Below are 60146 nucleotides of genomic sequence, written 5' to 3'. Positions count from 1 at the left end.
GGTTTTCTGGTGACTGTCAGAACCCTTTTTAAGGTGAGGTTGAACTACAGAGCTTTTCTGTTGACCTATCTGTAAAGAGATGAGGCCGCATGTGCTCACCCGTAGAGCTTTTGGCAGCTTGAGCGAGGAGCCCTGGGTTGTAGCCTCTATCACTGCCTTCTTGGGGAATGTGAGTCTTGGATTTGTCTAGAATAAATCAAGGTAGTTACCTGCTTCCTGCACCTGCTGTGTGGACTGAGCATTTCCTGCTTCTTCCTATGTCCCTATGAGCTGGCAACAATTATTACGTCACATCCATGGCTATGTGACTTCATTTAAGCACAGACTCATCTGCTCTCTTGAAATCTTCAATTTAAAACATGAAAAGTGGCTAGAGATTTCAAAAGTTGGAGCTAAAGAAATGTTTGAATATTGAACTAATCCGCAACAGGAATTCTCAGTGGGTCAAGATGATCCACAAAGCAAGTGACACTTGCTCCTAGAATCTCCATTTTAGGCCATTTCTTTGGTTTGTAAGGTGAGGTGACAAGAAACGTTCTGCCTCCAATTATGCCCAGACCAAACTTAAACTGTCCTTGTTCTAAGTGCTAAAGGAATGATATATTAATATTTTCTGAGGTCAAACTCAAGTGTGTACAACCAAAAAACTTGAGCTAGGGAAATGCAAAGTCAATCAACTCTATGCTTCTGTTATTCACCTGACTTTGATGCTTAAGATATTATGAAAATGAAAACACGGTGATTAGAGCAACAAATTGATTCAGTGAAAGGACATAAGCACATTTAGTTAGTAACAGATTTTAATCCTCATGACACCACTGCTAGACGGGCATTATTTTCCTCCTTTTATCCATGAGGAAGCGGAGTCTTGGAGATATAAAGTTGTCTATGTCCCTGTGTAGTTATGGGATGCCACTCTTCGTTTACAAAACCTGTGCTTCCTGAGAGGGTAATCGACATTCACTGATTCAACTTCTGATCTTCCTGTGCCCTCCTCAAACTTGCAATCTGCCTTCCACTTGAAGCACTCCACCAAAAACCCTTCACTAAGCTCATACAAGATCTTAAATAGTAACCCAAAGAGCACTGTCTTTAATCTTACCCGAAATTTCTCATCTTTGGCCATGTCTATTTCCTTTTGAAATTCTCTTCCCTTGGTTTCTCTAAGTTACACTCTCTCTAATTTCCTCCTTGCTCTTAGCATCCTCACCCTTTCCTGGAGCTTCCTCCTCATTTCAGAGTACTTCTCTGTACACCATCCATGGGATTCCTTATAAAAACAATTAACAATTATATATCATGGCTCCCAAACCTGTGTTCTCAACTGTTATCACTGTTTCCAGACCTGTATCCTGTAGTCTATCGACCCTGCTTGTCTAGAGGTCCCCAGGCACCTCAAACCCAACAGTCCCAAAAAAACCTCTTCGACTTCTCTCTCCAAACCTGTATTTCCTGTTCAGGGCACAATCATTCAACCCGTCATCTTAGAGTACTCCCCTGCCGCACTTATTCTCTACCCTCCCTATCATGTATCCACATCTCCAACTTCTGTTGGTTCTGCTTTGTTAAATCTCTCTTAAATCTGTCATCATCCCTGCATTCTGGTCCCCACATTTCTCATTTGGATTACTCTATCAGTCATAAAACAACTGGCATCTACCTCAGTCTGGTCCCCTTCTATCATTTCTCTACATCATTGTAAAACAATATTTATTTAAAAATATCAGTTTATTGAATTATAAAATACATGCTTCTTGCAGAAAATCTGGAATAACAATTGAAAAAATAAAGAAAACTTAAAATGACTTGCAATCCAAGAGACAGCCACAGCCCAAATCTTCACCCAAATCTCTTTAGAATATTATGTATGCATGCATATAACTACAGGGGGAAACGTTTATGCGAATGTTCTTATGCAAATGTTTCTATAGTTATAGCTATATAATAAACAAGTTTAAACAAATGTATTTAAACAAATATAGTTATATAAACAAGACCACATTGTATATAGTTCTGTATCTTCTTTTACTTAATATACTGTGACTGACTTTCCAAATCAATTAAATATTTTTCAAGCAGCTGTGAATAGTTGCAATATATTATGAAACACTGCTCCCAATTTTTCTCTCTCTGATTTTTCTTCTTCAAAACAAAAAAACTACCCTGAGCATTTATAATGTATGAATCACAAGGACTCAAATTTAGGTGGGAAAGAGGAACGGAGAAAAGCAGAGAACACTTATTTTAAAAGTTCATTTATGTTTATCAGATATTTTTAAACAACTATATATTCTATACTAACCTTGTTGTCGTGCCTTCAAGCAATTATCCAACCTGTTAAGTCTTTATAACAGATTTAAGTTAAAGGTTACATTTTAGGTGACTAAAGGCAAGCTCAGTAGAAAAAACAATTTGATAAAATACTCTTTCTTCTTTACATGGACTAACAAGAAACAAAAGAAAATCTTTGCGACCTTTGTCTTAGCTTGACTAGCCAGATAAAGAGTTTTTCTTTGGAGGACTAGCAACTGAATAAACAAAAATATTTCAGAGTCTAGAAAATTGCTTCCTTTCTGTGCAAGATGCATTGTACATGCTCTTTTACTTCTGGTAAACTCCTTCCCCAGTCCATTATTCTTATTTCTCATACTTCAGGGTTTCCCAAAAGCCTCATTATTTCATGTTAATTCATGTCTTGGTACTTCTGAATCTCCTTTTCTCTGCCCAGAAACAGCCAATTCCCCTTCCCCTATTTTCACCAGGCCAGTCCTCTTTCTTTCAGCATTCAGTACAGGTCATCTTCAGCCTGTTCAATTCCCCTCCTGGCTAAGACAGTTTGCCTTTCACTTCTTCTCCCATAGCATCCTCTGCTTACTTCTCTCAAAACACTATACTGAACTATAATTGTTGATTCTTGCCATCTCCTTAAAAGCAAGATAGACATTTGTATATCTAGTACTTAGTTAACTGTCATATGGGATTCAGGACATTGTTGAGCCAAGGATTTACATTCCCCATGTCCTCCCTTTCAGTGTTCACATCACAACATAATCCCTTCCTCCCTGCTCTTCACACACACATCCGGGGAAGGCTTACTACTAATCACTGGAGAGGGACAGGGGTGCAGTTAGAGGCAAGGCTGGTAAAGCAAATAATAAAACACAACACGGGGAACTTACGAAAATTTAATACATCTTTAAAGTAGTTAGTTATTCCCTTTTTTGTGATGTAAATGGAATAAACACTGTGTTTCTGAAAGCCTGAAGTTCAGAGTGTCTTTCTTAGACAGTTTAGAAGTCTCTCCTGGATTCTGTTTATTCTTTTGTTTGTTTAGTGTGGCCTTCAAGGTAGAGCAACTTGTGTAAAAAAGCCATTTAAAAAGCCACTTTAATAGTGCTCCCAGATATCTGTAGAAAATGTACATCCCAGGCGAGTCTATATATCTGTTTTTATCTCATTTCCCATACACGCTGGGGTAAAGGCTTCGGTGGTATTAGTCAAAGAAAGCAAACCTTCCAACATCCCCACCCCCTACCCAAGTCATATAAGTTAGTTCTTGATAGAAAAAGTCCCATTTGCCCTGGTCGAGCGGCCTTTCTGAGGAAGCAATGAACTGTTTCCTCTCAATCTACAGGCCACACTATACGTCAGATCACTGTTGCACTTTGACCTCATCCTTGGTGCTGTATGGTCTGACTAAAGTACGTTCTCTAAAAAGTTCAAGATGGTTCTCCATTCAGGTTAAGCAACTTCTATGTTTATTGTTCTAATTTGGCATTAAAGTCTTTTCTGAAAATACACTGTGATTTTGAAAGATATATTTCTCTTCCCTGATCTTTCTGATGGCCAGAAGTAGGTGGGTTTCCCTTGACTCTTCAAAAACACATGGTCTGGAGATGGAACACATAAATACCTGAGCGCGTTATTCAAGTATCCATCCCTATTGTATCTGCACTAGCAGGAAGCAGCACATCAGAGAGCACAGCTGCACATTTGTTGAAATCTAGCTAATTGAAAATGACTTACCAAGGTGAAATGGTTCATGAATGGCAACCTTTCAAGGAGTGAAAGACACTGAGGACTACGGAACTATTTTTGTGTAAGAAAAATATAATAAAACCCTTTAAAACTATTCAGAACAAGAATTACAAAATGTAAGTATAGTACCTATAATGTATACATCAATTAATCCTAGTAGTAGTAATTAAATAATGGAAGCCTCAAAGTACCATAAAATTTAATAGAAACAACAGGCAACTTTATTTTAAGTTAAAATAAATCTTAAATCTGCCCATTATCAGAGTAGATAAACATGTAACAATTATTTTATTAATGAAATCAGATTTTTACATACAAAAATCAGCTATATAATTTTATTTACAAAAATAATAAAAACTGTTCTTATTTACTGTGGAAAAATAAGAACTATTTTGATAAATGAAAAAAATTTAATGCAAACAAAATAAAACAGAATGGTTTTCTTTTTATTTGCTTCATCATCTCCTCTGTTTTTATCTTCACAAATTAAAAAAGTCAGAATGATTTTATTTGCTTCATTCTATAATCTAGTTTGACACAAACGTGGATTACTTTGGTATCTGCTGAATCATAAATAATATGGTTTCAAAACAAAGATTGAATAAAAAAATTAGGCTGGGTATTCAATATTTTGAAGCTGAATAAACAAACATAACTAATTGGAGTGTGGGGTCACACAGGATTTGTCATTTTAATTTCTTTGCCTATATGAAAATACGTTAATAGAAAATTACCAATGGGAAAACATTTTTAGATTTATGTTACGTTCCTACCAACTTTAATAATGCTTAGTCAGCAATTATATTAATTTCTTTCAGTATTAATATTTTGTCCAGAAATATAGTAGAGGTAGACTGATCTTTGTTAGGCAAACATTTTGAAACAGAGTTTTAAATGCCATAAAAGGAATTACATAAAATAGTATTTTTTTAATATTTGAGATTTAATTTACTATTATATTTAAAATCACTAAATTCCTTTTTTGATATATAAAATTGTTGCTTAAAACATCTGTTTGAAATGATTACTCCAAGGAACTATTTTAGTTACTTTTAACTACTAATAATCTTTAGAAAACAAGAATACTTTTTTATACAAGTTTCCATTCTTGGGAAAATAAAAAAAAGGTTCCAATGATTTAAATGCATTTATAGACAGATGCCCCTACAAGAAAGTATTGGTGCCAGAGTGACTCCTGGTATAAAAAATGAAATTAAGAACTGCAAACTGGGTTAAAGAAAAACATAAGTATTAAATTTTTAGTTATTCCAATGTTCAAATGTGACTTACAACTATTAGCAGCAAATTTCACTTTTTCTCTCACTCCTGTTAGCATCCTGTTTTAGAAGAGAGCACAGCAATGCATGAGCCCCTCTCACGTTCTTCTGCACCTGTTAAGGCATCTCTGAAGCGCCTAACCACATAAAAATTCACTTCTGTGGGGGAGATGGGAGACCCTCTATCTGCCAGAAATAAGAGCAAAAGCTTAGTAATAAAGAAAATATTGTGAAAATTTCTGTATCTCAGGTTTCAAGCATTTTCTATTAATTTTAAAATAAAATATATAATTTTCATTTTTGACACCAAGGGTTTTTCTTTTTTTAAAAACATGACCACATTTTAAGACTCTGCCTAATGTGTATAAATATAATAATGTCACTGGAAATCTAATAACAATGAATGAGTCCTTTCCTAGAGATGAAAGATATCAGAAAATTTATTCTTCATTTAGCATTTGCAGAAAATAAACTGAAATGCATAATTTTTGGAATTATAATGTGAAAAAAAAATCTTCCACAGAGAACCCAATTTAGAAAAATTCACAAGTTTATGAGATTTACATTGAATACAACACAACTGTTTTAACTGAATTGTGTGGGTGGGAGGGGCTGTTAATAGGGATTGAGGATTGTGAAGTGAATATTTTTTTGTAACAATTCACCTTTAACTTTGGGGGAAAAAGTTTACCATATGACATAAGTAAATTAAGATCATTACTCTTCTGTCACAGATGATTTTCTGGACTTGAGAACAAGGTCTTTAATGGATGAAGAAAGTTCTTGAAGCTCTTTACGGGTGGTATTGGTGACATCTTCTTGTTCTTTGTCTAATTCATCACTCAAGGGATCATCTCCCTGCCCAGTCTTCTTATTTTGGCTTACTAACTGCTTTACAACCAAACCTTGATACTTTACCAAAAGAGTATGCTGATCCTGTGAAAACAGAAAGGAGAAGAAAAGTTAACATTTAATTTTCTGTGGAATAGACAAAGTAGGATTTGTTCGACCAATACACACTGAAGGTCTTCATCTTTACAAATCACTGGCTGTATAAGTAGAAAGCTGAATCTAGCAAGGTCCTTGCTCTCAAGGAGTTTACAGTTTAGGGGAGATAAAAAATGAAGACAGATCATTTTAATCTAAGTTGACTTAGCTAGGTTCTAAGCTAGGTTGACTTAGCTAGGTTCAAAGAGACAGTCAAAGTGATATGTAAGTTGAAAGAAGCCAAATTACTTTTAGCTGAGGAGTTTCTCAGAAGAATTTGTGCAGGATAAGACTTTCTGAGCTGGTCCTTGAAAGACAGGCTAAACCTGCATAAGCTGAAATGAAAGACTGAACATTAGTCTATCTTTTCCAAAAGGCTAATTTCCAAATTCAGAATATTCTTACCATGGATCTTGAAGGATCCTGAAAGCTTCTTAAGCTATGCTGAGTTTTTATTTTTTATTTTTATTTATTTATTTATTTTTTGAGGAAGATTAGACCCGAGCTGACTACTGCCAATCCTCCTCTTTTTGCTAAGGAAGACTGGCCCTGAGCGAACATCTATGCCCATCTTCCTCTAGTTTACACGTGGGACGCCTACCACAGCATGGCTTTTGCCAAGCAGTGCCATGTCTGCACCCGGGATCCGAACCAGCCAACCCTGGGCCGCCGAGAAGCAGAACGTGCGAACTTAAGTGCTGTGCCACCGGGCTGGCCCCCTATGCTGAGTTTTTAAAATCAGTCTCCTAATTCATTGTTCACATTCTTGGAAGGAGAAAGATGCTGTAAATACGTTTTGTGTCTTAGTGTTCTCAAGGATTCATATCTATCCATTCAAAATATTCAGAATCTAAAAGCTTTAAAAGTTTCAAGTGCACTGAAAATGTAATACCTCTGGAATTTTCCCACTAAGAAAAGCAATGATCTGTGGGACACATCTTCCAGGTGCATGGAGCATGCTGTGGGTTGAGAACTGAAACAACAGGACTGATGTGAGGTGCAGAATGAGAGCAGGGTCTTCTGTGACTTTTAGCTGTTCAGCCAGTGCTTGCCGATGCTGGAACAGTATCTGCCTAAACAAAAATAAAATCACACAAATACATGATCATATTTTAACAAGTTCTCACCAATTTCAGTTTTTCCCTTCCGCATTCATTTTTAGCTTCTCTAGTTTAATTATCTAGTTCCATAAACATTTTAAGGGACCTTTTAAATACGGAATACAGACACACATAACCCTAAATGGTATGGATAAACTAACATGCTAGAAAATGACAGAAAAAGCCATATAGCAGAGATACTCACAGTAGGCTTTTTATTTTGAGTTGTTGGGGATCAAACAGAAGTGCATCAATTTAAACAAGATTTCCTGTAAAGAAGGTCTCAAAGCTAATAAGTTCCCAGGCTTGATCAGCTGTGAGATTAAAGAACTCTGCTGCCTTATCAGGATGGGCCAGGAAGGGACACCTAAGTATATGAAGACTGAACATACTTGAAGGTCTGAAGCCACTTAGATATACCAGTTCTCTATGTGAGATTCAGTCAAATACCAACTTCAGATATGAACTACCACATATCTAAGAATTTATTAATAATACAGATTAATTCAATGTTACCTTTCCCTTTTTTTGTCTCCCTTTTTCACCATAATATCACAAGCTTCTGCTGCAGAATCCAGACAAGAAAGAAAGTCTTCTATGCTCTGAAAAAGTATTTAATACCATGATTTACTTTTATAAACAGGCTGCCTAGAGAAATACAGCCATGTAATACTGTTTTACCATTTTACACCCTAAATAGAATTTTCAAAAAGCTCATTTTGTCGTTAAATTTGAAATGGTGACCTAGGACTAAAGAGTTCAGGTGAAATGCCCCAGCCTGGTCTCCCCTTCAGCTCCTGAGGATGAATCTGACTGCAGAATACTAGTTTTATATTTAGTTTACAATTATTCTGATAAAAATCTACTCAAAGATCACAAATTCTAGCCTCAATATCTAAACGAAATTGAATTAAACCTTCCTTACCTTCTCATTCAGAGCGCTGTGGAGCTTAGAGAGAGCTACTTTATTTTCTTCTGGTAATTTAGTTAATATTTTTTTTCTTACCTGTAGGAGGAAAAACATTCTTTTGGGATTGTGTCTTTGACAAGTGGTCTATATAAGATCAAACAAAACAAAAAAGTTTATTTATTACTATAATAGAATGCTGAATAGAATTTATCTTTGTTCTTGAATTTTAGGTCTCAAACTAGGGATAAAAATATGCTAAAAACATTCTCAAATTAGAGAGCTAGCCAACAGCCAGTCAGCCAGAGGCTAGATGCAGCCTTACTCCTCATCTGCTCCAGCAGGATAAGAGGAAGATGACAGAGGGAGAGACACAGACAGCATGCGTGCACAAGAAAGCAAGTGACTGCACCATTCATCTTATGGGAAAAAGAGAATTTGGGATAAGAGGCTACTCCTTCTCTTTTCTGTTGGGGTGGGAAGAGTGTTTTTTCCCTCTCTAATGCCAGGTGACAGGTGGCTCCACTCATAAAGATCAAGGATGCCTATAAGCTAGTGTTCTTGTTCCATGGATGCATGCTTGTGATAATGTATTGTGTGTGGAACCTTTTCAGCACACCCCTCTCCACATGATGTATCTTGTGATACTTGGTGGCATTCCTGACCAGAGTCTGATGGCTCCTTCTAGTGCAAAATTTCTGGAGGAGGCCTACTGGAATGGCTTGGCTGGTAGCCCCTGAAGGCTACAGTGTGTCTTGGGAGACTGGGGCAACCTAATGACTCTCTGCCCTATGCCATCCAATCTTGCTGCAGCCCTTGAAGGGCATGGGCCAGGACTGATGTATTTCCTCCAGCAGAGGCCGGCACAGGGGCAGGATACATGAGACTGTGCAGGCCGTTGGGGACTCACTGCTCAAGCTGAACGAGGGACGGAGGACAGTCCCTTGCCGGGGTAGGAGGGAGAAATAAACCTACTTCTGTTTGGAGGTTTAGGGGGAGGTCCTTGCTATGAGAGGGATCACAGAATGCTGAAAAACATCCCCCCAAAGCAACCTATGCCACCTATGTGGCAACAGCCAAATCGCAAGAGGCCAGAAGCATGCGACTGATTTGGTCTGACCTAGGTTAAAGCCAGTGATATGCAGTCAGTCACAGGCAGGTGCTTTTGCTTCCTTCCTTTTTCCTAAATCTCCAACTTTAAGCGGATCTAGAAGGATGAGGAAGAAGAGGAGGAGGAGTTGTCTTAGGGACAGACCACACCCTTCTTCTTCCTCTAGGCTGCTGGGAGCCACAACTCCACATTGCCAGAAGGCAAGAGATGTGCCTTGAATTTGGTTTGAGAGTAGAATTTTAAAAACTAACCTGGAATTAGTCTAAATATTGAAATGAAATGGTATCATTAAATGAAAATGACTGCAAAGTTATGGAATCTGGCCAGAATGCTAAGGGACTTGCAACTCAGCAGGAAAAAGGGATGTGACATAATAATAACTAGGAAAAAATAAAACCGTTGATTCCAAAGTAATTAAGCATTACTACTTTTAATAGACTGGTTATATTACCAATCCTGCTAGCAACCATATATACTTGTACTAAAGTTGAACTAAAAATCTGATAGATTTTTTTTCTAAACCTCTTTCTTGTATTTTATTTTCCTTTTAGACTATTTCAGATGTAAGAAAATAAAACATGCTCAGATTTCAAAACCAAACACATTAAGAGTGGCAAGAAAATCACTAACATACTTCACTTGTAATGGTTGCAGGATCGTCTACTGCCATCATTAAATCCGAAGCTAAGAAGTTGAAAATGAGGTTGGTGATATCAGTACACACTGTCTTCAGTAAGTGCTTGGTGAGAGCAGCCTGCGTATCATCTGGAAAATAAAGGTGGTTTATTAAAATGAATGCCCAAAAACAATTATGAGAATCTATGAAAAAACAGGATTAAGTATACCTGTAAAGAACTTCATCCCTTTTTCAAACAATCGAATATTATTGTAAAGGTTTGAAACCTCTTCTTGCAAGTCCTTGATTGTGCGCTTTCTTCCAGTTCCAGAGGCAGAAGTTGAAGACATGAATACTGAACGTACCACCTCGAGATAAGTTTTATTAAGAGGTCTGTGGCAAGACACATATATTTAGTTTATTAAAACATACTGGATTTACATAGATAAGAAATTTTGCTTCTACAGAAATAAGGTTTAAGAAAACATCTCTGTTTTTTTAAACAAATAAGATTAATTTGGAGAATAGTTCATAAGAATTTGTCTTTCAATCCCAAGAATTATAATTTAAATGGATTAGTTTTTTCAATTTTGTAGTCAAAGTTACTGCACTAAAGACAACAAGATCAACAATAACAAAAACTTCAAGTCAAATTTAATTCAAAGCAGCTTTTATTTTGGAGAGTAGAAGACTATACATCTGTTCTCCATCATAAGGAATAACTTAAATTCTCAATTTCTAAAGTACTATAACAGATAATATATTTTAAAAAACCCTTTTATGCTCAACAACTCAGATTATTTTAAAAAGTAACAGCAAATGCTTAGCAGTAACTACTTCATCTTCTTAGATTTGAAAAACATGATTATGCAATGTATTCATGCACAAAAAATATCCACATAAGTTAAAAAAAAAAAAATCTCACTACAAAAGCTGTATTTCTGAATTCAAAAAGTTAGATGCACTAGGCCCCCAGATTGCATTTATGGAAGCTTACACATTAGGACTAACTTGAGGGAAGACCACGTTACTTAGTAATGGTCAACTTATACACAATTTCTTTTATTTCTGTATAAAAATAAATTTAGCCTGGCTCATTTACAAGGTAGTGCTGTCTAAATTTATTCTCTTTGAAGGCAGTTTGTTACTTTATCTTCTCCCTAAAAGTGCACTGTTTACTCTGTCAAATCCAGACAGAAAAGGATCTTTCCTTCCTTCTAGACACCACTTTTCATGCTATGGGAGAGACCAGCCAGTGATTAGTGCTGCTGTTTTTCTCCCACCTAGGACTGTGAGAGCAGTGAACGAGGATGCCTCCATGCTGTCACCTTTTACTTCCCATACTGCCTTGCCCCATGCACTTAAAGGTTTGTTGAGTTGAACTGCTTCTGTAGGCAAACAAAATCTGGCATTTGGTGGCTAGATTAAATTCTAAGCTTTGAAAAGAAAACACCTATAATGTATGTTTTCTATGATCTTGCTTAAAATTTTATTTAATAACTCGCTGAATTTCTACCATAAATAGAAAAAACATGTTTTTATACTTGCCTTACTAAGTACTCGGCAAGTTCAGAAATAAATTCCTCAGGGGCATCTTGTGTGTGTTTTCTTAAAAAGTCTTCAATTTCATCTTGGAACATAAAAGTGATCTCTGGCTTCTTCTTTACTATAATAGAAATGAGCAATGGGAAAAACAACAACCAAAACAAATAAGCAACCTAAAAGCAAATAAGGTTCATTAACATATTTAATAAATGGTAATTCATTCACTGTCTACCATAAAGACTCTTGTATTTTTATGTCATCAAAATTGCCAATGTCAAATAACAATAACTAATGAAAACAATTTTAAAAGTAGGATATATATAGTAACACTTCTTTTCAGTAATAATTTTCTAACTTCATTTAAAAATGACTATTTTCCACAAGTCAATCAGAAAATAATAAAGACGATTTTCCCCTGATCTAACTTGGATTGATGCAAATAGTTGAAATCAAAACAATCAAGTAGATGCAAAAAAAATCTTTTAGGAAAGAATAATTTCTCTTTGTTGAACAATGGATACCGAGCAAAATTTCCTTCTTTATAAAAATGAATATTTACTAAAAATTAAATCATCCTTATAGTTTACGTAAGATCTTCAAGAAAAGTCCTTATAATCATGTGAACCATAACTCCAGTAGAATTAATCTAAAAATTGTCTTTTTGGAAAGCATAGATGAAAAAACCCTCAATTTTATACCTATAATTTATTTTTGCCCTCACAATAATTCCACACCAAGGAAAATTTGTATGCAGCTACTATAATGAAAATAATTGTTAATTCTAGAAATGTCATGTCTAGTCACTTACTTGGAAAAGTACAGGTTGCAGACAAAGAAAGCTAACAAAATTTCCATTATTAATTGTAAAAGTATAAAAGTGATTATTTCCAGCTAAATTATATTGACTCCAAAAGTCAAACCTTAGAAATAAATATAAACTAGCTCAAAAATCAATTTTCACTATGCAGGAAGATCTAAGTAGTTGAGATCACAGCTTCAGAATAGACAAGTAGTACCCTTTCTTTTTGAGATCTGCTATCCATCCCTGATCTTTTACACCAAATAGTTTCTGATTTGTCTGCTGCCTACATGCATTTCATAAGTTATTAAATTGTATTTCCTTCTAGTAATCTTTCACACTAAGTTGATCCTACATTTTAGCTGAAAACCTAATTACATCCCCCATTTCAGAGATTACAACTCAACCCTTTCTCAAAAGCACTGAAATTACCTTTTCTTAGGTAGAATGGTTTTACTACTTTTATAGTCCCTCTCCATAATCTATGCACAAAAAGAGTATCACATGCCTCATTTAACAATTACTTAAGGCTGCAGATATTAGAGAACTATTTTCTTAAATGCCCCTTCACTCCCACCCCTAGTACATCTGGGGAATAGAGAAATCCATTAATCAATGAAAAATTAAAACTCACATAGGATAGTCTTAATACTGTTTAAAGTAAGGGTAGAGCTATTTCTATGAAGACACTTTCCCTGTAATTATACTCTTTTAGGCACGTCAAGAACAGTAACTATTTTTGCCTATCTTAGAATACTTTAAAGATGGATCTTAAGCAACTGTGCTATTACAAGTAGTAGCACATTATGTCTATATGTGGTATGTCTACTACACATACAACTAGTAGACAGTAGTAGTAGCAGACAGTTTGTAGCAGTAGTAGCACAAGACAGCACTTCAGCTGTCAAGTGACAGCTGAAGCCATGTCACTTGATATCCACATCTCCCAGCTCTAGTCCATACATAATGAAATCTGTGGAAGAGGTAAAATAAAAACCTCAAATTCTCATCATTTCAAGTTCTTTTTTTCTTTTTGCTGGGGAAAAGAAGGAAGGAGGTATTATAGTTTTAAGTTGATTTTTCTTTTTGAGGAAGATTAGCCCTGAGCTAACATCTGCTGCCAATCCTCCTCTTTTTGCTGAGGAAGACTGGCCCTGAGCTAACATCCGTGCCCATCTTCCTCTACTTTATGTGTGGGAGGCCTACCACAGCATGGCTTGCCAAGCAGTGCCATGTCCACACCCGGGATCTGAACTGGTGAACCCCGGGCTGCCGAAGCGGAACGTGCAAAGTAAACTGCTGAGCCACCGGGCCAGCCTCTAAGTTAATTTTTTTTAAACAGAAACATAAAAAGTCAATTTCATTTAGAAAAACAAAGTAAGATGCCTCTTGCTAGCTTAATCATAACAAACACTAACAAGCTTAGGAAAAGAAAGATGCATATACCAAATTCTCCCCCTTAGAAAGAGGGAACCAACCAATTAGGTGTTACCATAAAAATTAAACATGTATACAATTAACATTTCCTACTTAAATTTGCAGAAATCCACTTTTCATAAAATATTGTAATTTGTTTTGCACAGCAGTGGGAGACCATAAAAATAATCATGCAAGCTGAAACTGTGCAAAGTGTTCTTAAAAATAATGGGAAAACTTACGATTCTTCTGTGACCTTTAAAAAATGTTTGTGAAAACATTAAAAGCTCTTACGCTGGTTATAAATGTATAGAGAAATGAAAAATAAAACAAATTTACAATTTAGTACACGATAATTTAGCTCATCAGAAACACTGAGAGTGAAAGTGTTTTATTTCTTTGTAAAAAACAAAGAATAGTTTGAACAGTGTTTCACATCTCATCCTGTAACTTACAATACAAAGCAAGCATCTTTTCTATGCCTTGGCAAGCTGTAATACTCTTTTTTTAACTCTGGATCAGCTTCCAACATTTTGTCCTTTGCCCTTTCAAAGTCGTGAAACATCTGAGAATTCCTTTAATGTGAAGTTTTTTGCCAACTTCACATCCTCTAAGACATTTTCATCCTTTCTGTTACAATCACTTTCCTCATTTATGTCAGTAAGTGTGCCTTTACCAAGTTCCTCTGGCTGCGGAGCCAGCCAGAGTCTCTTGAACAGCGCTAACGTTAACATTCCCACGGTCAGCTATTTCTTCTATAACTCCATTTCTTCTTGATTCACATTTTATTGCCAGTGTTATAGCTTTCATTTCTTCACTGCATTTTCATCTTTGTTGGCCAATTCCCTCTTTTGGTTATCCATGTTTGTAAAATGTCACGTGGATTTATCACTGTGAGAAAGGAGGCAACACAACTACATGCTTTGTTGTCTGTTCATGAAACGAATACGAGACGCATAGTGATCAATCACTGACAAACTTTGAAAGAAGCGATGTGATTCTCACAGATCATGATGCACATCTGTTGTTTATGTGCTGAGTTGTGGACTGAGGAGCTAGTATCGAAGTTTCTACTTCATGCAATTATTCACAGTGAATGTATTTTGGTATCTGAAATTTGAACCATCTTGTTGGGGCACTGATATTTAACCAAACTGTGGTAAGTGAAATTTGTGCCCACTGAAACCATGCAAAGCAAGGATTTCCCATATAAGCACACACACTTAATTATATGTATCTTAAGAACAGATGTTAAAAAACTCATGCACATACAAAGGAAGAGTAAAATAAAGCTACACACCAGTATGAGATGATTCGTCATCACTTTCATCATCTTTTCTTCCTTTCTTCTTGGTTTTTTTAATTTTGTACTCTCTGGCATTGCCACCGCCACCTCCTCTCACACTTCCACTGCCCTCTGGTGGAAAATGACATTAGTTAGTATTGCCTAACTAAATCACCATTTTTAGAAAATGATGACACCAAATTGTCATATTTAACTTTTCAGCATAAAAAAGCCAAATAATTAAAAAAACTGTTAGCTGCTTTTAAACTTGGAGTTTATTAAAATAAAAGCTTAGTAAATTCAATCAATAAGTAATAAAATATGAAATCTCTTGAATTTGAGCAACTGCCTTAGATAGCCTGTCTGCTCTAAATGTAGTCTCTTCCTGCTTCTCTAATGTCACCTCTTTTCTGTAGTTTTGTCTGACTTTTTCTTGGCCATACCCATTCCTTTAACCTCCTCTTCTACCTTCCCCAAAAGAAATGTGTCCTCATTTGCTCATCTCTGTTACCGCCTCATTAATAATCCTAATTACAATACTTCACAAATTTAATTATACTTGGTTTTGTCTTCTCAGTTGATAGATTATTACCCACGTTTACAGGAGATATCCTGCAGGGAGCACATTTCAGTAAAGTTTGTATCCTTGGGGTTAAAGCAATAACAGGTGCTCAAGAAATGTGGATCATGAATATTAAATTGGTTAAGTAGAAAAATATTATTCTCAATCACCTACTGGCTAAATGAAAACTAAAAAATACACAAATCACAAAACAAACTCAAACACTGTAAATAACAGTAAAAGAGTTACTGAAGTATTTCTCTGCTATTGGATATTTACAATTAAAATATCTATACAAGGAAACAATACTAAAACTTAACAAGATTTAAATACTGAAAAATACTGAAACTATATTTCTTCACAGAAGACTTTTTTTAGTGAAATAAGATTTGTGTAAAGATCTTTTTCTAAATTCTAAGTAGAATTCCCTTAGATATCATATCATAATTAAAAGTTCTATAAATTTATTTTCCCTTGCTTTTATGATAGAAAAATACAATTTTCAAAAGCACAAGTCTACAGCACATAGGCTTTTTACACTTGGTAATAAGTTTCTTATGGAGAAACTTTCCTGTTTGACATTATTCCATGTTCTCTAATTAAACTATTAACAGCACTATCACTGAGAACAAAACACCAGACGTCCCTGAAGTTTTAGAAAGAAATAAAACAGACTAGTTATACTGACATAAGTGCAACCAATTGCTTAATGTGAATGTATAATTATATCTCCAAATAATATGATAAAATATGCATGGCTGTGAATACTAGTATGATTTATTGGAGTAGTTTGTGGTAATCTTCTCAGAAGAATAGAAAGAAATTTTAAAGTATTATTGAAAGATTTCGTAGAAAAAAGTTTTTGAAGAGGAATGAAATGATCTCAAAGAGACAGGAGTGAATTCCACAGCAAATATAAATTTTTATAACATATGTTCAACATAGTTGTATTTAATAATGAAATATATTGAGTATCTAATTTCTTTAACTGTCATATTGCACTAACAATATTGTTCCTACCATAAAAAGTATGGAAAATACATGTTACTTTCCAAATGCAAGTTACTAGCATACCAGTGCTACCTAAGATAATTTCCAGTGATTCCAAAATAAAAGAAATTACAAAAAGTAGTATCTCCTTGGGAAATTTATTCGTTCAGTAAATATTTATCAAGCACCTAAAATACACCAAGGAGTGCTCTAAGTACTAGGGAAACAACAATAAATGAGATGTATAACATTTTCAAACAAATGCATCACAGTGATAAAAGCTATACAAAAGAACTGGGAAGATAACATGATGGAGAGTAACTATGTCCACTATTCTGGGTGGTTAGGGAGGCCGCTCTAAGGAACTGACATTTAAAGATGAGCTCTGAATAACAAGAAGAAATGAGTTACTTGAAGTTCGAGAGAGAATATTCCAGGTAGAGGGAACAGCTAGTGCAAAGGCCTTGAGGTGAATGTGAATTTGCCAAGTTTGAGAATCAAAAAATGGCTACTGGTCTGGACAATGGAGGGAGGGGGAAGGGCAACAGGAGATGGGCCAGATCATGAAATGAATTTAGTTCTCACAAAATAAAACAAAGAGTAAGTAATCACCAATATTTCCATTTTTGTAATCAAAATTTAATTCATTAGCAAAAAATTTGGTACTATTAGCAGTTAAAGGTTAATCAAGAAAACAAAAGGCCTTTCAAAGAGTCTAATAAATGCAAAGTTTACTGCAACAAACAAAAAACTCATCTTTGAATCTTCTTCAATAATAATTTATTACCTGTTGCTTTCCTCCTTCGTTCATCTTTTTTATCCTTTTTACTTGTATTAATGCTTTCTAGAATGGAAACTTCTTTCAGATCTTCTTCAGTGATTACATGCACAGGATTATTTTTCATTTCCTGAAATAAAACATGCTTTTTTTGGTAGGAAAAATATATATTTCAAAAAGCATAAAAGAAAAGTTGTTTATATACTCCCTTACATCCTAATTCTTCTTGTTTGGTTTGATTGCTAAGAACTATAGAGCTTTGTCTCACAGTTGCCACTCTGAGACTGCTTCTCCTCGCCAAAAATCAGTCTCTTCCCTTGCTGTTCTCAGCTTTTTGTATCTATTGCCAGCTAATAAGAAACCCTAGCTGTCCCTGAACACGTGATCACACAGCATCAGATGCAATCCTCTTCAGCTGTTACCAGCTGGGTTTTCTACTGCTTAACAGGTGACTCTTGCTCCCTTTCTTTATGAGACTCCCAAGTCCAGTGCCACGTGGATACCTGAGATAACTGGAAAGATAAGAAAATCTCCAACCGCCATCCCACCAAAATGACCATATATGAGGTCCACACTTGGTCATATAAACTTTGTTTTTCCTCTGGACTCATTTTTGATATCTGTGTTTTAAAAATTTATGTTAGGAACGATGAACTATTGCCAAGTTCAGAAACTGTCCTTCATCAGGGGAAAGCTTTCTAAAACTGTAGTGACAATGAGTATATTAAAATGATATTTCCATTTCGGTTTTCCAAAGCAAAATGTTTAGAATGTTGACAGATCAAACAATAGAATCACTTTTTTTATGAATTTATTTTTGTAGTTGGAGGGAGGAGCACAAGGAAAGAAAAAATTGATGACCATTTTAAGTTTGTACTTCAGGAAAAGTTGCAAACAAAAATAATGTAGCCATTTAGTAACTGGTAGCTAACATGTACCAGATATTTTATATACATCCCTCCTTTATTCACATTTATCCTTTTAAGAGTAGGCACAATGATCCTTTGTTTGAAGATGAGGAAACTGGAGGTCTGTTTGTTCAAAGTGAAACAAAGTAAACAAATTGAGAGGTTTACTGCTAGCAATCCTGTGTACCTTCTACTCCTCTCTGCTGCTTAGCAGGCCCAATGGAGAAAATTACTTCATTTTTTAGACTATTAAAGAGCTTAAAAGGAATACAGATAAATACAAATTATTTACATATTTAATAAGCCCTCATGAATTTATTTATAGTCTAAGATAGATAGGCTTGTTCTACCTATTTGTGAGCAGGCTTTATAAGTAGATGGTGCTAAATAGAAGCATGAACTGTACAGCCATTAAAGCAGACTTGGCATGACCTCTACTTCTAAACACTTTGACAGCACTTGCTCTGAGGAACTAATCAATTTTGATAGTAACAAATAATTTCTTTCCTCAGTTAAGTTATCCTATTTGTGCAGCCCAAATAGGTTAAATTAATGAGGTTCTGCTAGACTTAGTAAACAGACTGTGTACTCAGTGATAAATACACTGTATTTATACAAATAATCCACACAGACCGTTTTTGTAGATTTTAATGTTGGACAATATCCTCAGATGACTTAATTGTTAAGTGTATAATTTCATTTACATGATTTTATTTTATAAAATCAGCTCTCTAAGTTCTAATTTATATGTCCTGATGGGAATGAAGAAGGAGAAAAACAAATCCAGGAGAAGAAACAAAAAAAGGAATGACGTGTTAAAGGAAAATGATGTATGAAAACCAGTGTTCATTTTGGGCAAACTGCTTTCTTCATTTTTCAAAACACATTAGATGACTCTAATGTGAAACTACTGTTAAGATGAGTAGGTGAAGGAAATCTGGCATACCTTTTCAGCTTTTTGGTGCATCAGTTCACTGAAGAGATCTGAACAGTCATTTATAAATTTTTCACTGACTACAACGGTGTCGCTAAAGACTACAGCTGAAGCCTGTTTGCTGAATGCTCTCATCACCTGTTGAAGCAACATTGCAGCATCTTCAACTGAGAAAGAACTGGGTAGCAGAGGCTAGAATTACAAACAAAAGGAAAACAAAGTATAAATGCGATATAATACAGATAAACCATTTGTTATATATATGCCCTCCCTAGGTAATCTCATTAAGTCTAATGGCTTTTGGAACTATCTATATGCTGATAACCTTCCAAATTATGCTTGTGCTTTCATCATCGCCCTGACACTGGAATCACACATCCTACTGCCTCCTTAACCTTTTCACTCATATGCCTAATAGGCATCTCAAATTTAACAAGCCCCAAACAACACTGATTTGCAGCCACCTGCCCCCAGACTCCCCGCTCCCATCTACTCTTTCCCATCATTTCCCCATCTCAGTTAACGGTACCACTTTCCACTCAGTCGATCACGCCCAACCTACAAGTCACACTCAGTTTTTCTCATAAACCCACAAACAATCCACCATGAAGTCCTGATAACTTTACCACAAAAATATATTTCTCTTCTTAGCTCTTTTCTACTATCTGAAATTATCATTTTCATCAACTATCTCCCCCACAATGAAACTACACCTCCTGAGAGCAGGAAACCTGTCTGGACACCACATTCCCAGCAAGTAAAATGGTGTTTGGTACACAGAAGGTACTTAATAAAATTTGTTGAATGAATAAACAAACACTTATATCTGGAATCTCTGGGAACTCATATATACAAAACAAGGAATTTTCTGCTTTTTAAAAAGAGAGTCTGGGCCCTGACAAATAAATAATGGATTGGCCTCTTGTTTCTGTCTCTTCACCTACACTAATCTTTTTGGCATAATAAAGGCAGGTCAATACTGAACACTGAAGTGGAACACTATCAGTGCTAAAGCAGCTTGTGTTAACACATTAGCAGAGATTAAGGGATAAGGGATAAACAAATGCTACGTAATGCCTGATGCCAGTAAAGTTGTAAATGCTTGGATAAGACTGTGAGAAGTCTCATGAATTTCTGTATGGCAAGATTAATATGAGTGCTATATTGTTTGCTCGTCTGTTTCGAGATTTACAAAATTCTGGATGTTGACTATCCATATATAAAAGGTCACTACTTCAAAGCTAAAAAGTCTTTAAGCACAAAATAAGATTATTTTTGTTATAACAATGGTGCTAGAATTTGGCTACAAAGCCAAGACTATTCTTTATGTATCATAATTCTTAAAATGGCCATATACTAGTGATATATCAGTTGTCATTGGTTTAAGAAAAAATTATGAAGAAAAAGATAAAACATACCGCAATATCAACCCATGTTCCAGAGCTGATGGCTTCCTCTACCGACGCTTCCACCTGATCCACAAGTCCTTGACCAACACACGCTGCCTTCAAAAACAAGAGTTGTGTAGTCTTATATCTTTTCTTGATGTAGCTCACAGCATCTGGGATTCCAAGTCTGGATAAAGCATCAAATTCTAGAAATACACCATAAAGTTGGAATAGAATTGTCATTCATACTTTTTAGAAATCTTAGAAAAAGTTCTACTAAAATCTGTTCTTTGTGAATACACTGTATTCTACTATTTTTTAAAGAATAAAGCAGAGAAATGTGCCACAGCCTATTGCTTATGTCACCTTCCTAAAGTTTTATTATGAAACATATTTGTAGAAAAATTGGTTCAAGTACGTCCTCAATCCCAGCTGTGTCACCTCCTCTCCAATTGCGGGGTCAAGGGAAACATGAGAACTATGGAGCAATAAAAGCAGAAATGGGGGAAAAGGAGAATGTAATGATTTAAGCAAAGAAACAATAACTGGAACTTATTTTGCTAATTATGGTTAACTAAAGGAATGGAACTTATTTTTCAAATGTTTCATCAGACAACTTAGGAAAAAGTAGTTCTCCAGTCTAATTTACACTCTCAAAAGATTTAGCATACAAAACAAAAGTAAAAAACTGAGACAAACTTAAAGCCATTAAAGTTACTGGAGATATCTACCATCCTCTCTGTATCCCCAAATAAACATAATTTAAGAAAATTTATTAGAAGAAAATTCTAATCCCAGTCCACGGTTGAAGAAACTGAAAAGTACACTACAGAAAGTCAAGAAAACATAAGCCAAGCCCCGTATTCTAGCGTACATTTAAACTCTTTGAACACTAGACTTACAGTTTTATTACTGAGAAAGAAACTGATCTCTTACAGGGCTTAACTTAGTTTGTGAAATTGATCAAATTAAGTCAGCTACATATTTATACATATTTGCTAATTGTTTTAATGACTAAATTCAATCAATCTACTTTATCCAAATGACAGAACCTCAGAAACAGAATATAGAATAACTTCAATGTTTCTGAAGTATTGAATAACTAATAAAAGTGAACATTGTAAAACTGAGAGCCAACAAAATACTTCTAAGATTATGTAACTGAAAAACTGGGCAACTTCATAAAATGTAAGACATAAAAAATATAATTACTTTTTATGAATTAAAAAATACTTGAAGTTGTAATAGTATCGTTATCACTGGAAGGTTGGTAACAATCAATCCCAGCTTTTGCTTTTTATACATTACAATTGTTCAATAACTATTAAACTCAGTTCCAAGACCCACGAAAACCTGTGGCGTGACTACTTTTACATTCAAAGAGGATCATTATAGTCTGCTGGCCAACGCTAAAGTATGTGTGTACTCCTGAAGCTAATACAATACTTTCCAAAAATGTGTTTAGTGTCAGGAAGAAGCTTCAGCTTCGAAGAAAAAAAATAGTTACCTAGATAGCCATTCTGCCTGAAAAAGGAATCCACCCAAGCACTCTGTGTTCTGGAGTAAATGTCAGGAACAAAAACCGCCTTATCTTGTCTCCCACCAACCACAGTGCCTCGTAATCGTCCACTATTAACAAGTTCCTCAAGCACAGCTTAAAACAAAAGCAAACAAATAGAAACAAATCAGACCAGGTATAAATCTCAGAAAGTTAATATACTTTACTATGTCATAATTTAGTTATACTTATCCTTTACAAAAACAAGTTAAAGTTTAAATTGCATAAATAAAGACATCATACTTTAGAAAAAACTTTCCTGACATTTAGAATACTCAGGTCATAAATTCAGGAAATTCTGGTAACTAGCTAAAGGTGCTCAAATTAGTTAATATTAACATTGAATTTTTCAGTTTGAGTAATTCTGGAAAAGAAACAACATGCCATTATCTATCCCATGATTTGTTTAAAATTGGATGACTAAACACTTTGAGAATAGATAATGCACAACCACTAGTGTTACCAATTTCAATTTTCTCATATTTAGAAAAATCAAGACACCTGGACCATATCAGAATCAACAGCGTGAAATAAGCCATGGAAATTTTTATGTTATTGCATTTCCACTGTTTAAATTGAAGCAATACATTTTAACACTACCTGTAAGAGAAACATAATGCCATGGTTAAGAGGACGGATCTGGATGCAGACAGCCTAAGTCCAAAACGCAACTCTACCAACTATTGGCTGACAATTGGTTCTTAAGCCTCAATTTTCTCATCCATGAAATGTGATAATAATAGCTATCTCATAAGATTGCTGTATTCATAAAAAGTGCTTGGAACAGTAGCTGGCCTATAATAAGCACTGGATAAACATCAACTAAACATCACCACCATCAAAAGATTGATGTCAGTCTGAGAACTGGATAGTGCTGCCATTAACACCAGATTTATGCTTTTCATTTAAACCATTAACATCTAACTAAACATTTTGTTGTTTTAAATATCAAAATCCCCTAAAAAAAGATAAAGTAGATAGGAAGGAGTTATTTCTAAGTGAATCAGCAAGTACACTCAAAAGATTCCTGGCACACGAGGCTGGCCTCGTGGCCAGCAGTTAAGCTTGCGTGCTCTGCTTTGGAGGCCCAGGGTTTGCCAGTTCTGATCCTGGGCGCCGACCTACCCACTGCTTATCAAAACCACACTGTGGCAGGCATGCCACATATAAAGTAGAGGAAGATGGACACAGATGTTAGCTCAGGGCCAGTCTTCCTCAGCAAAAAGAAGAGGATTGGTGGCAGATGTTAGCTCAGGGATAACCTTCCTCAAAAAAAAAAGATTCCTGGCACAAAGAAAGGTTTATGAAAATTAGCTTTTAACAGAAATAAAAATTAGTTTACATAAGAATTTCAATGCTGAGTAAATTAGAATACATCAGAAAAGTCTAGATTTCTCAATAGACTGCAACACATAATTTTAAACTTTGTGTGACTGTCCAACACAAATCCATGCTAAATTCAGACCAAAGTTATCAAATTATCAATTAGTACTTGAAGAACTTTACATTATAATGAAATCCCACCAAGCCCAATTATGTAGATTCCAAAATAGTCATATTTTAAATTTGTCTTAAACAAAAAATTTAAATTTAATTCTATATTCTGAAAAGCATAGCGAATGAAAATTAATTTTTGAGTCTGTGCTTGAATTTCTATTCCATTCTTCATTTTAATTCTTATATTTGCACAGATATCTGAGTTGAAAGATTAAGACATTACATTTTTTTGAGGAAGATTAGCCCTGAGCTAACTACTGCCAATCCTCCTCTTTTTGCTGAGAAAGACCGGCCCTGAGCTAACATCCGTGCCCATCCTCCTCCACTTTATATGGGGGACGCCTGCCACAGCATGGCTTTCCAAGCAGTCCACGTCTGCACCCAGGATCCATGTCCGCACCCGGGATCCGAACCGATGAACCCCAGGCCACCGAGAAGCGGAACATGTGAACTTAACTGCTGTGACACTGGGCTGGCCCAGGCCATTGCTTTCAAAAATTATTCCATCCGAGTTTATAAAAACCCCTCAAAACCTCATTAAGAGCTTCACAAATCACACTCAAAATAGGCAATGAACCAAGACTATTTTGGAGGTATTACTATGCTGTTTCAATGCTAAGAAAATATTTTTATTGCTATAAACTCTGAAAATTTTCTAGACAAACAGTATTTACTTTCACGTTAGAAAACATAGTAAAAATCTGTTAGAAACAAAGGGAAAGTTATTCTTAATCCCACAATTTCAAATCTCTCTATGTCTATGTATAACAGTATTTTATATATACCCATACATAATTTTTTTTTTTCATTTCACTCCTCTTGGGGTAGTCATCACTAAACATTTGGTGCGTATAACAGATGAATACATGAAAATTGATAGAAACTTTTCAACCAAAAATATTTTAGTCACATAAGTTTTAAGATTAAAAGAGGTAAAAAAAAGAGTAACTTTTACATTAATAGTCTATTCAGAAGCTAAATAAGTGACATATAATTTAAACCAAACTCACAGTAAAGAAGTTGCTCCTGAAATCCGTATTTTGAAATCAAAGAATTCACTGCTGTAGGCCTTTATGGAAAGGGAAAAAAAAAAAAACACAACAAAACCTTCTTACTTGTTATAGAGTTACACATATTCATGAATTAAAAAAATAACTAGGATAATTAGTTTATGAAAAATACCAACTAATTTAAAAGAAAAAAATGAAGGCAAAAATTGCATCAAATTTTACTCCCTTAATCAGAATTATGTTACTGAAATACCAAGGGAATTGATCTGTCTTCTCAACCCAGGATCAATTTACTTTCCCCCCAAATTTTCATCTCAGATTTAGTGATACTTGACTATGCGCCTTGCCCTTTATTGTGTTTTTCTTCATTCTATTCTTTCTGTCTGGGAGGCTCTTTCTCCATCTGGGAATAGTCAAGTGAATGTTATATGACTATTTTTGAAGAAAAATGAAGTCATACATGTCCTGAAAGGAATCTAGAATGATATACTCCCCGAGTGGGTGGATGACAGGGAGGGATCTATCTATAAGGCTCTTTTTTTGCTTATTAGTATTTTCTGTAATGACGATGATTTCTTTTCTTTTTTAAAACAGCTTTAATGAGCTATAATTTACATATCATAAATCCAACCAATTGTAAGTATACAATTGAGCAACCATCTCTACAAATCCAGTTTTATAACATTTCTATTATCCAGAAAGTTCCTTCATAGATGTTTGCAGTTAATTCTTGCCACCACTCCTAGACCTAGAGAACCACTGATCTGCTTTCTGCCTCTATGTAAGTTTGCCTTTCTAGAGATTTCATATAAATGGAGTCACTATTTGGTATCTTGTGTCTAGCTTCTTTCACTTAGCATGTTTTTGAGGTTCATACATGATAAGGCATGAATCAATATTCATTCCTTTCTATTGCTGAATAGCCTTCCATTGTACGGATATACGATGCTTTGCTTATCCATTCATCAGTTGATGGACATTTGGATTATTTCCAGTTTGGGAATATTATGAATAACACTGCTATGAACATTTTCATCTATGTCTTTGTCTATACATATGTTTTCATTAGTTCTGGGCAGAGGCCTGTGAGTGCCTTTCGTTTAAAATAATTTAAAGAACAATTTTTAAGAAAACTATAAAGAAAAGGATCTAGATTTTTTTTTTTGACAATTTTTCCCCGTATTCATTTTAAGCCAATTATGCCTATTCTCTGGTTTAGGTCTAGTCTGTGTTTTTTTTTTTATTTTTATGCATATCATCAAGAGACTTTTAAGTTATTCCAACTACTTGATCCCCTATTGTTGATTATTTAAGAAGTCATAAATTTTCTCCATGACAAACTTGGGAGACCAGAAACAGTTGTCTAAATATGAACTGATATTTAAAAGTCCTTGTATTTGGGGATTTTTGACTAAATTATTATTTTTACCAAATTCTTGTAGGGATCAATTTGGTTTTTATTAAATTGTTTTACCCACATTTTTCAGCTAAATTATCTAAGAGCCCCCAAACCAATGAGGTCCAGTTAGGTGCTCTGTGAAGTTTGTTCTCTTTTGTTTATCTTATAACTCCCACAATCTTCTCATGTTTTGTTTTTTTTTTTGTGTTTTCTTTTCCCTTTTACCTGAACACATCCCTACAAAAATGTACAGGGCTTCCTGAAGGACTTTATCTTAAAATTTCTGGGTGCACAACTTATTGTGGGTGTTCAATAAATGTTTAATTAAATTGCACAAAAGTTCTAGCTTTTTTTTGTACAATAAAACTTAGGTGCTGAGTTTTTATTTCAATTTGGAATATAATTTAGTTTAGTATACCTACATATGTCTTTTCACTAATTACTTCTTGCTCTTCTTTTTCGCTACCTATAATAACAATAAATATAAATCATTTTTTAATCAGAGATACAGGTGTTCTCTCTGAAGTCAGACCAGAAAAGTAGGATGGTTCCTTATATTTAAGAGGCAAATATGAAGATATGGTGCATTACATGGAACTAACTAGAAACCACACAGCCTAGCAACAACTTTTGAGGCTCAGAATTTGTTTTGCCCTCATGGTTTGATAATACCTCCATAGAGAGAAACTACTCAGGGCTATCTATTATGACTCAGAAAAATACTATTTGCTGAACCTGTTGATAACTACACTCACCACAATAATTAGTCAAAGAAAAGAGATGAATATCTGTCAATAGGAAAAATATATTTTCAGTTTTTATTTTGTGACTAAGAAATGCACAGGGTACAAAAAAGTTACAAAACTGACTCCTCCCCATTCCTATCACTCAGCTACCCAGTTCCTCTTCCACAAACAACCGCCATTATCAGTTTCTTGTGTTAGAGAAGTGATCTGGTGCAAGGTGACAGAGCCTATGGGGAGTAAGGAGGGAAGAGAGCTGTAGCAGCAATGGGAGATCAGTTACATAAAGGAAAATCAATCAAATGAGTAAATATATTAAGGATAATGGGAGCTAGGTTTCTCACAGAGAGGGAAGTTACAAATATAGAAAAGGAGAAACTTAAAGTGTGAGAAGGGAATTGGAGGTTATCAGTGTGAACTCATGGATTTTCATAGACATGGATAAAGATACAGAAATACCGATATGTAGAGGGGTATACACATGTGTGTGTATGTGTATCCTTTAGCTTGTCTGCTGAGAGGGCTTGGGAGCAGTGACAACCAAATAGCAAGAGGTCATCTAGTGTCCAGATGTTGGTTTCTAAATACTATACTCTACTAAAAGGAACCAGGGCTCCTTGGGGAAATGGCTGATTCCATGGTTAGGACAGGCAAAGTATGAGTTGAGCCTGGAACTTCTTGTCATGCCATAAGGAAAAGAAGTGCTTCAAGAATGATGGGGACATGTCAAAAGAACACAGAAGTCAACCAGAGGGGACTGCCACTAGCTAAATCAGAGCCAACTGAAAACCTAAATAATAATAGTAACAGATTATAATCCAATGAATAAAACAGGGAACCATGAGTTCATACTGATTTAAATAATTGAATAAACTGAAAGTCTGGTGAAAAACAGAATAACTTACATGATCTCAGATGGCCCTCTCCACAAATACTTAATTATAAAGGAAACTTAAGTAGTTTTCTGAGATATCAGCAGATATCTCATTATTAAGAAGTTATAATACACATCATCAGTAAGTGGAAAAATCTATACTGTACGCCACCTGGTAGGATTCAATGACAAGAACACAGAATCACTTCTGTGATATTCCTGCCAAAGATGCATAACCTAAATAACAGCATGAAAAAAAGAGCAGACAAGCAAAACTGAACAAAGTAATTGGCCTGTGATCTGTGAAAGCATCAAGGGCATAAAAGTCAAGGAAAGATCAAGTAAGTGTTCCAGACCGAAGGTGACTAAGGAGACATGACAATTAAAGGCAATATGTGATTCTGAACTGGATCTTTTTCTATAAATGACATATTGGAACAATTGGTAAAACATGAATGGGATCCAAGGCATGGATGGCAGTAATATGTCAATGTCAGTTTCCTGATTTTCATGTTTCTATTATAATTATATAGGACAATGCCTTACTTGCAGGACATCAGACTAAAGTATTTACGGTGACAGAACATCACGTCAGCAACTTCCTCTCAAATGGGACAGAAACAAAAGGTTCTCTTGCAATTTTTCTCCAAGTGTGAGATTATTTAAAAAATAAAAAAAAGGGGCCGGCCCGGTGGCTGAGTGGTTAAGTTCCCGTGCTCTGCTTCGGCGACCCAGGGTCTCACCGGTTCGGATCTTGGGCACAGACATGGCACCACTCATCAGGCCATGCTGAGGCGGCATCCCACACGCCACAACTAGAGGGACCCACAACTAAAAATATACAACTATGTACCAGGGGCTTTGGGGAGAAAAAGGAAAAACAAAAAAACAAACAAAAAAATAAATAAATAAAAGAAAGAAAAAATAAAGTTGTTACATTAGGTTGCAAGCTCTCCCTTCTAACCTTCTAGTCTTTTGGGCCCTACATATATTAGGTGCTCAATAAAAGTTTTTGCCTTGTTGAATGACAAAAAGAAACCACTGTGGCTGTCATGTAAAAAATGTTCTGGAAGGGGCCAGCCCTGTGGCATAGTGGTTAAGTTTGGTGTGCTCTGTGCCAGCGGTGTGGACCTATACCACTCATCAGCCATCCTGTGGCTGCATCCCACAGACAAAACAGAGGAAGACTGGCAGAGATGTCAGCTCAGGGCTAATATTCCTCAAGCAAAAAAAAGAGGAAGATTGGCAGATTGGTGGCAGATGTTAGGTCAAGGTGAATCTTCCTTACCGAAAAAAAAAAGGCCTGGAAGGTAGTAAGAGCAGAAGGAGGAAGACTGGTTAGGAAGCTCCTAAAACAGTCCAGTTAAAAAATGGACTGAAGTGGTGGGAATGGCAATGTGAGAGAAGTAAAGATTACATAAATATTTAGAACATAGAATTCAAAAGAATTCGTGTTTAGGAAAGAGGAGTGAGAGAGGATGGTATAAAGAAATGACTCCCAGGTTTCTGGCAAAACCAACAGAATGATAATATTTACTGGTAATGGAAACCCAAGTGGAAGGATAAACTCAGGTGGAGGGGGGTCAGGATAGCTTAGGGGTAATGAGTTATTTTAAATATGTTGAATTTGAGGCACTTGTAAAACATTTCAACAGAGATGCTGTGTAGGTAGTATGAATCTGAAATTTGAAAGGTAAAGTCACCTAGGAAGGCAGTGCAGGACTGAGAAGAAAAGATGGCCTGACACTTTAAAGGCTAGGGAAAGGAGAAAGAGCCAGAAAAGGCAACTTATAAGGTACACCCGAAAGAGATACAAAAAAACCAGTAAATATTGGTGTTAAAAAAAAAAAAAAGGAATGAGAACATTTCAAGAAGGAAGACGTACTTAGAGTTAAATGCCGCTGCAAAGTCAAGTAATAAGGACAGACAGCATCCATTAGATTTAATGATATTGACATCATTACTATGTAAGTAGTAGAAGCCAGATGGGTGAGCTGAGAAGTGACAGAAGGTAAGCAAACTGATATAGTAAATGTAGACATCAACTCTTGAGGTTCATTTTAAGGAAAGGAACAAACAAGATGGTAGCTGGAGTGGAATATTGGGTTGAGAGAGGTTTGATAGTTTTAAAATGGGAGAAATCTGGACATATCTAAATGTTGGTGGGACCCAAAAACTACTGAGATAAAGTTAATGACACAGGAGAGAAGAGATAATTGAGAATGTAGGCTTTCTTAATTCCACACTGGAGTTTGTCACACAGGCTCCAAACATTTCAGAAGTTCTTATTTTAGAAAAGTTAACGTGATTTTGAAAGTAATATTGTTATTCATTAGAATTATAGAATTTATTTAGTTAAAAGGGTTCTAAAATCATCTCGTCTCATCTGAGACCCAAAGAAGTTAGGTGACTGACTCATCTGCTCAAGGTCACATGGTTACTATGTGATGGAGCTATGACCCAAGGACTTATGATTTTAAACGGCATGCTCTTCCATGAGCCTAGGGTCACCTTATATACTTATTCGGGTGTTCTGAAGAAGTACATCTGGGGTCATGAGGGTGGTGAAGGTAGAGCAGGGAAGGAGATTCTGGTTGGAGAGAGTTTCGGTACATTGTAGGGCTCGGGCGTCCCTATTCCTATCTCACAGAAGCTTCTCTTCTATCTGTTTAATGAACTAGGATCCTGATTGAGATTTTGCTAAAAAGAAAAAAGCTGCTAGAAAAAAAAATGCAAATCATGATCAAAGAAATGTGAAAATATACATACTTTAAAACATGCTTACCGGGTAATAGCACTGAACAGTCCGCGGATGCGTGCTTTATGTCGAGCTACAAAAGCTTCAGTAAATATTACTCCTCTGTTATCAAGATCAATGTGTCCATTAATTATTCTACCTAGTCGCTGAGTTAGCGCCTGGGGGTAAAGATGCAAATTTTTATTATTTTGAAAGAACAAAATTACACATATACATCTGTATAGTCTTACTAAAGTAACGCTGCATGCTGATGTTACATTAATCACATGATTGACAAATTTCAACAAACATAAACTCACAAGATTTATAAGCTAAAATGAAGATTCAGGATCTCAGAAACTTCATAATCTCATGGCAGAGCCAAGAAGTGAATGAGTCAAATAGCTGATATGGGCAAATGCTAAAAAGGGCTATTTTTAATATACAATAAAAATGATTGATTAACCAATGTTCTAGATATAGGCAGCTTGAAATATAGACAGTTAAGACATATATATGGGTCTTGGAGAAGATCCTATCTGGAGCTTCTAACACTAACAGAGACAAATAAATGTTATTCCAAGATTCTGCAACCTACGGAAACACAAGACCTGAAAAGTTATCTTCTCTGATGCAAACATTAACAAGTTATCTGTGCCCAGAGGTCTACGCTGGCAGACAACCTGATTTCTTGGTAATCTCAGCAAAGTACTTCTCCACAGCTACACAATGACTGGGGTCAGGTATGTGTCTGGACACATTTCATATCCCAAGATAAGTTAAACCTACTCAAGTCAGCCTGGCTGGTACTTGAATGGTACAGAAAAATGCCATTCAAACAACTTCTTAATAAGCTTTTAGAATATTGCCTGTGATATTAAAAAAAAATCAGAATTGGAAAGTATTAAGAAGCCATATATATTTCCAAAATGTATCAGTAGCACAGTTTTATAAGAAATCATGTGGATTTGTTCTGACATTTTTTAGAAGTGTTTTAAAAATGCATTTTTTGACCTTCGGTGATTAACATATATTTGCTCACTTAAAACAGAACTTAGGCTCCTGAAATGCTATGTAAAACAGATCTCTACTCTAAACGTTATTTTAGATGCAATCAGAGGAAATCACTCTCTTAAAATGGGTGAGTAAATCTGTTTGTATTATAAATTAATCTCATGCAATAACGACTTGGTAAATTCTTGTAAACTGGATTTTCTTAAAGTGATATATACCTAAAAAGAGATTTGGCTTTTCCCTTATTTGTTCCAGTAACTACAAAACAAAACTGTCATCTATGGAGTGCCTCCATTGTGCCAGACATTTCGCTAGACATACCATGTATATAACCTCACTGAACTCTATGGAAAAGACAATTACTCTCAAGATGTGTAACTTGAAGCACAACAGACATGAAATAATTTTCCTCATGCTGAGTAACAAAGCAGTGGCACAGACAAAATTCCAATCCAGGTGTGTTTAACTCCAAAGCTCATACACTTTTCACTATATTGAATGAACTTCTCTAACTCTAAAATGTCAACCAAGTTTAAGAAAAAACAAACAAGGAAATGGCCTCTATTTTCAGGTAGCACTGTTATTACATTATAAATCAAGACATTTGAGTATTGACATAGGTACCTAAAATTAAGAGAATATGAGAGAGTCCTTGGTTCTTCTTCCTATCACACTGACAGTTTAGAGAAGAAAAAAGGTCACATCAAAGGACGTTGGTATTATTGACATTTTGGACAAGAAAATTCTTTGTTGGGGAGGATGTCCTATGTATTGTAGGCTGTTTAGCAGCATCCCTGACATTTACCCCATAAGATGCCCGCAGCACCCACTCTAAATTGTAATCTTCATCAGTTATTTCTTAAAATATAGCTGCGCAATCAGAACTGTAGATATCAGGGTTAAAGTTTCTGTATAGCTGCTATCAAAAGCACTGAATAAACCTATGCACTTATGTTATACTTGCTAATATATCAAAGCAGGTCTAGAACTTAGTCTATTAATTGTTTTTACGGTTTCTCTGGGTTCAGGAAGATAATAATAATTTCTGAATGGTCTCCTCAGAACCAGCAATGTATAAGAAGTATTCCCAAAATATATTGCTATGACATCAAGAGCAAATGGTTGCAAAAGATCAATGGTAAGAAAGTCCAGTTTTTTTCTTCCATCAAAATTCTTTATTTATCTGAAAAGACACATTATACTATTAAGAAAAAATACCTGTGTCAGAAAGTTTCCAGGAAGATCATAGGTTTTACACAGTTCTGATATGGTTACCTGACCACTTTCTTGCAATTTATCATTTACCTCTTCTGCTAATCGATCCAAATAGTTCCTAATATTTGAAAAAAAAAAAAAAGGAAAAGCAATTAGGATAATGATTTTCCTCTATCTTTTATATTTAATTTCTGTCGCAATAAGGTATGTCCCAAAAGTAACACAAAGGGTATTTTTAGGTAAACATCATTCATTACTCATATTCTGAGAACTTTATTTTTCCTATCAGTGTAACTAAATGTAAGGTTAATCAACTGATAAATGCTGGAATTTTTTTTTAATAATGAAAATTATGCTGTCATTTTTCATTAATATTTGTGGCAAATTTGCTTTCATAGCTAAGATCATATATGAAAGACTGTAAAAATTATGTTCTGTGTTGCTTTAAGATAACAAAAAAAATCAAAGTTTATATTATTTCCAAGTACTCCACATAATTAAGCACTTACTTTTTAAGTACAGTGATCCCTATAATGAAAATCAGCACTATAGGAGTTCTAAACAAAAATGTTGAACTGGCCACAGCTGCTATAACTTTAAAAATAAACACTATTAAAAAAAAGGGAACTCAACAAAGTGCTCTTAAATATTGTACTTACTCATCTATCAGTTGTCCCAACACTAGCTGAACATGCTTTTCTGATTTAACAATGTCACCAATTCTATTTTCAATATGAGTCAGATCCACATTAATCACCTGGAAAATAAATACAAATTCTATTAGTGGTAAGTTCATACTGTTTCTTAAGTTCAAAATTTTATATTTAGAACTATCCTTTCAAAAACTTACTCTTAGATGAATTTCAAATTGCTTTAAAATATTTTAAAAAGGCTTGGTCAAATAAATTAGAGGCTATTTGCTTATTTGTTCTCATTTCTGAACAATTATACTTTCACTTGCTAGGGAAGTTTATATTAAGAAGTTACATTTTCATATAACAGGCACCATTTCACAATCAATACAAGATTCACCAGCTTCTTGTATTTAGTGTACCTTGCTGATGAAATGTGCATTTATATTTTCTAAAAATATCTTCTACTTTTTTTATATTACTCTATTACCTCCATATACTAAAAGCAAGTAAAGATGAAACTAGTGATTTTTCTCTCCCAAATTACATAAATCCTGTAATTACTTAAAATGACAACCATGAGTTTATTTGGTAACGAAAAAAGAATAATCAAGTCAGCTGAGAAAGAAGAACTTATTAAGTCAATTCAATATATCAGAATTTCCTAAATTGATTCAATGTGTCAGTGAGGGTTATATCACTATTTCTTCACAAACATTACACAAAATATGATACCAGTATTTGTGCATACCTAAGGCACTGAAAAAATTTGTAGTATCAAAAACTCAGAAATCAAAGGAAAAAAATTTATAAATTTAAAATTTACCTGTTGCAGATCAACAATGTTTACTCGACCTTTAAAGAAAAGATATTCATTTAGTTTAAATTACGTGTGAGTACACATCAGCCAAAAACTGTAAATTCCAACAGATTTGTTTTGGACAAAGGCCTCCTTCTACAAAGGACATAGAGCCACAATAATTAATGTCTTCCAACACAAACCATTAGCTGTATAAGTCTTCATGACTGAAGACATGGGCAATAATTTATTTTCAAAGTTCCATTTCTCACATCAGGCCAAATACCAGCATCAACTGATACATAAGTTGGCCAGACCTGTGGAGGGCATTTATCTCCCTTCACAGTTTATCTACTGTGACCAAAGAGATAACAACAACTCAATTCAGATGAACTTTTTTCAATTATTTGAAATTGGTAGATTTCCACCTACTAGCAAAAGAAAATCTGTTAACTATTTCAAATTATAGCTACTATTTTATCAGCATAATGCAGGAAGATAAAAAAAAAAAACACACACCAAGGGTATATCTGATAACATCTAATGAAGAACTGTTTTAATAGTTGCTTCTATTTTAATCAAATTATGTTCAAATTTGCTCAATAGTTGTTCAAATTTTAAAAAGACAAAGGAAAACAAAAACTTTTTGGTGTGCTTGCAACAGCATTTCCTACAATATAGGTTTAGCATCCATACTGAATTGTTTCCTAATTTGCAAATACCTACAGGTAAGTTTAAAAACAAAAAAACAGGCAGAGTAGTATAGCCTTGATTTTCAAAAATCACTAATTCTTTAAAATCTCTGTTCCCTCTTCATAATAACAGGCAGCTCCCCTGAGTCATGAGATAAATTAACAAACTGTGACAAGAAACAGTGTATTAATTCACACATAGAACACATAACTCAAAATAATAAAAAGTGCTATTTTGTATAGTGACAATATTTGACTTCATTTAAGTTATATGATCATGTTTACCCAAAACTATTAAAAATATTAAGGCTGATTATCACATTAACAATTGAGATGGGTGTCCTATAACCTCCAAATAATTTATTAATTATGGTTTTAAGGGCTTTTTTTTTTTTCCCTATCAAAGAACCAGAAGAAAAAAACTGAGGAGTTACTTACCACCTCTGACATGTAGCTCATCTCTCATTTCTTTACTAATTTGGGCTGGAGTAATATATTCCTTCCCATCAAGCGTGTGAACTACTTCCAGCTGTTTCTGAGCAATCAATTTATTCACAATCTCAATGCAGTTCCGCTCTGACAATCTGAGGGAAACAAGGAAAGTTCAATTTTAAAAATGCACTTGATACATTTGGCGCTCAATAAAATCAACACAATGCATGAAAACGGGCTTTTTTAAAAAGTTAGGCTAAAGAGTGAGTAGGTTCTATACCACTAAATCTGTATCTTTTATTAGTAAAAAATACTGAATCAACAAGTTAAAAAAAAAAACTCTTGGCAGTAAGCAGGTTTACACGCACTTAAACGATGTACTTAATTGGTACAAATCATTCTATTACGATTTCAAGTTTGCTCTCTCATCTAGGCCTGCTTCTAATCTTCAAATCTGAGTAGATAAGTGAAGGCATATAATTTAGGGAGGAAAAAAACCTGCCCTATTTTTACTTCAATTTCCAGTTTAACTTTAGTAAGAAAACCCCAGAATTTTCTTTTAAATTAAGTGTATAACTGCCTTACTCATACAATTGGTCTGTAAACAGAAAATCTGGCCTAGGTAAACCTGCAACTGTTAGTTAACTTAAGCACTTCAGTATGTGCCCTAGTTTGCTCTCAAAACTACATAATACAGGCACCAGAAGAAACAAAAACATCGTGAGCAAGAAATAGTCAACGGATAAAAAAAAGAATTCTATTAGCAGTACATGTGTTCTGTAATATTAAAAAAGCAGACTTATGGTGCTCCAGACACATCACCCAAAGGTTAGTGTGTTTGTGGGAAATATCAGTGTCCGTGAGTCCCTAAAAATGACAGATGGGACCACGAGTCTGGCCTAGTACATCTGTTCTGGCGGACAAAAAGGCAAAATATTTTAAGAGACAACATAGTGTCTGCAAAGTACTTATTTTGGGGTAAGCCTATCGTTTCAAGCTCATTCTAGGTCAGGAAGTGTAGAAGAGCTAATGATGCCACAGTGATGTGATGACGTTTAAGTACGGACAGGAGGGACACCCTTCGCTCGAAGTCACCTGCCTCCGCCAGCGTGGGGGCGGGGCGCGCCAGCACCTAGCTGGGGCGAGGATGGGGGATTCCGGGGTTTAGCATCTTTCAGGCTTCCCCTCCGAGAACTATACTCGGAACCGCAATCCAGGCTCCAGGAGGGGGCAGGAGGCGGCAACGGTGCCAGGGGCTGGGAAGGTCCGGGGCCAGGGATCTGCGGCCTCAGATCTCGGCATGGCCGCCTAGGGTCTATTCTGGACTCCACAACGGAGAGGGAGGGTCGGGCACCTCTGTGTGGCCTCGGCGAACTGCGCCCGCTGGAAGTCAGCCGCCAACCGCCTAATCTCTTCCCAGGCGTCCGCCATCACGGCCCTAGTCGCTGAGCCGCCGAGGAAATGCAGACACGTCAACCCAAAGGCAGCGCGAGCCGGGACGGAACGGGCCGCGCGGAGGGACAAGAGACTCCTCCCTCACGCAGATTCTCCAAACGCGCCCACCCCGCGCCGGAGGGGGCGGGCCGGAAGAGTCGCAGCCCCGCCCACCCCGGGCGAGAGGCGTGTCCTCCGCGGTGCGAGCCCGGCTGGAAGAGTTCCTTGCGCGGCCGCGAGGTCTCTGCAAGGCTGCGGCTGGGATGCAGGCGGGACCAAGTTAACAAAGTGTTAGTTTAGGTCTTTGTGTGCCTTATCCCTCATATTTCGGCGGCGTAGTGATAATCAAATTAACCACTTTCCTTTTTTTTCTGTCCTCCGTTTGGTTTTTGCGAGAGGGGGTGGGCAGGAGATGTGCCTATGCCTGCAATTAGCATGCCCTGTAAACAAGGAGCAGTCCCTTTTGTACCGGAAGTCATGTTAGTTTTTACATGGGCTCGGAGAGATGTACCTTTTGGGAGACAAGTGGGCTACGCTATAGAGTTAATTACTTTGTATTTTGTTTGCATAAACATGAATAATTCGGATACCCTAGAGGCTGGGAATTGCTTTCATGTGGTCTAGAGCCTTTCCTATTTCTCTTACGTGGAAGGTTAGCTCCATCAAATGATGAAGAAAGATGAACATAAGGTAATAAGAGTATATGGCTACAGATGAAATGGAGGAAGCAAGGGGCACGTTTATTTTGCTTTTTCTTACGTTTAAATCAGTAAAAAGTAGATATTTACTTTGGAGTACCTTTCTCATTCCCTTTTACTTTTATACCTCAACTCTTCGCTTAAAAAAGAATTCTTTTTCCTTTTAACTGTAGGCCCTGTAGAGTTGATATAGGGGAGTATTTCAGTTCCTTTCCCATCTCAATATCTTATTCTAGTGACACAAATCCAATGCCACAAATGTACTTGTCTAGTAAAGATCCTGGCTTTATTTAAATTGCAGGAAACATTCATAAAACCTGTCACTAAGTACTGCTACCAAACAGCTACACTGTTTGGCAGTGTGATTGCCAACCAAGAAGTGGAAGACCGGAAGTCAGAGGAAACGTGGAAGAGGGTGTGTGGTATGATTCCGAAGGGCATCAAGCTTCAGAACAAGCAGAAACATTCATTCATATAACAATTACTTTCTGATCCTCTATCAGATACCATGGAGTACAGTGGTGGATAAGGCAGACGTGATCTTGCCATAAACAACTTATAAATTAAATAAAGCAAATTTTTTAAAAAAGTACTTACTATAAAGTATAAAAATTATAACAATAGGAAAAGCATAATGTACTATGTGACCACTTGGCATCCAAACTTCTTACTTACCATCTAAAACTCTCATGATCAGTCTGGAATCTGCTTTCCAGCAGCATCCTCTGCTGCTGCGCACAACATGTGGAGAAGCTTGCTGAATCCTAGATGCACCCTTTCCAGACTCCATCTTTTCTGGAATGGCTGTCCTCTTCCTCACTGCACCCTACCCCCATTTATTTTGTAATTTTTTTCTTCCATGATGACCCAGCTTAAATGAAACTCTTCATTGAAACCTTTTTTAATTGCTGCAGTTATCCTGTATGCTGTGTCTCTACAATTCTTTAGTCAAATGTCTCTAATAGCAAACAAAATTATATTGTAAATTTTACTTACTGCATCGCTCAGTAGTATGAGCTCCTAAATGCTCATTAGCATTTAGTATGACAACTAGTACATAGTGCCTGGTATGTTCCAGAATGTTAAATGAGTAAGTCAGTGTAAATGTTTTGGTGCAGCATTACACTTTGGTACAATAATAACTTTTACATTTGTGCCTGAAAAGGGAATAATTCATAAAAAAGGAATAATTCATGATTATGTTTTCTAGAAGTTAGACTTGTGCTGTCTAAAATGATAGCCACTAGACAGATGATGCCATTTAAATTTAAATTAATTAAAGTTAGGTAAAATTACACCAGTAATGAAGAAGTGGAATTTGAAATTGAAAATATAATACCGTTTACACTAGAGCCCCCAAAATGAAACACTTAGGTATAAATCTAACAGAATATGTACAAGATCTATACAAGGAAAAGTATAAACTCTGATAAATGAAATCAAAGAAGAACTAAATAAATGAAGAGATATTCCATATTCATGGTGAGGAAGACTGAATATCATCAAGATGTCAGTTCTTTCCAACTTGATCTAAAGAGTCAATGCAATCCCAATCAAAATCCCAGCAAGTTCTTTTGTGGATATCAACCAATTGATTCTAAAGTTTATATAGTGAGGCAAAAGGCCCAGAATAGCCAATGAATTATTGAAGGAGAACAGTGTTGGATGATTGACACTACCTGACTTTAAGACTTACTATAAAGCTACAGTAATCAAGACAGTCTGGTATTGGTGAAAGAATAGACATAGATGAATAAAATGGAATAGAGAGCCCAGAAATAGACCCATATAAATATAGTCACCTAATCTTTGATAAAGGAACATAGGCAATACAATAGAGCAAAGATAGTCTTCAACAAATGATGTTGGAACAACTGGGCAGTCACATGCAAAGAAATGATTCTAGACACAGGCCTTACACCCTTCATAAAAATTAACTGAAAATGGATCAGACCTAAATGTAAAATGCAACTATAAAACTCCTAGAAGATAACAGGAGACAGTTTAGATGACTTTAGGTATGTCAATGATTTTTTAGAAACAACACCAAAGGCACAATGCTTTAAAGAAATAATTGACAAGCTAGACTTAATTAAAATTAAAAACTGCTCTGCAAAAGTCAATGTCAAGAGGACAGAACAGAAGCCACAGACTAGGAGAAAATATTTGCAAAAGACACATTTGGTAAAGGGCTGTTACCCAAAATATACAAAGAAGTCTTAAAACTCAACAATAAGAAAACAATCTGGTTAAAAAATGGGCCAAAGACTTTCACAGACACTTCACCAAAAAAGGTATACAGATGGCAAATAAGCATATGAAAAAATACTCCACGTTATATGTCATCAAAGAAATGCAAATTGAAATGAGACACTACTACATACCTATTGGAATGGCCAAAATTTAGAACACTGACAACTCAAAATGCTGACGATAATGTGGAGCAAAAGGAACTCTCATTCATTGCTGGTGGGAGTGCAAAATGGTACAGCTACTTTGGAAGACAGTTTGGCACTTTCTTATGAAATGAAACATACTCTTAACCATACAATCCAGCAATCACACTCCTTGGTATTTACCCAAAGGAGTTGAAAACTGATGTCCTCACAAAAACCTGCACATGAATGTTTATAGCATCTTTATTGATAATTGCCAGAACTTGGAAGCAACTCAGATTGCCTTCAGTAGGTGAATGGATAAATGAATGGTGATATATCGAGGCGATGGGATATTATTCAGCACTAAAATGAAATGAACTATTAAACCATGAGAAAACATGGAGGGACCTTAGATGCATACTACTAAGTGAAAGAAGGCAATCTGAAAGGCTACATACTGTCTGATTCCAATTAAATGACATTATGGAAAAGGCAAAACTACTTAGACAGTAAAAAGATCAGTTGTTGCTAGGGGTTGGGGAGGGACGAGGGAGAAATAGCTGTAACATAGAGGCTTTCTACGGCACTAAAAATGCTCTGTATGATACTATAATGATGGACACATGTCATTATACATTTGGCCACACCAATACAAAGTATGACGCTAAGAGTGAGCCCTAATGTAAACTATGGGCTTTGGGTGATTATGATGAGTCAATGTAGGTTCATCAGTTGTGACAAATGTACCACTCTGGTGGGGGATGTTAATAATGGAGAGGCTATACTTGTAAGTAATATAATGTATGAATAGGATAATGGTAAACAGCACAAATGGCTATAGAATAAGAGACGAGAGATTCCTTTTAAGAGCAAGCTTTGTGTAGACTTGGAAAATAGAGCTTCAATTGTCTAGAAAATTTTATAACAGCTTGTGTCTACAAATTTAAGTCAAATTTTGACATGGACGCTTTGTGGCAAGGACTCACGGCCTTTCAGCTACGCTAGGTATGTGACTGTGACACGATCCTCAGATTCATTTTAAATTCAAAGGCTAATCAAATATTCTGACATTTGTAATGTGGGTTGATGCTTTCTCTGATATGATGTAAGATGTGATCCTGTAAGTTTCCTCCAAGATAAACTTTTCTTTTAATAAAATTTGAAGCATTTTCCCTTGTTTACCAGGAAAACAAAACAATAAAATTTGGAGTACTTTCTCCAACTCAACTAGGAAAATAAAACCAAACAACTGCAAAATGGGTATTGTTAAACAAGTCAGTATTTACTAATTGCCATTGTAGAGAAATCATAAAGACATGAACAGTGTTAATTACATTGCTGACATTATCTTACTGTAATTAGAGATTTAACAATTACCTTGATCCCACCATCAAAAATGGCAGTAAAATCCTATACATGAAAACATCAAGGCCTTAGGAAACCACTATGATTCATGTGTGGAAAAAGAAAAAAAGGTCATTGAAAAAGAGGATGAAATTTAAGAAACAGAAATAAGGGAAGCAAGAGGTGTAGGAGATAGAATAGTTAACAATACCTCTAGAGAGTCAGAGAATGAAAATAAATGCAAGCCCATTGGCTATTAGAGCAAAGAGATTGTGACTTTTAAGAGGGGATTTTTTTTTTTCCTGCTATGGTTGCATCGGAAGTCAGCTTGTAGGACTACCTCATGAGCAAATGAGAATAATGAGAGAAAGAACAAAGAGAGACCTGATCAGGTATTAAATGAAAAGAAAGTCAGTCAACGAAAAGAGAGACTATGATGATGTTGAAGAGGTAGGCAGCAAAACACTCAGGGGTCTTAGAATCACAGAATATCAGGGCAGGAAAGGCTCTTCAGATCAGCCATGCTAATATCCAAGTACAGTAATAATTTCTCTGCAATGCCTTGGCAGATTATCTACTTTTTGCTTAAACACTTAAAATTATGAAGTGTTCTCTTCTTTGCAAGGTATATCAATCCGTTTTTGGACAGATCTAACTGTTAGAAATTCCTTCCTTGTACTAAAGCAAGATCTGTAGCTTTCATATTCTTTCCTTGGGTAATCCACAGAATGACTCTAATATATCTTTCCCATGACAACTCTCTAAATAGTCAAAGCATGTCCCTCCTATTTTCTTTTTCCAAGTTAAACATCTCAGATCCTTCAATTATATCTCCTGACAAGACCTATAAATATCTTGGCTACCCTCTTTTGTTGAACTCTAGTTTGCCAATATCAGCTTTAGTAAGTGATGACCAGAAGAAATTTAGTATTTTACACATAGTCTGACTAGAGCAGATGACAGTGAGATTAATTTCCCTAGATATTGTACTTCTGTTAACTGAACTCTTGGCTTAAATTGAGCTGGTAATGAACTGTATCTGACTGGTATTTATCTAAATTGCTATCAAACTAGGTTTAGTCTATTCTGTACCTGAACAAATTAATTTTATTTGATGAATTTCACCTTGTTAGTTTTGACCCATTCGTTCATTTATTCTTTCAACAAATAGTGTTTGAGGTCTCCTATATGCCACACTTAGTGGGATGCCCTGGGAATACCAAGAAGAACAAACTGTTCTGACTGGTTGAGATTATTTCAAAAATTAAATGTGTGCATTCAACATTGTTATTCTGACATCATGTCATCTATAAATTTAATAAATATGATTGAGTCTTTATTCAAGTCAGTAAAATTTATTAAGAATGAATCAAGGACATATCTGTGATAAGCTGGGGACACTGATACATTAGGATCCAAGATTTTAAAAATTTTAGAGCTAGAGGGAACACTAGAGATAATTGAACAGTCTGATTCATTTATTTTATAAAAGAAGGTTAACATGTACCTTTGAGTATGATTGTCTTAAATGCCGTATTTCTCTTTTTGTTTATGGAAGAGATCATGGAATGCCACTTTGTTTATTCCAGGATTCTAATTTATCAATCTTAGAAGGAGTAAATCTTTCAAGATTTGCTCTTAAGGAACTCATACTGTTTCCTAATAATCACCATTTTCTTTATTCAAGTCCTACAAAGATATCTATTTAATAATTTATTTTAGGATATTTCCTGCTTTCCTGTATTTTTCTTTTTCTTATTCCAAAATGAGGTTTAAAATACCTTTTGGATATTTGTAGGTTTTGTTAGGGAGTGAGGGAGCCGGTTTCTGCTCTTTGTGACTTTTCACCTTCATCAGCGAAGCAATAACTGGCATCACTTCTGGTTCACATCACTTTCGGATTGGTACATAATTTTAGTAGTCTGACCTATGGAGTTAAATGCATGTACATACTTTGTAAACTATAAAGTTCTCTATATATTTAAGCCCCTCATTTATTCCTCACTAGTGTCACTTGTGATTATATTGTCAGAATTTTATTTTAGAGCCAGATTTTTGTGAAAACAAAATATATATATAAATAAATATATATATTTATTCCAAAAGCAGTAAGTATTCTTTTGTTTCCAAGGGAACAAATTCTATCCTAGTCTTTTCTGGTTTTGCTTTTTTATCCCCAATTCCTTCACAATGCTGTATTTAGAGCCAGATTTCTTAGCTCCGGGCATCACTTGCTTTCCTGTGTACACTTCTCCACTGTGTAACTCCCAGACAAAATAGGAAAAAAGCAAATTTGCAACGGAACAAGTTAGTGTTCTTGTCAGTGCTTGGGCCTCATTCCCAAGGGAGCTGAAAATTCTTCTATTTCCTCAACAAAGGTGATTTAAAGAAATTTGTTGTCAGCTTGTATCACTGCTAAGGCAGTGGTGTGTAGAGTAATAGTCACAGGAATGCGTTCTAAAGAAATATTTAGTATCTGTGCTTCCTGGCAAGCAAAGAAAAAGTCGAGATTGGCTCAAATCTCCAGGAAGAACTTGTGTCTTCTTTCTTTTTCTCTTTCTCCTTCTCCTTTCTCCATTTCCTCTTCCTCTCCTCTTCCTTTTCCTCCTCTTGTTTCTCTATGTATTAGTTATTAATTACACCAACAAGATTATACATCATAAAGAAATTGAGGACTTGTAGAAGATGCCACGCCATAGCAGCAGCAGTGACAACATCTGGAAGTTGTCAAGAGCCACAGCTGACATCTCTAAAATTCACCTTCCTAAATTCCATTCTGAGGAGGTTGTTTCTGAAAGTAAGTTCTGGCCAAGCTCCTAAAAGTGCCCAAATCAAGAGTAGTTGACATCTATCCTAGTTTATGCGAAAGGTGAAAATGTCTTCAGATGTAGTTACACAGGCTATATCATTACAAACTTTTAAGGCTATTCTTGTGTTCTTTTAAATTAATTTGTTTCTTCGAATCTTAAAACCTATGCTTATATTTTAAGCAGATGGAGTTTGTTTATGAGGGAGATGTTATTGCCAATACTTTACTATGATGTTATTTATTCATCGTAGTTACTATATTTCTGTGTAATTTTTACATGGACTAAACATTTATTATCTTGCTCTACATCTCTTTGACCATAGCAATTCCAAATGATTTCACAGGGTCAGCAAATACACAGCACATAAGCTAACATTCTTCCTTCCAGCATCTACAGTAGACCACTAATCAATTATGGCAATTGTCTTGCTAAGTCTGGAAATGCCTCAGAATCCTTCTCAAACAATGTTCTAGCCAGCCACTGACAATATATCAGAGTTGGCACTTGCTATGAAATATATTTGCCATTCCAGAGCAAGGCCATACCTCTAAGAAATAGCCTCATGCAAAAAGACCTCTGGGCGATGGCATCAGATATATAAGAGTCACCAGTGGAGTAGGTCAGAAATCTCTCTAAATGGGGGATTATGTCAGGAGAATCAGACAGAGATCCTAATTTCTCAGGAGCCAGGAATTGAAAGAAGAGAATTCTGGTTTGGACTTGGGATAGGTGTAGGATATAAGTGAAAAAAGAAAACATACATTGGGGCTATATCTATAGTATAGATCCACAGATTGTCTCTCTGAGTAGCCATCACTCAGATTCCTCTCATTCTATTGAGCAGTTTTTTGTGTTCCAAGATGGTGCCTAATTGTGACATCATGGGTGTTCCCTGGGACTAGTGGTCCCAAATGGTCCAAAGGGGAAACATTTGCTTTTTAAGTATTATTTATACTTATATTTCTTTATTTATTATTTTATTGAGGCCGCATTGGTTTATAACATTGTGTAAGTTTCAGGTGCACATTATTATTTTTGGGCACCTGTATAGACTGCGTTGTGTTCATCACCAAAAGTCTAGTTTCCATCCATTACCTTACATATGTGCCCCTTTACCCCTTTCACCCTCCTCCTACCTACTTCTCTTCTGGTAACCACCAATCTGTTTTGCTTATCTATGTGTTTGTTAGTTTGTTTATCTTCTACATATGAGTAAAATCATACGGTATTTGTCTTTTTCTGTCCAACTTACTTTGCTTAACATAATGTCCTCAGGGTTCATCCATTTTGTCATAAATGGCACAATTCTGTCTTTTTGATGGTTGAGTAGTATTCCTTTATTTATATATACCACACCTTTATCCATTCATCCATTGATGGGCACTTAGGTTGCTTCCAAGTCTTGGTTATAGTGAATAATGCTGTAATGAACGCAGAGGTGCATATATCTTTTAGAATTAGTGTTTTCATGTTCTTTGGATTTGTTTTGGTTTTGTTTTCCTACAACATAGAGGAAGGAGCTCTTTCTTTCAACTTAGTGGTTCTCACGTTTTGGTGTCAGGAAACTTTTGTGATCTTAAACATTTTGAAGACCTCCCAAAGTACTTTTGTTATATGGCTTATATCTATCAACATTTACCATGTTCAAAATTAAAATAGTTATTGGAAATGACTATAGTAAATGCCCGTTAACATAAATACTATATTTTTTGTAAAATTATCTCATCTTCTAGAACAAAAAATTTAGTGAGATGAGTGGCATCATTTTATGTTTTTGCAAATCTTTTTAATGTTTGGCTTGTCAAAAGAAAATTCAGAGAGCCTTGCTTGATATGAATATTTTATTGAGCTGTAAACAAACTGTTTGTGAACAGGGAGACTTCAAAACTAAAGCAGTAGAAGCTTGGCTTTAAGCAGTGACAGCTCATTTTAGAAAGTATGAACGAGGAAGTACATTATTTTCTATTGTGATTGGTTACTAGAAACTTACATTCCTTTTAGAGTGGCAACACTGTATAGGCTAACTCGTTTGTATATATGCTTGTTTGATTGGCTAGGAAGCTATAAGGTTATGCTGCTATGAAGAAAGCTTAAGTTTTGTTTATGGTCAGAGTCAGCATGTCAGGGAAACCAGGACAGTCTTAAGTTTTGGTTCTGTGACTGTAAGTGATTGGTCTAGGGGTGTGTTCAAACTGTGCCCTCCATTTTGATTTCTCTTTAACATGCTTCCTCATTCAATTTGTCATGATATCACACATGGTGTAGTCTCTGGAAGACTTCACTATACACTTAGGATAAAATTAGTGCGAAAGACACAAATAATATCTTAGTACTATTTTAAAAATTGTCTCGACATCACCAACCCCCTGGAAGATTTGCGGGATGCCAGACGTTCCTGACTGACACTTTCAGAACTGCTACCTTAACCCATTCTGTGATGACTACTGAATTGGTATAAAATGAATGCAAAAGATCTCTTGCTAGGGTTGTCCCTTCTTCACCATTCAAAAAGTATCATCCTTATGGAAAAAAAAATATAAATTGAGATAAATCTTTCAATTAAATGTTTATTAAAGATATTTTCATAACTTTTACAATGCATATGTTCATAATTTGGAGAAAATATACCCCAAAATTATTAATACAAAAATAATTATTCCATCAAGGAGAAATAGAAAATAGTCAGGTGTAGAGAAATACTACAAGTAAAAATAGAAAATCAAGATCTGGGGAAAAAAATAACAATGCAGCTATCCAGGCCATATAGTGCTATAAACTTGGCTCATTCATTTATTTAATAAATGTTTGTTGAGCACCTGTACTAGGCAGAGAGGATGCATGAAAGACTAAGACAGCCCTCGTTGTTACCTTCATTGAGCTTACATTCTAATTGTATAACTTGCATTCCAAATATGACTTTAAGTAAAACAAAAACAAAAGCAAAACAAACCAACCAAAATCAAACCAAACAAATACGTCAATTACAAGATTATCATTGACAAAAGGTGAAAAGGGACCCTCAGGGGAAGCAAAGATTTTTGGAGATGCACTAAATAGTTTTCCTGCAGTAAATGTCATAATGGACTTCATAAAGCTATTTCTTTCAGCCTCCAATGATGAAAGCTGAGGGCATGAGAACAAAATGCAACTGAGGATATCACAGACACTGCTTTTTGTGAAATGAACATTATAATCTATTTGTTGCCAGTCTTATGAGACTGGGACTCTAGAATGAAATTACTTTTCTTTTCTATATACACATTTTCATAGCACAAGCCCCTACTGGTCCATTAGAAATGCGTATTGCCTACCAAAAATTAGTCCCAAGGCTCCACCTTCTAGCAAGAGGGCCAGGAAATGTTGAGGAGCACAAGGTATCTGATGGGAAGTAAACGTCTGATACAGTTGGTACTTTGAGGGAGTAGTTCTTAAGATGGAAGGCTTTTTTCCCCCCAGAATGGAAAAGAATGGTCTGTGTTATGGGCTGAACGTATTCCCCTCAAATTTATATGTTGAAGTCCTAACCCCCAGAACCTCAGAATGTGACTGTATTTGGAGATAGGGTCTTTAAAGAGGTTATTACATTATAATGAGGTCATTAGGGTGGGCTTTAATCCACAATGACAAGTATCCTTATAAGAAGAGGAAAGTAGGACAGAGAAATGTACAGAGTGAAGACCATGTGAGGACAGAGAGAAGATGGCCATCTATAAGCCAAGGAGAGGCCTCAAAAGAAACCATGCCTACCAACAGATTTCAGACTTCTAGCCTCCAGAATTGTGAGAAAATAAATTTCTATTGTTTAAGCCACTCCATCTGTGGTACTTTGGTTAGGCAGCTCTAGCAAACTCATATAGTATGATTATATGATGAGAAGAAGGGACTTTTTTTTTTTTTTCATGAGGAAGTGGCCCTGAGCTAATACCTGTGCCAATCTTCCTCTACTTTTTTTTTGTATGTAGGATGCCACCACAGCACAGCTTGACAAGTGGTGTGTAGGTCTGTGCCTGGGATCCGAACCTGTGAGCTCTGGGCCACCAAAGTGGAGTGCACAAACTTAACCACTACAGCATGGAGCTGGCCCCTTTCTATTTTTATGTGAGGAAGATTATCCCCGAGTTAACGTCTGTGCCAATCTTCCTCTATTTTATGTGGGATACCACCACAGCATGGCTTGACAAGCAGTGCTAGGTCCCTGCCTGGGATCTCAACCTGTGAACTCTGGGCCACTGAAGCAGTGCATGAACCGAGGGAGAAAAGCTCAGCAGTGGCAGAAAAGCATGGGATAAAATCGGAGAGAGATGGTGTAGTATGTTGAAAAAGGTATCCATGTCAATTCCCTGGAATCTGTGAATATTACTTTATATGACAAAAGATGAGGTAAAGGTAAGGCTCTTGAGAGGGAAAGTTTATCTTGGATTATCTGAGTGAATCCTAAACAAAATCATATGTATCCTCATATTAAAGAGAGAATTTTGAGCCAGACACACAGAAGAACATAGGTAACGTGATGCATGCAGCCTCAAGCCAAAGAATGACTGGAGCCATCAGAAATTGGAAGAAAGAAAGAGAATAAATTTCTGATATTTTAAGCCACCGAGTTGGTGGTAATTTCTTACAGCAGCCACAGAAAACTAATAAAGATAGACTAAGCTTGGACATCAGAGGGGAAATTTCTTTCTTTCAGACATGAGGTTCCAAAGTAAGATGTTGATACACTGATTCTCTTGGAGGTGGTGGTGATGAGGTAGTTGAAGTAATTAGAGACTATGCATTTTGTAAATACTGATACCTCAAGAAATTTTCTGATTTTTTTATTTGGTAGAGAACTCAGAATTTAGACTGAACCCCAAATATAATAGAAAGCATTGAGGTTTTTAAAAAAATCGTTAACATTTTACACCAGCAAACAGTAAAGCTTCTTCTTTTGCTTCTTTGAGTATTTAGTCATAAATTAAAAGTCTGACAGTAAACAAAGCGTTATTAATGAAATACTCAACTCCTCAAGGTATGCATAATGTATAAGTTGTTAGAAATTTCCAATTGCTTTTTCTGAGGTTGAAACAACTTTCACAAAGAGACAGTTTCTTTGAAATAGGGTAACAGTACTATGTTCTAGATTGTGATATACTGCAATATATTAAAGTCTAATGAATTTTCCTTGTAAAAATCTATAATATTGCTATGATTGAACACTGCCTCAGAAATTGGTAAATGCATTGTTTTTCTAAAATCCTGTATTTGTTATCATACTTATACTGGCAGGTGGGAGGACATTTGGTTGAATGTTTGTTGTTAACAGAAGGATGAATTAGTTCTGCAGCGTGAGTTGGCATTCTGTAAAATCCATTCACAAAATAATTGCTTACTGGAGTTTTTCCTCATTATAGCTGAGAAACAGAGGCACATCTGTGCTCCTTGCAATATGAGACATTCATCTTTCAAGTAAGTGATACACACTAGAATAGATTGGCATATGGAAGAAAAAAAGATTCAGTAGTTCTCCTTGAGATGGTGATTCCAACGCTAGAGGCAGAATTGAGATTCAGCTCGATAGCTAGTCCCTGACAAAACAAAATAACCATATGGAGGCTTCATACACTTTACTTCTTTCTATGATAGCTTTCTTTTGGATAATTTGGTAGAGGAAAACAACATGAAATGTAAACATGTTTAGAAGTCCTTAAAGTATTGCTAATTATTTATGGGCTTGGTTTCAGACAGGTGATATGTTGCCATGTTAAACAAATAAGAAATGCTCTAACCTAAACATACAGCATGAAATCATGTTCTAAACCCAAAAGGGTTTTTTTATTCCTGATGGCGTTTGTTCAACAACACGCAAGCTAAACACTGGAAAAGCACATCACAGCTTGTGTGTGTGTGTGCGTGCTGGGGAGGGGCTAGAGGGTGCAGAAAACCCAAAACCAGAAGCACCTTCTAGCCCTTCTTGAACCCCAAAGATTCTTTGCCTCTAATCTCTGACATCCTTCACTTCCTTTCAAGTCTGTCTGCAACCACTGGCAACCTATCTTATAAGTTACCTGGGGTTGAGGGACATTGTCATTATTTTTTGTATTTGCAAATGCACATAGCACAGTGCCTTGAGGAGAAATATTAAATTATCACCTTATACATTAGTTACAACAATAGTCACTTAACTGTTTTGCTGACTTCAGTTTACATTTCTACAACAGACTTATGATAGTATACGTATTATTATATTAAAAAACATAGCTATTAAAAGCATAGTTTAAGTCATGCCGCTTGTGCTTTTTGAGACAATTCATGGCTCTTCCTTGGTCAAAGAAATGAAGGACAGACTCCTAAAAATCTCCTGAAATTACCCTACACGATCTATCCCCAAATTATTGCTGCAGCTGCAGCCTAATCTTCCTCAGCACCTTTCTAGAAGTCTGGGATCAAGCCACCTCCACAATGTCGCCCTTCTCAAAACCTGCAGGATTCCTGCTAGGCCCCACATATGTGCCCACGATAGTTACCCTGTCTGACATGCTCTTTCCCCTCTTCATCATCCCTAGTAATTTTTCACTCCCTCCTCTGTGCTCTAATAGCCTTTATCTGCTCTCCTCTTGAATATCATAAGGACCTTAGAAAACTTTGATTTTTCCACTTACATGATTTTAAAACTTTATTCCACTATTTTTATTCTCCACGTTAGTCAAAGGTTTAACATTTTCTTTCCTCTGAGTTTCATCTCTCATCTACTCCTTTATCAGCTCAAATTCCTTCATTATGAAGTAGATCTGTTAGTATTGCTTTCTGCAAAGAGCTATTAGAAGTAAACCTATCATAATCTTTATTTGTCCATCAGTAAATCCCATCAGATCTTCATAATATCCATAGAATCTAACCACTTCTCCCAACCTCTGCCAGCATCATCCCAGTCCTCTTCAAATGGGTGATGGGAACAGCTTGCCAACTGATCATCCTGCTTCTATGCTTGCCCTCTCAGTAGCTATCGCTAATTAACTCCCAAAGATCCATTCTCTTCTCTTTTGTTAAAAATTGTATCCTAATTATATTAGAGTGACAAAATAGCTCAAAATTGCATTTCCTTACCACTCTTGCAAATGAAGTGGTTGAAGAGATGTCAGAGTTATCCTTGAGTGAAGCTGTGGAGAGAGCTCTTTAAAAGAGCTAATAAATCTTGGAAGAACATTCTTTTTCTCTTGCCTCTTACTCTATTTTAATGCCTGCAGTGTGATGTGGCAGCAAGAGTTTCAGCAGCTACTGAGTCTGTAAAGTAAATCCAAAAGAGTTTTTGAGACTTTGGCACTGGTATCTTTGAGTAATGGAGTCTATACTAGCAACTTTCTAATTGATACAGTTTATCTAAGGCTACTGCCCACATAGCAGCCAGAGAAATATTTTTTTAAGTGTTGATTTGTAGGAGAAAACATAAAAGAATAGTTTTGCATCTTTGAAGTAGGCAAAAATTCTTTATGCATTAACCCCAAAAATAGTAACAAAAAAGGAGAAAAATAACAAATTGAAGTACTTTAAAATTAAGAACTTTCATCAAAAGATACCAATAGATGTTGAAAAAGCAAGACACATAGTGAGAGAAAATATTTTCCATACATATATCTGACAAAGGATTTATATACCAAATATATAAAGAATGTCTACAAATCAGTAAGAAAAATATTAAACCCAATAAGATAATAAGCAAAAGAGTTAATAGGCACTTCCCAAAAGAGAATATCTAAATGACCATTACACATATGAAATGTGCTCAACCTCATTAAATATTAGGGAAGTAAATGAAATTAAAATAATGAACTAACAACATACATCCACCAGAACAGTTAAAACTAAGAAGACTGACAGTACTAAGTGTTGATGAGCACGTGAAACACTGCTGGTGGAAGTCTAAGTAGATACACAAGTCTCCCCATAAGGGTAAGTAGTCTTACCCTTCTGAAGGTAACTGAAATCAAAGAAAGCAAAATCACTGATAAGGAGGGACTACTGGAGGGTTGGGTACTACCTGTGGTTTCAGGCATCCACTGGGGGTCTTGGAATGTATTCTCTGTGGGTAAGGGCGGACTACTGTACAACAATTTAAAAACGTTGTTTGGCATCATCTACTAATGCTGAACATGTGAAGATCTATACCCCAACACTTTGACTCCGAGGCAAAATCCAAAAAAAATGCACACATATTGTGGTAGGCTGAATAGCGGCCCCAAAAATGTCCACATGGTAATACTCAGAACCTGTGAATGTTACCTTATATTACAAAAGGGACTTGGCAGGTGTGATTAACTGAAGGATATTGACATAGGGAGAGTATCCTTGATTATCTCAGGGGTCCCGATGTAATCACAAGGGTCCTTATAAAAGGGATGCAGGAGGAGTCAGTCAGAGAGAAAGCAATGTGATGTATAATGACCGGGACAAAGAATGGAGTGATGCGGCAGCAAGCCGATGAATGCCAGTGGCCTCTAAAAGTCAGAGGGGCAAGGAAGAGATTCCCCTAGAGATTCCAGAAGGAACCAGACCTGCTGACACCCTTATTTTTGCCCCATGAACTTCATTTCAGATTTCTGACCTCAGAACTATGAAAGTGGGAACTTTGTTTTCATTAATACACTGTCCCTATGTCTAAACAGTGTGTGTTCAATAACAATTGTTGAAAAAAAATGTGTGAATAAAGGAATGCAAAAGTCTTTTTTTTTAAAGATTTTATTTTTCCTTTTTCTCCCCAAAGCCCCCTGGTACATAGTTGTGTATTTTTAGTTGTGGGTCCTTCTAGTTGTGGCACATGGGACACCGCCTCAGCATGGCCTGATGAGCCATGCCATGTCTGCACCCAGGATCCAAACCAGCGAAACCTTGGACTGCTGAAGTGGAGTGTGTGAAACCACTCGGCCACAGGGCCGGCTCCAGCAAATGTCTTTATTTCACTCTTATTTTGATGAGTATGTTGTCATGGTATAGAATTCTGCGTTGACAGTTATTTTCTTTCAGCGTTTTAGAGAGGCTTCTGACTTCTTTCTTATCTCTCAATTCTCTCCTTTTGTCACTTCTACTGGACGTTCTAGCCACTGTGTCTCTAAACTCTCCTTCATTGTATTCACCTCTTTATTTCCTTATTCTGCTCTCTGGGTAGTTTGCTCAAATGTATATCAAGGTCATTAATCCTCTCTCTTTAACTCATTTGCATAAAGTGCACAAATCATAAGGATAAACCTCGATGAACCGTTACAAAGTAAACATACCCTGTAACTACCACCTGGGTCAAGAAATAGAAATGTTGCCAGCACCCAGAAGCCCCCTCAGACCCTGTTTCAATCACTACGACCCTCTTCCTACATAGAGGTAACCACTGTTCCTTTAATATTTCCATTAGTGGAATCCACTAACGACGTCAATGGGTCTTCTGACAACAGATTTTCTTATTTTAGCTGTGAATATCGTAATTCCTCAAAGACATTTTCACTGATTATAGAATTCTAGGTTGACAGTTATTTTCTTTTGGCACATTGAAAATGTGTAGTCACCTCTTATCCTCAATTTCGCTCTTTGTGGTTTCAGTTACCCACAGTCAATTGTGGTCTGAAAATATTAAATGGAAAATTCCAGAAATAAACAATTGATAAGCTTTAAATTGCATTCCATTCTGAGTAGCCTGATAAAAACTTGCACCATCCTGCTCTGTCCCATCTGGGAGGTGAATCATCCCTTTGTCCAGCATGTCCCAGATGTATATGCTACCCTCCTGTTAGTACTCAGTAGCTGTCTCAGTTATCAGATTAACTGTCTTGGTATCACAGTGCTTGTGTTTAAGTAATCCTTACTTTACTTAACGGTGGCCCAAAAGTGCAAGAACAGCAATGCTGGCAATTCAGATATGCCAAAGAGAAGCCATAAAGTGCTTCCTTTAAGTGAAAAAGTAAAAGTTCCCGACTTAATAACGAAAGAAAAAAATTGTTTGCTGAGGTTGCTAAGATCTATGGTAATTTTTATTACAGTATATTGTTATAATTTTTCTATTTTATTATTAGTCGTTAGTTTCTTATTGTTCTTAATTTATAAATTAAACTTTATCATAGGTATATATGTATAGGAAAAAACATAGTATATATATACAGCATTCGGTACTATCCAAAGTTTCAGGCATCCACTGGGAGTCTTGGAACTTACCCCTCTGGATCAGGAGGGACTACTGGACATTTCATTGTCTTCTAGCTTCTATTATTTTTATTGAAAAGTCAGTGATGAGTCTCATGGATCTCATACAGATAGTCTGTTTGCATTCCTTAGAACTGATTTTATGATTTTGTTATTTTTCTTTCTTGTTCATTAATTTCACTGTGATGTGCCTATGTGTAGCTTTTTTTGTATTTATCTTTTTTGTGTTTTCTAATGCTACCTGAATCTGTGGCTTGATCTCTTTTGCCAGTTTTGAAAATTCCACAGCCTTACTCTCATCAGTTATTTTTCTACCCCATTTTTCTCTCCTCTTCTGAGACTTCAATTACACATCTGTTTGAACTTTTTGCTGTACCCCCATGAATCTGTAAGTGAACATAAGTGAGGCCATCTTGTTACACTAAATGAGCCCAGGCTCTCCTCTGTGTGACTACTTGCTGTTCTGCACACACTCTAAAATAATTCCCATGCTTTCCTAATTATGGCCTCCTCTTACATATGCACTCTCTAATAGCTTGATAAATTAAAACTTTGTGCTATGGGTTTTTCTCCAGGAACAGGCTGACCACAGGCGGGAAACACACCTACAAGATATTCATCATCACTAACAGAAAAAAGAACAATGAGAGACCCTGGAGACTGTTATACTTGAAGGCCAACATTTCTAAACCTCCTCCTTACTACGCATTTTCCCTATATAACTACCTCAAGATTCTGTAATTCTTGAAGATGGATTTTTGAGACATTGGTCTGTCATCTTCCTGATTATGCCTGCTAATTGAATTAAAGCTTCCTTTCTTTATCCCTAGGTGATTGTGATTAATTGGCTCAGACCTCAGCAAGCAGAGTGAGCCCATTGCTCAGTATCAAGTCTCCCATGTGATTTTCTCTATTTTCCTCCCTTTTCTTTCCTGTACTTTATTCTGTACATTTTCTTCTGACCTATTTTTCCAAGTGACATTCTTTTTTCATCTGTAACTAATTAGCCATAAACCCATATGCTGAGTTATTAATATTCAGGTATTACATTTTTTCAGATCTAGGATTTTCACTTGATTCTTTTTTACAATTTTTAGTTGCCTGTCAATATTTTCAATTTCATCTTTTATTTCCTTGAAAATATTAAAATCTGTTTCTAAGAATGCTATTATTTGGATTTCCTGTTTGTCTATTTCTGTTATCCGTGTTTCTCTTGGTTGTAATCATGTTGTCCTGTCTTCCTGTGTCTTGTTTATTTTTTAATGTAAATTGCACATTAAACACAAAATATTAGAGATAATATAGGGGTATGATGATGTTATTTTCCACCAGAGAGGATTTATATTTTCTTCTGATAGATGCCTAGAAATTCCAGATCATCTTAATTCAATCAAAGAGACAATTCTTATCTTGGCTTCAGTTCTTATAAAAACCTGTCCCTTTATGATAGACTCTCACTCTTAGGGTGTGTTTCTTTGTGGTCCCAAACCAAAGTCCAAGGTGTTTATCATGACCCTCGTCTTGGGCAAGCAGTGAACTCCAATTTTTGTTCCCTTGCACCATGAATATTTTCAAAATCCTGCTAAGTTCCTGATTCCTTTAGCTGTCTCTTCTGGTAAGAGCTTGTACATCAAGCAATAGTGGCCCCAAATGCAGAGCTCTTCCGTCTTTTTTATTTTGTACCCTAGATCTTGGTCTTTTAATTCATCCCTGCCTCTTTAATCTTCAAATGGAATCAAACAGGTCTAAAAAACTATTTTTCCAGCCTTAACAGTTGTTCTTAAAGGCATGAGGGTTGATCTGATTTACTTTGCTTACAATTACCGGAAATAAAAATCAGGAGCAATTGCTAGGCCCTTCATTTATATAAATTCAATTTTATTCTTTTAAAAATGTGCCTGTTGTCTTCTACAGAGTCTTCTTTTAGTATGTCTTAGATTCCTTTTATATTTCCTTTATTTTTATTCTAAAGATAGTTATTTTATAGTCTCTACTCAGTAACTACACTATTAGAAGGTCTTGGAGACTCTAATCCTGTTGCTTATTGTGGGTTTTTAAAGAAGGGACCTCTGGATTTACATACTGGATTTATCCTTTAATTGTGACCTTAGGCCATTTGCTTAAATTTTAAAGCTTAATTTCCTCCACCTTTTTGAAATGGAAATTGTGTTAAATATAATTTTCAAAGTTAGCTATGCAATGTAGTTTTTATTTTTATCTGTTCTGTCAATATAAAGGTAAGGAACCCTGGACTAATTTTTTGCTTTCTACCAGAAAATAAGTTACAATGTCAAGTTCTTGTTTCGTAGGCATATAAAACTTCGTATTTTGGAGCTCCCTGTAATCACAATCATTCATTCTGACATTACCTAGACAGACAGCACTCCAATCTTTACTGCTAGAGAAACCTGGGGATTTTTGCTTCCAGCAATATGGAGGGCCAGGTCATCTACTAAGAAATGTGCTGGATATAATGCAACAACTCTTTAAAGCTCACAAGGGAATTCCTCCTTATCCAAATACAAATGAAAAGCAAGAATCTGGCATGGTAAGCCAACACCAGGTTTGTGGCTGCATGAAGGTATTTTCTAATACCAGGAAACTTGTGTTTTCCTGGCTCAGTAATGTCTTGTGCCTCTGCAAAGTGATTCCTAGGTCAGTTCCCACAAAGGGATATTTTCTCATTGAAAAGACAATCAAGGGAAAAAAGTCTTCCCACCAGCAAAGATACATGACAAGGTCACTTGTTCATCCTTGGTTTTTGGTAGGGCAAAAATAATGTATCTCTCTTTTTTTTTTTTTTTTTGAGGGAGATTAGCCCTGAGCTAACTACTGCCAATCCTCCTCTTTTTGCTGAGGAAGACTGACCCTGAGCTAACATCCATGCCCATTTTCCTCTATTTTATACGTGAGATGCCTACCACAGCACGGCTTTTGCCAAACAGTGCCATGTCCGCACCCGGGATCTGAACCAGCAAACCCCGGGCTGCCAAGAAGCAGAATGTGCGAACTTAACCACTGTGCCATTGGGCCGGCCCCCAATGTGTTTCTTAAGAACTCCTAAATATAACCCTGACCTCATGTGGAATTGGTATTTGGATTTATATAATCCCAGCCCCAGAAATTAACATAAGGTGGCCGTGGGTATCTGGCAGAAGCAAACTGAATTACTCTCTAGAAAAATCCACATTTAATTCAGATTCCCTCATTGTTTCCATAGATTTAGATTAACTGAGCTCAAAGTTCAAAATTATAAAGCACTCAAGAAAGAAGCCATCTTAAGTGAGAATCAGTATGAACAACAAACAATAGAATTTGAAATGTGGTACAGCATCAATAAGAGATGGTTTTTTTTTGTTTTGTTTTTTAAGATGGAAGAAGCGAGTATGTTTATAGGTCAAGAGGAAAAACAGATCTCTTGGAAAACAGATTTGAGAAGGAAGCGTCAGGGGAAATAATTGATGGAAATCCTCGAGTACACCACAAGTGAGATTGAGAGGAGAGGTTGAAGGGAGAGGTCCCATTCATCCCCTGAGGAAGGGAAGCTGATGTTGAAATGCTGAGTTAGGAATGGACCAGGCCTTGATGGACTCGTGGTTCAATTTTCTCAATGTAATGGAAAGACTTAAGGAAGTGAGAGTGAGTGGTTGAATTGGAAGCTTAAGGACGTAAGTAAAAGTTAAGATTCTGCATGGAGAAGGAGAAGAAAATGAACAAGAAAAAGAGAAGGACTGCTCTTCATTGTTGAGAGCCCAAGTACAGACATGAGATTTTGTGAGGTTGTGGCATTTTCTGCCAGCTATGGAAAGATGGAGAAAGATGGTTTTACAGCCATAAAAACCACAATTACAATTAAAGGCACATTGAAAGTAAGGACAAACGAGTAACTGGAATTCTTCAAGAAAAAGATTCTGTTCAATATTCAGAAATTCTGTTCAATATTCAAATTTTAAGAAAGAAAGGAATTGTGTGTAGGAATTTTGAAACCTTTTGTCAAAGTTGAAATGATTATATATTTTAAATTTTTCGGTCAGAAAGAGTAAATATTAGCTATCCAGAAAATTTACTTACATCGACAAATACTGGACAAATGAACTCTTACTAGATTTAATTTTACCCAATTAAATTGATTGCAAAAACAATTAAATTGTTTTTTCTCTTTCTCTAAAAGTATAGACCCATGTATGGAACAAAAAAATCAACATTAAAACTCTTTCAAATGATATATTCAGAAACTGGTTGGGTACTATGCATGTTACGTTTGAAATCTTGACAGCCAAAGAACAAGTGTACCTATGAATTTTAAGTGGTTTCCTGTATCATCATTTCAATGCCACTGGAATCACTCACTGTGTTGGGTGTTCTAATCATTTATTGATCTGGTAACTGGCGTGGCAGCTGCAACAAAAGCCCTACCACATTTCTGTCCAGAATCTCTGCAGCACCACAGCCCCTGCTGTGAAGAAAATTAAGAATGGATGACAGATCCTTGTTGATTTCACTCCCAGCAGGTTCCACATGAAAAAAAAATACTTTGGTTCAGGAGATCCTGAAATAAGAGAAAATAAGGAGAAATGAGGGGGATTTGAAACAATAAAAGGTAAAATGGGTTGAAAAAAGTAAACAAGATAAGACAAAGTTTTTAAAAATTGAAAAATTCAGAGACTATCAGGAGAAAGAGCATCTCCAAAAACGATTTGGTGAGGGAGTTAGATTTGGGAAGTGCCCAGAGTCCAAGGAAGCAGGGAGTTGATCTGATTCCAGGGCTCCTGGCATCTCACACAGCTCTTTGGCAAGCTAGTCTCCTCTGGAGGCTGCTAACTTCTGAATACCCCTCAGGGGGCATTTATGAAGAACATTAGGTAATATAGAGCCTGGTTTAACTTAGTTTTTACATTCAGCTTTGGTACTGAGGATTTCATAGGTCGCCAATATTTTCCTTTTCTTATTTTATCATTGTGATGTTTGTTTCGAAAGACGGTGAGAATCAGAATGAGGTATATTTTAGGCCTGACTGAAATACTATCAGGGCCGAGAAAATTCTCACCAAAAATCTCTTAGACCCATAATTTTGACTCAAGGAAGCTGTTATTTCCAAGCCACTCAGTTGTTATGTGCCGGTCCCTGATGGCACCTGCTTCAGTTCATCTGTCCCCGGCTTCTGTGTCTCCCTTAGGAAAGAAAATACCTAATGCAGGGTAATTGAAAATCAACAGAAGCATGTTCACTGAAAATCGGGTTAAAGGAAGTAAGGTTTTTATTTATGAATGTGACAAAGGTTACTGCTTCTTACAAAATGATAGCAGTATAAAATAAAAATAGAGACTCTGAAGAGAAAGGAAAATTAGCATCTTAGTGTTTAAACTTTAGATCATAAACCGATATGCTTTATTTTATAGAAAATCCCTCAGGTCCCCATCCAGAGGCTACTTATGGCATTTTATATAACATTCCACATCCTGGTTGTCTACTTTTTCACCTTACAAATGGTATACAAAATAGGTAAATCTAGATAATCCTGAGAAATCCATTAGCAGGCTCCATGAGGGCAGAGACCATATTTATCTTCTCAGTTTTGGATTTCCAGTGCCCAGTGTATGCCCACCACACAGTAGTAACACAAGAGATATTTGTCAAATAAATGAATGAATGAAAATTAATCAGGGTGTTCAGAAAATCTAGATCTTTCCTATGAACCAGATGTGTGATATACCCTGAAGGACCTGAAAAAATCTCAATTGTGATGCTAACAGTTGTCTTTTGGTGAAAATTGGAATGGAAAATATTTCTCTTTTTTTCTGAGATCTGTTAGTTCTGTCTTGCATGACCTAGACTGTGAAATTTATAAGTAAGAATATTGGCAACTACTTAGATCAAAAACAAACTCAGCCATATTCAAAATAGTGGCCTTTAAGTAGAAAATGGATATCCTTTTATTAGCTTCTTAAGCCAGGCTTATTTTTAATGTGTCCTACAAGTTTAAAACACAGCCCTTATCAAACTTAACTCTAAATTGTGATGCATATGGCCTAAATATTGTCTCAACCAAGAAACTTCCGATCAAAGGAACAATCTACT

General features: G+C 35.9%; 1 protein-coding gene across 1 annotated transcript; it reads right to left on the bottom strand.

The window, feature by feature from the left end:
- Positions 1 to 5847: 5847 nt before the first annotated feature.
- Positions 5848 to 36811, bottom strand: UFL1 (UFM1 specific ligase 1). The gene is made up of 19 exons (XM_014843241.3): positions 36598 to 36811; positions 35250 to 35395; positions 34147 to 34175; positions 33348 to 33445; positions 32692 to 32806; positions 30508 to 30638; positions 24707 to 24765; positions 22149 to 22295; positions 20672 to 20847; positions 19266 to 19445; positions 17421 to 17541; positions 15097 to 15213; positions 11585 to 11702; positions 10266 to 10429; positions 10055 to 10185; positions 8328 to 8408; positions 7919 to 8004; positions 7195 to 7375; positions 5848 to 6251 (listed from the first exon to the last, which is right to left on the bottom strand). The coding sequence occupies exons 1-19, from the start codon at positions 36672 to 36674 to the stop codon at positions 6033 to 6035; spliced, it is 2376 nt and encodes a 791-aa protein (XP_014698727.3). The 5' UTR covers positions 36675 to 36811; the 3' UTR covers positions 5848 to 6032.
- Between the last annotated feature and the right edge of the window lie 23335 nt (positions 36812 to 60146).

Source organism: Equus asinus, chromosome 24, assembly GCF_041296235.1.
Source record: "Equus asinus isolate D_3611 breed Donkey chromosome 24, EquAss-T2T_v2, whole genome shotgun sequence".
Taxonomy (NCBI): domain Eukaryota; kingdom Metazoa; phylum Chordata; class Mammalia; order Perissodactyla; family Equidae; genus Equus; species Equus asinus.
Note: the sequence above shows the minus strand (reverse complement) of the source record. Positions and strands in the feature narration are given on the sequence as shown.

Coding starts and splice junctions, on each gene's coding strand:
- UFL1 (XM_014843241.3), bottom strand. CDS start 36,674: ATGGCGGACGCCTGGGAAGAGATTAGGCGGTTGGCGGCTGACTTCCAG. Junction 24,766..30,507: donor CTGTTCAGTGCTATTACCCG/GTAAGCATGTTT, acceptor CTTTCCATAAAG/GCCTACAGCAGTGAATTCTT. Junction 10,186..10,265: donor AGGGATGAAGTTCTTTACAG/GTATACTTAATC, acceptor TTTATTTTCCAG/ATGATACGCAGGCTGCTCTC.